The 71,699-nt window shown below is 39.9% G+C and overlaps 6 protein-coding genes and 1 long non-coding RNA gene across 7 annotated transcripts; 6 read left to right on the plus strand and 1 right to left on the minus strand.

The window, feature by feature from the left end:
• Positions 1–1,470: 1,470 nt before the first annotated feature.
• LOC134292104 (uncharacterized) lies at positions 1,471–2,468 on the plus strand. The gene is made up of 2 exons (XR_009999466.1): positions 1,471–2,015; positions 2,072–2,468. It is a non-coding gene; the product is annotated as an uncharacterized LOC134292104 (long non-coding RNA).
• Positions 2,469–4,318: 1,850 nt separating this feature from the next.
• On the plus strand, positions 4,319–5,350 carry LOC109426018 (exosome complex component RRP43). The gene is made up of 2 exons (XM_019701445.3): positions 4,319–4,473; positions 4,532–5,350. The coding sequence occupies exons 1-2, from the start codon at positions 4,454–4,456 to the stop codon at positions 5,334–5,336; spliced, it is 825 nt and encodes a 274-aa protein (XP_019556990.1). The 5' UTR covers positions 4,319–4,453; the 3' UTR covers positions 5,337–5,350.
• Positions 5,351–11,684: 6,334 nt separating this feature from the next.
• LOC134291061 (uncharacterized) lies at positions 11,685–13,466 on the plus strand. Its single transcript, XM_062858341.1, has one exon. The coding sequence runs from the start codon at positions 11,685–11,687 to the stop codon at positions 13,464–13,466; it is 1,782 nt and encodes a 593-aa protein (XP_062714325.1).
• Positions 13,467–15,800: 2,334 nt separating this feature from the next.
• LOC115253491 (N-acetylgalactosaminyltransferase 6) lies at positions 15,801–20,166 on the plus strand. Its single transcript, XM_062856563.1, has 3 exons — positions 15,801–16,088; positions 16,239–16,550; positions 17,789–20,166. The coding sequence occupies exon 3, from the start codon at positions 17,837–17,839 to the stop codon at positions 19,661–19,663; it is 1,827 nt and encodes a 608-aa protein (XP_062712547.1). The 5' UTR covers positions 15,801–16,088; positions 16,239–16,550; positions 17,789–17,836; the 3' UTR covers positions 19,664–20,166.
• A 5,036-nt stretch (positions 20,167–25,202) lies between these two features.
• On the minus strand, positions 25,203–26,253 carry LOC109426016 (mpv17-like protein 2). The gene is made up of 2 exons (XM_019701440.3): positions 25,748–26,253; positions 25,203–25,690 (listed from the first exon to the last, which is right to left on the minus strand). The coding sequence occupies exons 1-2, from the start codon at positions 26,031–26,033 to the stop codon at positions 25,275–25,277; spliced, it is 702 nt and encodes a 233-aa protein (XP_019556985.3). The 5' UTR covers positions 26,034–26,253; the 3' UTR covers positions 25,203–25,274.
• Positions 26,254–35,743: 9,490 nt separating this feature from the next.
• On the plus strand, positions 35,744–60,248 carry LOC109426013 (N-acetylgalactosaminyltransferase 6). Its single transcript, XM_062856569.1, has 5 exons — positions 35,744–36,048; positions 48,372–48,757; positions 48,835–49,193; positions 58,988–59,868; positions 59,931–60,248. The coding sequence occupies exons 1-5, from the start codon at positions 35,998–36,000 to the stop codon at positions 60,108–60,110; spliced, it is 1,857 nt and encodes a 618-aa protein (XP_062712553.1). The 5' UTR covers positions 35,744–35,997; the 3' UTR covers positions 60,111–60,248.
• A 6,659-nt stretch (positions 60,249–66,907) lies between these two features.
• Positions 66,908–69,632, plus strand: LOC134292105 (N-acetylgalactosaminyltransferase 4-like). Its single transcript, XM_062860861.1, has 5 exons — positions 66,908–67,423; positions 67,561–67,946; positions 68,028–68,386; positions 68,465–69,345; positions 69,407–69,632. Exons 1-5 carry the CDS (start codon positions 67,373–67,375, stop codon positions 69,584–69,586), a joined length of 1,857 nt encoding a protein of 618 aa, XP_062716845.1. The 5' UTR covers positions 66,908–67,372; the 3' UTR covers positions 69,587–69,632.
• The last annotated feature ends 2,067 nt before the right edge of the window (positions 69,633–71,699 follow it).

Raw genomic sequence — 71,699 nt, forward strand, 5'->3', positions numbered from 1 at the left:
TGGCGGTTTATGGTCCAGAAAGTAAAACCGCTTTGGTCGCGGAAGACAATCATGGGTATGCATGTTCCGCCGGAATGGCTAGGTCCCATATTTGTGCCGGCCAACTTTGAGTGGCGCTAAATAAAAAAAAAACAACCCGCAATCAAACAATATAATACTTTTATATAAGGATGTAAGCTTACCTCGACAATACAGCAGCTGAATCCACGAAAGAAAGTTGGTTTTTCAATGTTGAAAGTTCCTGTGATGGCCGCAACAACCGTCTTGATGACTGTTGGAAAACTGAATCAGCCAAAGTTAAAAAGTATGTGTGAACATACATAATTTTTAACTATAGGAAAGGAACCATAAAATTTATGTTTGACCAAACATAATGATGATTAATAGGGTGCATACGTCTCATGCGTCACCTTATCAAAGCTAAACAGGTTGTTATGATTATTATATTCATTCAAATAAAGGCAATCATAACAATGTCTTATAAATTGTATTAAAACGAGCTTTATAAACTTAAAGTTTGCAATTTTATCAGTGTAACTTTTCTCAAAGTAAATCGTAAATATGAAAACTTAACAACTTCTTGCACTGAAATATTGTCGGCCCGCCACCAAACCGGACGTTGCAAAACTGAGTCGCGATGCGACCCGACTCGCGATGTTTTTTAAATTATTTCGGAAATTGTACGCATTTACAGTGCCGATAGGTTCGTTGGGGGCTCGCTAGACGGGCTGACTTGGTGGTTGAATGTGCGCTGGTTAGGGCAAAACCCAACCAAAAAGCACTGTCAGTGTCAAAATCGATGTCAAAACGAGTTTGACGTTTGACCGCCGTCGTATCACAGCTCCTATCCACAGAACGTTTCTTCAAATATGTGAATGTTTCGTGACGTATTTCTCGTCATTTGCGTATGTCTAGAGCATTTTGATCAGTTGTCAGTTGCCCCAACGAAAGAACACGATTCGCTAATCGGGGCGCAGTCGTGACCATATAGCCGAGGCGGTAAACGCACGGGTATTCAGCATGACCATGCTGAGGGTGACGGGTTCGATTCCCGGTCGGTCCAGGATCTTTTCGTAAAGGAAATTTCCTTGACTTCCTTGGGCATAGAGTATCTTCGTGCCTGCCACACGATATACACATGCAAAATGGTCATTGGCAGAGGAAGCTCTCAGTTAATAACTGTGGAAGTGCTCATAGAACACTAAGCTGAGAAGCAGGCTTTGTCCCAGTGAGGACGTTACGCCAAGAAGAGAGCAGGAGGAGGCGCAGTCGTGACCCAACCAGCAAATCCAGGCTGTAGTTTAAAGTAGTGCATTGAAATGAAAACTCCATTAGTTTTTATGTGCGCAAAGCAGATAAAAACGCATCGGTGGCTCAAATCCTCATTTTATGTGCGGCTTTTAGATTTTAAAATGTTTGCGTTAAATATAATTGAGTTGCATATATTTTTTATATATGCACAGCCGAGGGGGGCGACACATCTAAATCTTCGAACAGATGTTTACGAAGATGCATGCACCTTTTTAGATAAGTGTGCTACTGCCAGATTTTCGCATCTACTTTGCACTGCATCCACTTTCAAATCCTGCTGAGCGCTGCTTTGAGATAGGAGGAGATGTGAATGGATCGTATGTAGATAAGCGAAGGCCAGTCAAGTACAGAATGTGAAAAGGGTTTAATTGTTTTTTACAAAAATAAAGTTCTGGCATTTTCTCAACTTTTTAGACTTTATCCACGCAAACTAAGCCCACATGCACAAATTGTTTATCAGAGCATTTATCTACATTTTGTCTATGCTCAATTGCGTTATTATATCAAAAGCACCGCAAAAGAAAAATGTATGTGAGCTTGTACAAAAAAAAAGTTAGGCTCTTTTTAAATGTTTGTTTTTGTGCAAATGTAAATAATGCGTTTATTTAAATTGTTGAAATTTTTTATTCCAAAATATCGGGAAACTTTCCATTATCTCCGACCAGTAAAACCTCCAGCAACTTCTTCTGGAAAATTGTAGTGATGTAAACCCTGATGTAAAATAAAATCCAACAATTTATTCTGAGGAATTCTGTGGTAGTTCGTGCCCGAGAACGCTCCAGCTACCCCTTCCGGTAAATGCTCCAGCAGTGCTTTCTGGTCGGGGAACTCTGCAGTTTTTAATTTTCGAGTATGCTGAGGAATCCCAGAGAAATTCTCGACGCAACTGCAGTGCTTCCTGAAGGAACTGATAGATTTTCACTCCGGAACTCCGAAATGAGTTCATTGAAGCATCTCTGAGCAGATATTCTTACTGAATTTCCGGGAGAAATATATGTAGGCGTCATCTTTGAACATAATTCCTGAAAGAAACCCCGGTAATAGTTCCAGGGCTTTGTGCTGAGCTGAGAACTTTTTTTTAATCTATAAACAAACTGTAGGAATTAGTTGGACAAAAGTTTGTAATAAATTGATAAAAATACATAACGGAATTCTGACTAGTGGTTTCTTCCAGCAAACTCAATCCCAATCGACCAATCCTTCAGCAAATCTTTTCGGAAAATATTTCTGTAATTCCTTCCAGTGAATTTATCAGCTCTCGCTCCCGAGAATCTTCCATCAATATTTTAATCCGAAAAATCAGCCATTCAACACTTCCCGGCCACTCTCTATCCATTCATTCCAGGAGAAATTCCAGCCGTCTTTCTTCGCCAATCCTTTAGCATATCCATCCTGGAATCTCTTAGAAAATCTGACATCAATATTCTCGGGAAAACCCTCTTTAATACTACATCAATTCCTTATAGAGATAATCTGTCATTAGCTCCGCAATCCACCAGCAATTTCATTCAAAATTTTGATGGAACTCCCGGAAGACTTCCCGGAATAGATTCACAGAAGTAACAGTTTGTAAATAAAAAAGTAAAAAGATCAAAACAATCAACGGATTTGGGCTTGTTTCAAAGCAACAATAATTCTGGCTTCCGACGAGAATCAATCAACTAATCCAGTACGAAGATCCTTTATTTCGGCTGCGGGATCCATTTCATCCATAGATCCAGCAGCATCGGTAGCACCCTAACAGGATGATTATGGTTGATTCCGGCTCTTCCAAATATGATTCAACGTTGCGTTCTCCCGGTTGCATCAAGCGATTTTGACACTCAGGTTCCGACGTAGCAATCTTGTTTATTCACATTTCGGTCCGGAAATCCTGGCAACTGCTTCTGATTCTAGCGCGACGTCATCTCTGCCGCGCCTCGAGCCGAGATTTACAAACTCCGACACGGTCACTAAGTTGCTCCAATTGCTCCTCTTCCGGATGCGACAGGCTCGGCGACAGGTGGTGTTCCTTGGTGACCCGACAACCAACCAAGCCATACGTGCTCCAACACGGCCACTGGGCTGCTCCGGCTCCGGTGTTCCTCTTCCGGATGCGACAGATGGTGTTTTTTTGCTGGACCCAACTTGAGTTGCACGGTTCTGTTTTGATCCCAGTTTGACAACAACATTGTTTTGGTCAATCACATCAGATGTGGGAGATGTGAGTAGTTTGAAGAAAAGATTTTGAGATGGATTTCGGATGGAAGCAGATAGCAAGATGAAAACAGATAAGGGGACGTTCAAAAATTACGTCCAACATTTGGGGGAGGGGGGGTCTAGAAGTGTGACAGTACGTGTATTGGGTATAGGGAAATTGCGTGACAGAGGGGGGAGGGGGGGTCTAGAAATCCCGAAAAACGATGGACGTAATTTTTGAATCTTCCCTAATGCACAGTGCATTAGATGTATCAGATTTTTGGTAAAAATAGGATAATCTAGATGTGTCGCCCCCCTCGTGCACAGCTATGAATTCTAAAAATGATACATTTACAACCTATGTTAACTGAATATAAATTTTGAGTTTATCGATTGATATTTCAAAACATTTCATTAACGGAAAATGGTGGAGCAAGACTTTTGTTGCTGGCCACGTTTACCGAGTTTACGGTCGCTATTTCGATTCTCCCGGTCGAATTCATGCAGTTTTTCAAGGTAATAATTTTCTGTTACGTAATGATAATCAAAATATGCCAACAGGTCCAGATCGAGGTTACAGCGCGGCAATGCACGGTGATCGCTGTGACATTTGAACACTTTTTAATTCGACATGTGTCGAATAAGCGGGATACGAATTAAAAAGTTTCGTATCAAAATGTGTTGAGCCAGCGGGGTATTTAAGACAGTAACTTAATTTTTCCGTGCAGGGCTATGCGGGTGGGTATTTAGGTAGCCGTTTTATCCAACGGTGTAAAACTATGACACCAATTTTTGAATTTCTTTGTTTTGTACTAAAACTTTTTTGACGTTTCTCTGTCGCATAACCTGAAAATCCGTAAAGCAAAAAATAACATAAACAAATTCGTTGCGAGTTTCACGTTGTTTATTTAATTCTGTTTATATTGCATTTTATCATAAAGTTATTAACATTTCTGCATTTGAAATGGATTTAAAAACCTACAAGTAAGTCAATCTTGCTGTTGGAGAGTTCCAATTCACTACAACTGCTCCTTATTGCCAGAAAAATCCACCCGGTAAAATACTACAAGGATTACCTCGAGCACAACATCAGACCGGATGGGCGCGAAATAGGAGATCTGCGACCTCTGGCGATCAACTTCGATTCAATCAAAACAGCGGACGGTTCCGCGATTGTTAAGATTGGGAACACCACGGTGGTGTGTGGCATCAAGGCAGAACTGGCACCTCCGAAACCGGTCGAACCGGAAACCGGATATCTGGTGCCAAACATTGAAATATCTCCACTATCGTCGCCAAAGTACCGCCCAGGCCCCCCGAGCGAGGAGGCCCAAGTGTACAGTTGCTCGTTGGCCGATGCAATTCTCAATTCGGGCTGTGTCAACCTGAAGGACCTTTGCATCACCAAGGAACAACTGGTGTGGGCTTTGTACTGCGATTTGGTGTGCCTGGACCACGACGGGTGCATATTCGATGCGTCGGTGGTCGCGTTAGTGGCCGCGTTGCATACCCTGCGACTGCCACAGGTTAAGCACAACCCGGACACGGACGAGCGCGAGGTGGATGAAGACGGGGAACGTATTGCGCTTAAGCTGAACTCGATCCCGGTGACCACATCGTTTGCGGTGTTCGGTGGACGAATCATAGCCGACCCGACGGCGGAGGAGGAAGCGTTGGCCACATCGACCATCACGATTACCATTTGCGATTCAACGCTGAGCTACATCAACAAGAGCGGTGGGGATCCGTTGGAGAAGGCACTGCTGGACCAGTGCATAGAGAATGCGATGAAGCGGGAAAAGTCCGTTAGGGGATTGATCCGAAAGATGGCGAAGAATAAAGCGTGAGGTGAACGAATCAATGGATGTTGCCTGTGAGTATCGATAGGATTGAAAGAACAATCCTTTGTTATCGGGGAAGTTATCTACGATAGGTAAGTATTTTGATATTGGAAAAGAAACCGCCAGGCCAATAAAAAAATTGAAGCGGATGTTTCTCATTCTTATTGTTAAGTAACCGTGTAGTAAATCTAGTAAAGGTGAGCCGGGTACAAGATATCTAGGTACTATGTGACCTGGCAAAACAGAATTTGATGGATCTTTATGCTTGCATTTCAAATTTTACTATCTTAATGGATAAAGCGATCCGAAAAAAGATGGATTAATACCGTTCGTGAGCAAAATAAAATTTAGTTTGACGACCCAACACTTGGATACCGGAATAGTTGGCTCAGGGCCAATGAAGTCATGTGATGCTCCAGTGCGAGCAAACTCATCAGCCAATTCATTTCCAGCGATGGAAGAATGGCCAGGCACCCATACAAGGTGAACAGCGTTTACTGAATTCAGCTCCTCGATTTGACTTCGACATACGATAACTAACTTCGACCTAGAGTTGGCCGAAGCAAGAGCTTTAATAGTAGCCTGGCTATCTGAACAGAAGCATATTACATTGCTCATTACGTGCTGCTTAAGTGCTGATTGCACTCCGCACATAAGAGTAAAGATTTCGGCCAGAAAAACGGTCAGTGTCTACCAAGTGAGTAAGACTAATGCAGCCTTAGCTCTCGAGAATAAACACCAGCACCTGCTCGACCTTTGAGAAGGGAGCCATCAGTGTAACATACGATGCCGCCTGAAATACTTCTCTCCAGATAACCAGATATCCATTCTTCCCGGGAAGGGAATTTCGTGGAAAATGTCCTATATGGAAAATTACAAGTAATTGTAAGATCACTTGGTGCAAGGACAACTTTGTCCCAATACACCAAAAGTGGAAACAACGGGGTGTGTGTTGAACTGCAGTTCACAGGAGTTTCCTCTAGTAAACCGAGTACCCATAGGCAGTAAGTGCAAGAAAGTGCTTCTGTTAAAGATGAATCTATAGTGGGGCAACGTCAAAGAGAACTTCGAGCGCTGCTGTGGGAGTTGAAGAGAACGCTCCAGAGTTAAGACATCGCCATTAAGCACATCCTTTGGAGATGGCCTAATTTTGATTGGATCGTTCTGACTTCGCCCTTCAGCCAGCACACAAGACATCCATAGGCCAATATTGGTCGAACAACAGTTGTGTAAATCCATTTGATATACATGGGTTTTAGACCCCAAGTTTTTACTAAAAGTTCGCCGGCATTGTCCAAAGGCCATACAAGCTTTCTTGATTTTGAACTCAATGTGAGGTTTCCAGGAAAGCTTGGAATCAAGAATAACTCCAACGTGCTTTACCTATTCAGTCACATCGATTTCAGAATCAAGGGTACGCAACAGTCGAACATCATTACGGTTACGGTTTCGTATGTCCGTGAAAAGAACAATAGATGAAAGGCCACATCAACCCTCAACCACCTAAAGAGCGCTTTGTGTCAGGTTTAAAAGGGTGCTGATGCACATACCGACTAACAATGCTAGGTAGTAGTCGGCAAAACCATAAGTAGGAAAACCGCTATTATTGAGTTGCCTCAACAGCGTATCTGCTACGAGATTCCACAAAAGCGGAGTCCAGACACTCCCTTGGGGGCATCCACAAACACTTAAATTCCTAATCGCTGCTAGACGCAATGTCGGGAAGAGATGTTGGTTTTTGAGCATTTGCTAAATCGAATTGGAAATCATTGGAGATATACCATGACTTCATGCGGCTTTCAATATGGCATCGGAAGGCACGTTGGCAAAGGCACCCTCTATATCTGAGAAAACATCCAAACAAAATTGCTTTTGAGCGAATGCTTCCTCGATATCGTAAACAACCTTGTGTAAAAGAGTCACAGTGGACTTACCAGATTGGTAGGCATGTTAGTTCACATGAAGAGGCACGTTGGCCAGATGAACATCACGGATGTGATGATCCACAATGCATTCTAAGCATTTCAGAAGAAAAGAGGTCAAACTGATAGGTCTGAAACTCTTTGCTTCTTCATACGACGCACGACCCACTTTTGGAATAAACTTTACAGTAATATCCCGCCAGGATTTGGGAATATACCCTGTAGCAAAACTGCAAACAAGTAGTTTTTTCAAAACATGTTTGAAATAATCAAATCCCTTCTGAAGCAAAATAGGATAAATCCCATCTGCCCCAGGAGATTTGAAAGGAGCAAAGCTATTAAGAGCCCACTCAATCGATTCTATAGTTACAATACTCCGAGCCAAAGTTAAAGAATCATAACTACAAGAAAAGATATCAGGTTCATCCGAAGATGTAATATCCACACATCCAGGGAAGTGTGTGCTGAATAAGCATTCAAGAACTTCCTCATCATAGGAAGTCCCTGTCCAAGAGTGATGGGTTTGACGATGGCTTATCAAGCGTCGTCATATAGTGAAAATGTGTTTAAATAATTTCAATTTTAGTCTTTTATAATTATAGATTAGCTAAATTAAATATAGTAACGAAAATTAGTGAAATAGTAAATGGAATAGTATTTGAAAGTAACTAGGTTTTGAATTAAAGCATTTCTTTACAAAATTAAACTAAAATAGAATCTGAATAATCATACCATTGCTTTATTGACTTTAATTTAAACGCTTGATTTGTCATGCCTCCAGCATACACTTAATCGCTGTCGCATGATCTAACAACAGTTGATTACGCGCAGTGCTGGGGGGACCGACAGGGCTTATTACCAGTCTATACTAACCCTCTAACTACTAACAAGACTGGGAAGCCAACGATCACTCATTGCACTTTTGATAGTAGTATTAGTAGTAGTAGTTAGTAGTAGTAGTAGTAAGAGTAGCAGTAATAGTAATAGTAGCAGCATTTTATTAACAAGTTGATTCGTACTATTCTTTTTCACTTCTTCGAAATTATTTTTATAGCAACTATAAACTCAGGAGTGGATAGCATAACGACATTGATTGCAGCAGGGTCCATATCTTCTAATTAAGACAGGGCAGGGTGATAAGAAAATCGCATTAGTGAATGAACAATTTAGAATCTAAATTTTAGATGTTGAATGCTGTTCACTCAAGAAGTTCACTGGTGCAGGTAGAAAAAAAAACTTTTGAATCTCTCTATTTCTTAGCATAGTAACAAGAAACTATATTTAAAACTGAATATAAATTATGCTCTCTATGATGCTCAACAATGCTATAAACAGAATACTAAAATTTCCGGGCCGCCATTTTGTGGAGTTTGGCGGCCCACTGTCTTCTTGTCATTTCAGGTTCATTTTCTACAACGCGTGGCTACAAAGAGTGAACAATACCATCGTCTAGGGGGCATTTTGGAGCTAAATTCGGTGAGTCTGTTCCATTATATTTACGCTGTCATTATTTTAAATTCACCATGGATAGTTGCGGCCTTTTTTTGCATGCATATTGTTATGCATCTGTTTGTGCACATTTGTTGTTACCCATCTTTCGTGTATTTACTCAACTAGCACTGTAAAGTGCGTCACTTCGAGTGTCGGCCTAAATTCTTAGTATTCATTTAATTAAAACTACTATTGTTGTACAGTCCACATATTTGATGTTGCCACTATGGGAGAGCACGTTGAGCACCGGTTTGTCCACATCTGCTAGAGCTTTTGGCTGGGAGTGGGTCTGGTTTGCAGGTTTAGCGGGGGCCTACCACAATTTGGGAGTGTGAGGGGGGGGGGATCTCTGCATTGAACTCACTACTCATCAATTCCGTGGGGTATCTAGAAGACAATTGATGATAAGATTGGAAAAAAGCTTGCAGTTGGGAACTAGACTAAAATAGTGGCCGATAGAAAACAAGGCGCTAGACAGCATTATTATTCATTTTTTTTTATATTTACCCATAGGCTTTTCGCCGGTTGGCAGTATAGTATTTAGCTGTGTACGAAGATACGGATTAGTTGGTGTACAGATGACAGGGTTCTCACGGGAAGTGCTTCAAGCGAGGCTTACATAACAACTGACAATAAAGAAACCTATTTTCCTTGACTTTCTACGCAATGGACATCTGACCGAACACACGTGTGTTCGTTAATCTCCTAGGCATTATTAGTGCATGACGGAACAACTAGCAGGACACAGTTCCAGACGTCTCTTTTTAATAACGATATTCAGCATATTTCCAATAAAACTACACTTCAATAAAGCAAAGACTAAAGCTGATATGATAGAACAGATCAGAATGACTTAATTGACTTATTGACTACATATTGGAGATCTACTTCGAATAACTGACAAATTGACAACAAGAACCTAACTAAATACATGGACCATACTACAAAAAAAACAATTGACAAACAGAAAAAAGGGGAAACTTTTATTAAAACTATTTTTGTTCAACGCAGGCCAAAACAGTGTCGACTTGGGCCACGATATGCCTACGTACTTCTGTGTGTTGAAACAAAAATAGAGGCTCATAGAAGCAAACGTAGGGAAAGGGTGCGGTGTTAGAACATAAGCACAGTGTGCTACCGCCGTAATCACTATGAAAAAAAAAAAAAAAAAAAAGAACTTCCTCATCATAGGAAGTCAGATCGCCATTTGGCAAACGAAGTTCGTTCACCCGGAAATCCTTAGATTTCGCAAGGATTTTGTTTAGCCGACTGACTTCACTCAAGCTGGAAACATTTGTACCTACAAAGGTTTTCCCAGCCGGATCGTTCAGCAGACCGGAGAGCTTTCCTGTAGGCCTTGCGAGCCGACCTGAAAGCCTCCGAACCAGCCGAACGTCGTATGTTCCAACTCTTTCTGCATTGTTTCCTGAGCTTCGCTAGATCGGAGTTCCACCAAGGAGTTCTTCTTGTGGTCTTCACAGTGTTCAAAAAGATGTAGCGATGGTCAGATAATGCCAATTGTTCAACTCGTAACTAATTCTACTAGAGCAAAGCGTTGTGTCTACTTCCTCTCTAGCAGATGCCATGAAGGTTGGGCGGTTGCCTATGTTAAATAATCCAAAATCTGTACTACTTATGTACTCCATCAAACTGGAGCCTCTCAAGTTAATGTCTGAACTGCCCCAGATGATATGGTGAGCATTAACATCAACATCAACAATTAGCGGAAGGCCTTTTGAAGTGCAGTATGCGATGACTTTTTTAAAGGATTCGTAGGGGATGGTTCACCATGCGATAAATACACCAAACTATAAACGTATTTCCTGTTGCGATTTCCAACAGATACATCGATTGTAATAGCACATACATACATTAGCGTGGTTCAAAACATCGTTTTTGCTCCACACTGCTTATTCGATTCGTAATCAGATTCTATGCTTTCTCCCAAAATTTGAGCTCATTTGGTTGAAAATTGAGAGTGCACAAGCCCTTTAAAGTTTGTATGGGAATTACTATGGGAAAACGATGTTTTTCATTCAATCGACCGTAGTATTTCCTCAAGTGCCCTAGAGCGTTAGTTGACCCTTAGTACTCCTAGGCTACTCTTTCAGCTACAACTTTGCCGAAGACTGCATTCAAATCGCATGCTTCATTAATTAGTTACCGATTTTTATCCAGAATCGAAATCTTTACTCATGATGGTTGAACTAATCAATGGGCATCACTGCATTTTGCAGTGAAACATAGTAGCCATGATTTCAGTGTGCTATCTTTGGCGCCACACGCAGCAATATTGCCTGCTGGGAAGCTGGAGGATCATTGGTAAAGTTTGTCCAGTTGGATACAAATCGATAATAATTAATTAATGAGGCGTCCGATTTGAATGCGGTCTTCGACAAAGCTGTAGCTGATAGAGTAGCCTAGGAGTACCATGGGTCAACTAATCCTCTAGGGCACTTGTGGAAATGCTATGCTCGATTGAATGAAAAACATCGCTTTCCCATAGTAATTCCCATACAAACTTTGAAGGGCTTGTGCAGTCTCAATTTTCAACCAAAGGAGCTCAAATTTTGGGAGAAGGCATAGAATATGGTTACGAATCGAATAGGCGGTGTGGAGCAAAAACGATTTTTTGAACCACGCTAACATACATCTCTAGTGATTAGTTCAGAGATTAGTGTAGTAACTATTGCGTTGTTGACAATCACACATGGTCGAGGCATGACACACGAGTTTGCCATTTCATTCTTACTCAAATAAGCAAACACCGGGTTTACAAGGTTTCCTAGATAGAAATTCCCCTTCTGAAAGTAAGGTTCTTCGATCAAAAGCCATCTTCATGACATCTTCATAAACCCTAAAGAAGAAATGTTGTGGAGAAACACAAGGTTCACCACGGTATTGCTCCGGGTAGCGCAGTAAGGGCAAAATACTGTGGAGGATGCTCTGGTACTCCACAGGGTCCATTTGTGATTATGTTTTTATTAGATCACCAGTCCTGCCATGCGCTGCCCTCGTTCATCATAGTCGTTCCGGTCCTGTGGTCGGATGCGGCGAGAGGGTCTTCCAACAACCTGACTACGGCGAGTATCCTTGTCTATCAGAAAGTTACCAGTCACTGGCTACTGTACAAACAACTTCCAGGACACCCGGAGATGCTGTTACGACGCGAAAAGAGGACAGGGTTGTGTACTACCAGAATGTCGGCGGCTTGAATACAAGTGTCGAAGATTACCGCTTGGCCGTTTCGGACGGCTGCTACGACATTATTGTGCTCATCGAGACCTGGCTGGACTCTCGTACGCTTTCAAGTCAAGTATTCGGATCCGACTATGAGGTGTTTCGCTGCGATCGCAACTCTAATAATAGCAGTAAATCTTCCGGAGGTGGCGTGCTGGTAGCTGTTCGTTCCGGATTGAAGGCCAAAGCGATCGTCAACGACTCCTGGACCTGCTTGGAGCAAGTATGGATCTCCGTCAAGATGATCGACCGTACATTATTTCTATGCTCGCTGTACATACCTCCTGATAGGGTTCGGGACACTGAACTTATCGAAACTCACTGCCAGTTTGTGTTCACCATTCTGGATACCGCCCTTCCTACTGATGTCCTTGTAGTGGGCGACTTCAATCTTGCTGGAATCTCTTGGAGGCCATCGCATAGCGGCTTCCTCTGTGTCGATTCGGAACACTCGCAGCTTCATTCTGGCGCAATAAGCATTTTAGACAGTTATAGCGCAGCTACGCTCCCTCAATTCAATCACGTGTTGAATGAAAATGGACGAACCTTGGATCTATGTTTCGTGAGCACTCGAGATCAGGCACCTTACACTGCAGTGGCACCCTGTGCGCTGGTCAAAGACGTTCCTCATCATCCTCCCTTGATTATCAACGTGGAAAATTCGCTTGTCCATGACTTCGAAGATGCCGTTGCCTCCGTATCTTACGACTTCCGGAGGGCCGATCATCGTAGCATTGCTGAGGTGTTGACAAGTATTGACTGGGAACACGTTCTCGACCCGGGCGATGTTGAGACAGCCGCACTCACCTTTTCAAATATCCTGGCATACGTCGTAGACAGGCACGTCCCTAAAAGGATACAAAGCAAAGCTTCTCGGTCTCTCTGGCAGACCAGCGAACTACGAAAGATGAAGACGATTAAGAGAGCAGCCCTGAGACAGCTCACCAAACACCGCACGCTTGCTCTGAGAAACCACTACGTGAGGCTCAACCATGAATACCAGCGAACCAGTCGCCAATGCTTCTCAAGGTACCAGCGTGATATTCAGCTCAAATTCAAATCTCATCCGAAATCTTTCTGGAAGTATGTCAACCAACAACGTAAGGAATCCGGACTTCCCGCAACAATGCAGTTGAATGGAGTATCAGCTTCCACTCCTCGGGACATTTGTCGGTTGTTTGCCGAGAAATTTGCTAGCGTGTTCAATGAAGAGAGCTTAAACGCCGACGAAGTTTCTATCGCCGCTAGAAATGTTCCTCCAAATGGCCAAATGTTCAGTTCCATTCATGTCAACGATGGTATGATCTCCAGGGCCGCATCGCAACTCAAATCATCCAATAATACTGGACCGGACGGCATTCCATCGGCATTCCTAAAAAAACACATCTCCTGCTTACTAGATCCACTTCAACGCATCTACCGCATGTCACTCTCCAGCGGCATATTCCCTTCCTGCTTAGGGTTACCATCCGTCCTTATTTAGCAGGACATGTCCTGATTTTGAACTTATTTTGGCGAAAATTTCTTAACAAATCCGATGAGTTTTACGCATTTTTGGGAAAATACATGAAATGTCCTGATTTTCAATGCCGTGCAGATGGGAGCCCTATTCCTGCTGGAAACTCGCTCATATGTATCCTGTACACAAAAAAGGAAGCAAACGTGACGTGGATAACTATCGTGGAATTACCTCATTGACTGCCATCTCCAAGCTGTTCGAGCTCATCATCATGGAGCCTTTGCTCTCACATTGCAAGCATGTTTTGAGCCCTGACCAACACGGGTTCACTGCTGGTCGCTCCACTTCCACGAATCTGCTTTGCCTCACTTCACACATCACTCAGAGTATGATCGAACGTGCTCAGACCGATGTTATCTACACTGACTTGTCAGCAGCCTTCGACAAGCTGAACCACGCCATTGCGATCGCAAAACTCGATAGGTACGGCATTGGCGGGAGTCTCCTAGCTTGGTTCCGCTCATATCTAACCGACCGTCAGCTGATTGTGAACTGCTTTAACGCTACCTCCGGCATACCACAAGGAAGTCATCTTGGTCCATTAATCTTCCTGCTCTATTTCAACGACGTCAATTTCGTGATTGAAGGCCCTCGGTTGTCGTATGCCGATGACATGAAGATCTTTCTTCGGATTCACTCAACTGATGATTGCGTCTTCTTGCAACAGCAGGTCACGCGTTTTGCTAACTGGTGCTCATTGAACCGAATGATTGTAAATCCAACGAAGTGCTCTATTATTACGTTCTCACGAAAGAAGCAGCCGATTATCTTCGTATACAGCATGCTAGGCACAGCTCTCGAACGTGTGCACCATGTCAAGGACTTGGGAGTCATTTTGGATTCGACGTTGACATTTAGGCAATATATCTCGTACATTGTAGAAAAATCGTCCAAGACCCTAGGGTTCATCTTCAGAATAGCCAAAAACTTTTCTGATGTCTATTGCCTGAAATCTTTGTACTGCTCCCTCGTGCGCTCTACGTTAGAGTACTGCTCTACAGTTTGGAGTCCCGGGTACAACAATGGCGTCGAGAGGATTGAATCTGTCCAGCGACGCTTTCTCCGGTTTGCATTACGACGGCTGCCTTTGAGAGACCCGTTCCGATTACCCAGTTACGAGAGCAGATGCCAACTGATCGATCTAGATCTACTGCGTACAAGGAGGGATGCCGCCAGAGCATTGACGATCGCTGATACGTTACAGGGACGAATAGATTGCGGAGCGTTGCTGGAACAAATCGACGTAAATGTCCAGCCGCGATCACTCCGCAATAGCATCACGCTGAGACTACCACTTCGACGAACTAACTATGGACTACATGGAGCTTTTGGGGGCTTGATGCGCGTTTTCAATAGGGTGGCGTCATTCTTCGACTTCCACTTCCACGCAACGCACTACGTCGTAGTTTTTTGTCTTTTTTTTAGCAACAGAAATAACTGACGAATTCATTGTTATGTACCTTAGTTTAAGTTTCAATACCTTGACTGCGCTATTATGTTCCAACTTGTTTGTGTTTGACCTTTGAATTTGTTTTCTAATATTATTGTTACCATAATTATTATTATTATTATTTTTAAACCATCATTGGGGCTCTAGTAACCCTGTTGATGTAGATCAAATAAATAAATAAATAAATAAAGATCACCTTGATCGAAATACGTTTTTTTCAGAAGAATTCTTAGTGGAATTAAAAGGAACAGTACTTAATTCAGTTTTGACTACCAAATGCAGCGACATTTGCACAGTGCTAAGAATTGCTTCGAATGCATGAATGGAACACCACTACATGTCCGGTTCAAATGATATCATTCCATACGGCGCGACGGCTGGAGAGTGCTTGGAGAGATAGGTAAACGGTACTTGTCGTATACCTAGCCTGTGCACCAAAGGGAACAGGTTGAACCGAACTAGTGGTAGTGTGTTTAACGCTGGTCTCCCTGTCTTGGATCTTGTTTATATTTACGTCGGCCAGTCGGGGAACATTCATCGAATTTGGTAGAATCAAATGCTTGTAGTTAAAGGATTACTTCTGTGAAGTTGACGTGTTGAGTTACTTGGGTTATGACGAAAAAGTGTTAAACAGCATTATCGAGACATTACAAAAAGTGTTTTGTGCCGGGTTTACGTATCCACTGAACGGAAAGATAACATTCCTTCAGTGGTTTCGTTTACTCTCAAGCCATACCAAGTAAGTGTTGGTGTGGATGCTGGTATATGTCATGGTAGCGAGGGAAGATCCATCTTTCCCCTAGTGTTGGTACTTAGCAGGTACCTATATGTTGTATGATGAATGGAAGTGTGCTTCTATACAGTAGTCATCAAGTTTCGTCGTAGGTTGGTTGACAGACGACAGTCCAGAATTTGATGACACTGCAACTGGCAATCCCTACCAGCTAACTAGTCAAGCACATCCTACTTAGAAGCAACCGCTGAAGATTGCAAAAGACATTCCAACTGTGCTGAAAGGTGAGACGTAGGCAATTACTTTTCGTTCTTCGGCAGCGAATCCAGGTCGTTCATCTGCACGAGAGTTTGGGCAGGTTTATTTTGTCCCACAGCGGGGACACTCAATTGGCCTAAATTAGGTAAGTAGGTAGTACTAATATTTCATATTCGTTTTTATCAGTGTGGACAGCCTAACTTGTTGTGCGACACGCAGATTGCTTCCATCGCACAGACAGATAATAAAGCATAAATTAATGTGTAATTCGGTGATTTTTTTTTATCTTTTATAGAGCGTGACTGGAGGCCCAGGGGTCTGTTGCCAAAAGACGCGTTTTGTTTTGGATTTTTTTTTATCACTCAAGAGGGAGGTCGACTAACGGCATCAGCATATTGAAGTGAAAGTATACAACGAATGCTAGGCGGCGGCAGCAGCAGCAGTGCAATTGTGAAGTGTGGAGAAATGCAGCTTCTATGAGAACGAAGAACATGACTTCGACGTTGTCACCAGACCAGTATTAAGATTACCGCCCCCGGATCTACAAACTGAAACCGAGTGCCAGCTCATTGGAGCCCAGTTGGAGCCGACCAAGAGACGCAAAAAGGTAAATATGGTTAATACATTGTCGACATTCAGGTGCCTATAGCATATGGAATATGGATGGAGTATCTGCGACTCTTATCTCGTTTGAGTGTTCAGGTGTTGCAATGTTTTGTACTTTGTCAATCAAAGGGGATGTTTGTTTGAATGGAATACACGTCGCAATGGGTTCTATGTACAAAAAGGATGAGGTAGTTCTTCAAAAGCTTTGACTGAGCACGTTCTATATGGTAGTTTTTTTCACGTGAAATAAAAATTACGATTCAAAAGAATATCTCATGGACTTAAGAGGAAGTTATGAGGATATTCCTTGATGGTTTTCTTGAATTTCTTGGGTGATTTTTCAGCATACTTACTAGTAATAATTATGTAAGAATGGAAACAGCAACTTTTTAAAGATTTCTAGGAAATATTGTATAATAGAAAAATCTTTATAAAGACGCGGACGATTTATTTTAAGACGCAACAGCTTAACCAGAGATTGTACTGACAAAACGAACACCATGGTCTCTGACCCATTAGTAATCTGAAGCTTCCAAATTTATCCTATTAGACAACAAGCGATTACGGCATCGATACCCTATATGTGAGACGCAAAGGCGAAGGAGGGGTGGTCGACTAGGAGACCATGGAGATGACATGGATTCAAATAGACTGGAAGATTTGAAGAGTAATAGACCAGAAAACTTAAGAATAAGCAAACCTGAAGATTGGAAGCTTACAACACTGAAAAAGTCAAATGAACTGGGAGACTAGATGACTAGAAAACTAAAGATCAGAATGATGAATTACTAGACGACTAACAAATTGTAAGGCTGAAATGTCAGAATACTAGAGCACTAGAACACAGGAAGACGAGATGACTTGAAGATTTTACAACTAGGGGTTTAGGAAACTAGCAGACCAGAAGATTGCAAGACTGGAAGACCCTGAAGGGAATACAATCACGGTATTGGAAGGCGCAGCAGCTTGCAAACCTACATGTAGACTTGATTACTGGAAGATTGTTGGGAACGACAACAACACTTCGCAGCTTTGAAGGCTAGAAAACGAAAAGACTGGACGACTAGAAAATCACACATTTTTTTCTTCAAACATTTAAGATTCTTGTTGAAATAACTGCTAACGATCATGCAAGGAATTTTGCAAGGTCAGCTTAAAATAAACTTGGATCTATTGTAACCCAAGGAGTGACTACTATATCTACTATATCTATCTCCCTTTTCTATTTCACTATTTCAGCACATCCAGGCCATATCCCGAACCATCTCCACTACCAACGCAGTAGAGATGCGTCGCAATATCCGAGTACTGCTCAAATACGCCCTCGGTGGCGGTTTTGTCCTCCTATTCCTAACGCTTCTGGTCCGCTCGTTCAGCATGGTGGACAAACAGAACGCCGTTGATCACCCGCCTGCCGCAGCGGAACGGCATGTCCAACACCGGAAGCAGGGTTCCTTCTTCAATGGGCCACCGAAGAACGTCCACTCGAAGCGAATCGATTGGCACGACTATCGGCTGATAGAGGCCGAGGAGAAACGGGCCGGGGTGGGGGAACATGGGATCGCCGGGCATCTGGAGAAGAAGGACGAAGTGATGAAGGATAAGCTGTTCAAGAAGAACGGTTTCAATGCCGTGCTGAGCGATTTGATCTCGTTGAATCGATCTCTGCCGGATATCCGGCACAAAGGCTGTCGGAAGAAGACATATCTGAGTGAGCTGCCCACGGTCAGTGTTGTGGTTCCGTTCTACAACGAGCATTGGAGTACGCTGCTGCGGACGGCCTCCAGTGTTCTGCTTAGATCACCCCCGGAATTAATCACGGAGATCATCCTGGTGGATGATTGCAGTACGAAGGAATTTTTGAAGGATCAGCTTGATCGGTACGTGGAGGAGAATATGTCCAAGGTGAAGGTGGTCCATTTGCCGGAACGATCGGGGTTGATCACGGCCCGCCTGGCGGGTGCTAAAGTCGCAACTGCCGATGTCTTGATCTTCCTGGATTCACACACGGAAGCGAACATAAACTGGCTGCCACCCTTGTTGGAACCGATCGCCGAAGACTACAGGACGTGCGTATGTCCGTTCATCGACGTCATAGACTGGGATACGTTCGAATACCGGGCTCAGGACGAGGGAGCTCGTGGTGCATTCGATTGGAAGTTCTTCTACAAGAGGTTACCACTGCTGCAGAAAGACTTGGAGAACCCAACCGAGCCTTTCGAGAGTCCTGTCATGGCTGGAGGATTGTTTGCTATTAGTAGCAAATTTTTCTGGGAGCTCGGCGGTTACGATGAGGGATTGGACATTTGGGGAGGCGAACAGTACGAGTTGAGTTTCAAGATATGGCAGTGCGGTGGTCGGATGTACGACGCTCCTTGCTCTCGGGTTGGGCACATCTATCGAGGCTATGCTCCATTCGGAAATCCTAGGAAAAAAGATTTCCTTTCCAGGAATTACAAACGAGTTGCTGAAGTGTGGATGGATGAGTACAAAGATTATCTGTACATGAGAGATCGCAAGAAGTACGACAATACGGATGCGGGCGACCTCTCGAAACAACTGGCTATTCGAGAAAAGCTGCAGTGCAAACCATTCAAGTGGTTCATGGAGAACGTGGCGTTTGATTTGGTTGAAAAGTATCCTCCAATAGAGCCGCCAGATTTCGCCAATGGTGCCATCCAGTCTGTGGCGAACCCGGCACTGTGTGTCGATACACTGAATCACGGAGAAAAGCAGACCGTTGGGTTGTTCTCCTGTGCCAGTGATAAGGTACAACCGCAAGCCAATCAATACTTCCAGTTATCTTGGCATCGAGATCTGCGGATCAAATTTGGCGAGCTTTGTTGGGATGTGTCTGAAAGTGTTCCGAACGCGAAGATCTTGCTGTATCATTGTCACGGCGGCCAAGGCAACCAATTGTGGAGTTACGACGTTGAAAGTCAGATGATTAAGCAAGGCAAGAACAACCGCTGCTTGGACATGGATGACAGTCGGCGGGAAGTGTTTGTTAACCCTTGTAGTGCAGATAACCCGAACCAGAAGTGGAAATGGGGATACGTTAATATGACGGCAATCGGAAACTGGAAAACGTACGGTGCAAAATTGATTGACTGAGTTGGTTGTAGATAAATGAAACAAGTGACATCACACGTTTATTTTTGTGGACATAATATGTCGGCGCTCAAACAAGACTTCCGTTAAATTATATGTGATAAAAGACTATTCGAGCACTGCAACCCTAACATTGTTTGCTAGGCTTATTTGAGAGTGTGTAATATGGTTCTCTGCGAGGAATTCCGCAACATTCCGAAGTACAACTATTCAAATTCCAATAATTAACTTGCCATGTAAGTCAGTTCTATGGTTCCCTGCAAGACCCCCGCATAACGATAATCATATCTTTACATATCTAGTCTGTAAGAGTTTATCAGTGTAAGACACCGACCGTGGCGCCAGATCTAGACAATTCGAAATGTTAGGTTTATGTCCTTTGTTGCCACATACACACATTCCGAAGACATAGAAAGTCAAAGCACTATTTAAACAATACAAGGAGATTTCGGAAACGCCAATACAATAAAAAGGGAAGCAATAAAATGAATATTTTCAAACGATAATTTGATTGTTTCAATTATTGCCCAAGACTGGTTTATCACGGATCCTGCTAGGCTCTTTTCTTCCTCCGAATCAAATCTTTTTTTTTTTCGTGACGCCTTTCCCTGGTTTTGCTTCTTGTTAACACCTTTGTTCTCATTAAACAACATCGTTTAACGATTTACCTACGCCGATATGATTAGGAAGCTTATCATGAAATTTCTAGTCAAATTATCTTGAAGAACAGTGACAGAAGCTATTTTTGCAACATATGCGAACTTTCTGGACCTATTCACGGATGTTGCTGAGAAACAACATATAAAGTTTGCGGGTGAAATTTTTGGCAGACTTCACGGTTGCACTTGTACTTGTAATATGTTTGGAGATATTGGACGTTATTCTCTTGATCGAAGTGATCTTTTATTAGAAAATGTTTGTGATCTAGGGATCGGGACGTTCACATAAATATCTGGCCTCAAGCTTCAAAGTCAGTATGGAGAATTCAGTGAACATCCCGGAAGAAAATCTGACTCTGGAAATGCTCAAGCAAGGTTAATTGGCTTCTTTAACGGTGTTGAGATAATTCGATATTCTGAATCTGCATGTCAAACTGAGCCGAAATCCAAATTTTCATGAATTTCGGAGCCCGGGAACCTATTTACAAATCAATTTGATGTTTGTATGGGAACGATTTGTCGAATCACCCCTTGTCGCAGTTTGTACTGGGCGGAGCTGTCAAACAGTTGCCCAGCTGTCAAAAGGTGATTTCAAAAAAATTCTTTGAAATTGATTTTAGGTACCAAAATAAGGTTCTAAAAATCTGAAAAAAATCATAGTGGCTCAGAAAAAGGTGCTCTTTCGTATAAAATCGAAAAATCAAGATATTTTTCTTAATTTAAAAACCCAATTATCGGGCATGGACATTTTAAGCGAAACTGTAGGCCGAAGCGTGACAATGAACCAAATGTGACAACGAAGAACTCGGTTGTTTTTTTATGGCAAATCGAATACAAGTACGGGCAATGTAATTTTCAAATTTGATTCTGGTGCGAGCGACGTGTTCTCATTCTTCAAGAGAATCAGGCAGTTGGTTGTCAGCAATGTGCCTAAGGACGGAGAGGTATCAGAAAGCTGGCCCCCAGCGACACGTTATCCTCCACAAGGACGGAGAGCTGTTGAAAGCAAAGAGTGTCGGAACAATCACTGGATGTAGTAACCGAGGAACACCACTTTGAAGGCAGGATGTGCTACTCGTATCAGAATGCGCAGCAATCTCATGTCGGTCAAAAGCTTGTCAATGCTGCTGTGCAAGTAACGTTTACCGGTTCAGTGGCGTAACTCAAGGAACAATCGAAGGTCATTGCTACAGCGAAGATGAGGGGTGGACTGTAGTACGAGAGTAGTGAAGTTAAAAAACATCAGTGAGAATGAGTGCTATAAGTCCAAATAACCTTGAAGTGGCATCGAAAGTTGGGTCATTTGAGCCAGTATGGAATGGATATGATGAAGAGCAATTGCCTAGTGTCCAGAATCAACTGTAAGCCGGATAAGGTGAGTTTCTGTGCGTATGTATGCCGCATGTATGTTTACGTATGTATGTATGCGTGCAAGCAAAACAGTGTCGTTATCTCTCCAATGGAACTCGAGAGAGAGATCAACAAGACCCCCAGTGAATCTCCCGGTCTACAATGGCTCAAGATACTTCATTTCGTTCATTGATGACCATACGCATTGTGCACTTTGCCATACTATACCTAACTGCTATAACGAAAGAAAGAAGTCTTTTAGCGAAGGCGTTCAGTATGCTCGGAATGAAGTTATCGAATCTGTGCATCGACCAAACATGCAAGTATTTGTCTATTGCCCAAAATCAGCTCTACATGCAGAAAGGGATTCAAGTTAGGACTAGCACAGATAAGAAACAGCGTTGACCAAGTCAGTTAGTCTGACCGAATGAATGTTGGTACAAGCAGAAACCATCCTTTGAGAAGCTTAAAATTTGTGACTGCAAAGCGTTCAGAAGACGGAGACTTGACACCATAATGGCCACCTGTTTTTAAGCAACATAGGGGTAGGCGGGGCAATATGGGCATCCGGGGCAGAATGGACACCCTCAATATTTTGAAATATGCGAACATTTTTGAACTTTTAATAAATAGAGAATGTAGTCCATTTATCTAAAACGTAGTTTCAGGAAAGAAACATTCGAAATTAAAATTATACTTGATTTTACACGAAAAAGTTGCGTCCTCCGTTTTTTGTGCATGAAAATTATAATTTTCACACCATCTAAAATAAGATTTAGTGATTAATTTATTGCAGGTCGATTAAAACCTGATATTCCTAGAACACATGCAAGTAGTTTTGCTGTATCTACATGCTTAACATGTTTATATTTTCTTCTTCATTATATCAAAAACCAAGTTTGGAAATATCTTCTGCTGCCGGGGCAAAATGGACACTCACCTTTTTGAAAGAAGCGGCAAGGGAAAAATATAACCTAAATCACAAACCAACCAAATTTTTCGATTTCAGTATATTTTCGGTTAAATGTTCACTATAGTAGACATAGGGTGAAACAAATTGGTCAAAAAACGACAGCGGTGGAAAATAGTTGTTCTAGGCACAGCTGTACATGCCGACAAAAACGAAGCTTTATCCAAAACAGCCTGAATTTAAATTAACTGAACAAAAATGAACTAGGGTGACAATGGGTATTATCGGCAGGTTTGGGGGTTTTTGTCAGCCAAATGGCCTGAAACTTGGCCATATAATTCAGCTTAGTTGGGAAGGATTTGAGACCAACTCTGAGTTCAATAGGTTTCAAAAAAACCCCAAAGACGAAAAGAACAAAACGGCCGAGAATAGGTAATTTCCCCTACTTCGGCGTATTATTCATCCATAATGAGCCATTTTACGAGACGTTTCGGATCAGCTGATCGCACATTTCATGAATGAAAATTTGACAGGAGGTTGCGCCCAAGCCCGTGAGTGTTAATATCAATATCAACACTGTTGTCGTTTCGTAAAATAGACTATATTGTCCGTCCGCCACCAAACCGGACTTCGCACAATCAAGTCGCGACGCGACCTAACTCGCGACGTTTTTTAATCATGTCAAATGTAGTGCGCATCCTTCCCGTTGTTGTCAGCAACACAGCGCACTAGATGCGAAACAGTTGCGACACTTGTGGACCAAGAAAATGGCAATTTTTGATTGAATGTCGGTCTTGATTCCAACCGGATAGACAATAGTTGTTTTGTAATGTAAATAATGTACGAAATTCGTAAAAGTCTCATGGTGTCCATATTGCCCCATGGGGGTGTCCATTCTGCCCCGTATGCTTTCGACGGTCATGAAAAACTAACATTTTTCAAAACATTTTTTGAAGTGGATAAATAATTTTTCTTCATGAGCATTTTTATGCAATAGATGCTAAATATGTAGACTTTAAAAGGATACATGTATTTAAAAACTAAACTTTTTTGACATATTGCCAGGTAAAGGTGGCAAAACCTTAGGGTGTCCATATTGCCCCGCCTACCCCTATATTCGGAGGGAGGGTGTGGTTCTGGCTAAAGTCTACGTTCCTTACAAATGTCTATAACTTTGTGGAGGTCTGAGACGTCAACTTTAGTGAATAATATTACCCGTACAATGAAGACTCTGAAGAACCCTGTGATGAAGACGATGGAAATTATATTATCCTGCACGTAGTAGCGAGGACTTGCATCCGTTATGAAGTAGCAGAATAAATTTCCTTCGTGACTGATTATGGAAAAGCTAAATATTCTCTTGGCATGAATCTATGTCAAGGTATACCTTGACAAGTTGAAACGGGCGGAGAAAGATGAAACGCGATGTTTTGAAAATGATTTAAATTTGTAAATTTATTCTCTACCAAAATATTGTTTGAACTAGGGCTGTGCATCGTCACAGTTTATCGGTATCGGTGATATATCGGATTCGAAATTATCGATATCGTAAAAGCACACACATAAAAAAAGACGAATAGGGTATTGGTTCCCTTATTAAGCATGTGGCTCCCATTTTCATCCCACGAAAAACAAAGGATTGAAGCGCTGTTTGTTTTGTTTCTTATTTTTGTATTTTTTGTTAGAAGTGAGCACCCATGAAAACAAAAAGAACGGAGTCAATCGGTGCCGTAATCGCTTGTTTTCGAATAGGCTGAAAATGGGAACATGAGATTACTGATGGCACACATACCCTAGTTGTGCCATTTGTATAATAAATGCACTACAAGTGAATATTTGGAGTCAATGCTGTTGTGTGAATGGTGAAACTTGTAGAAAAAATATTACAAAATCTGACCTAATAATTAAATAAATCGAAAATATCGGGAAAAGTTAGCGTTAGCCCTAGTTTGAACATTCAAACAGTTTAACAAAGTGTTTAACATTCAAATAGTTTATCATGGTTAGTTAACATTATGTTAACCTGTTGTTGCATCTTACCCCACCCATTTCAACTTGCCCCGGTGTACCTTACACACCTTACCTTACCTGAGGTCCCCAAGATCTCAAAGAAGGTACAGATAAAATAGAGAAATTCTTAAAAGTTTTTTGAAAGTAATATTTTGCGTAGGGAATCGCGCTACTTGGGCGGTGGCTTCTATATTCGTCTGTTTCCCACTATAACTCAGTCAATCTTGAACCAATTGACACAATTCTTGGAATGCGGTGAGATAGGTATAGTATCTACCCGTGTACAAAATTTCAAGTCAATCGGTTCAAAATTGACCGAGTTACAGTGGAAAACAAACGAAAATAACAGACGAAGAAAACCACCGCCCAAGTAGCGCGATACCCTACGTCCCGATAGAATAAGAAGAAGGCAAAACTAGATTCTTTTAAATTAGGATTGCCCTCCCGCCGAAAATCATGGATATATTCTGATGACCCTTCGGGACACCTTCCAATAGTTTTACCGTGGACCTCCGTTGTTTTCAATTTCACATAATGTTTGTTTGCAATTAACCAGAATAGATACAAGGATGTTTCGGATTAGTCATTACAGAGCAAATGAATAAATCGCACATTTCAAACAAAATCGAACCGTGTTCTAAGTACGTTTAACATAAATAAACCCAACGCTTTCCCTAAAATCTAATCACTTTGTTACACTATCACTTTCATCGAATCGGATTCGCAAATCGTCATTATGTTTAATATAACACAGAAATATATTGTAAAGCATCGTGATGCCATTAATGTACAGAACTCGATACTTTGGACTCAGCCAGTAAAAGTTAATAAACTGCGTCGGAGGCCACACCATCCAATCGGCGACGTAGATCGTCGCAAACTTGTCCGTTATTTCATCGGTACACTGTCGTATGCTATTGCCCTCCAAAATACCCGCGCTGTACAGATAAGTAGTAATAAATATAGGGGAGATTGCGAACTGATCGATACCGATCTTCGCCAATACTGTTCGGATGGCTGTTCCGGGAAGGGCTCGATCCATCCACAGATACAGATAGTGATGCAGCGGTCCTTGCGAGATACCAACCAGAGTCATGCAACCTATACGACAATCATATTTTACGAACCATTCCAATAAGAATTTCAACTCCCACTCACCTATTCGATACCAGTCGAGCTCCCGCTGTTTGCTCCCATCGCGCTTCATTTCGATTTTTTGCGCCACGACATCGCCGAGCATCATCAGCAATCCGGAACTGATAGTGTTTGTGACTAGAAGATAGCGACCGAAGAGGCGCTTCCACATTCGCTGCACCGACAACCCCGAGGGTGGTGGCGGTTTTGCCGGTGGTCCAGCTGATGATTGTGTGTAACCTCGGTTGAGATGCCGCCACCGAGCCAGGCTGAGCCGGGGCTGCGATAATAACTTACCAAAACACTGCATTTTTACTGGAAACTCACAAATCTACACTAGTGGAGGTGATTTTGTGAAGATTATCTCGCGCGCTTTGGTTATTTGCAAACAAATTCTAATGATAGCGGAATAACCCAGCGCTTTCACGATGCTCCATCGTGACCGCGAAGCACGCGGGCAGAGATCCTTTTTATGAATGGTCCGATGATGGTGGCTGTTGCGTCAGACTTGCGATAACTGTTGTTGTAGTACGATTTGTTTACGTTACGATCGCTCCGTTTATCAGTCAGGTTCAATGAGCCTCTGCACGAATCTGGCGTACTGCTCACTCCCACAGAAAATTTAAAAACAGCGCGCACAGTAAAAGTCAAATTTGACTTTTACTGTGCGCGCTGTTTTCAAATGTACTGTGGGAGTGAGCAGGACAGGGCAAATTCGTGCAGAGGCTCATGTCACAGCAGCTGATTGAAGGTGCGAAAGAAGAAGCAAAAGGCAAAACATCGCAAAAGTGCCGTTATGATCGTTACGGATGCGGATAACGGAGTAAAATGCACAGTGGCCAACTAGCTGAAACAACGACAAAAAATGGTTTTCTCATTGTTGAGGTCGAGGTGTATAACGAAAAACAAATTCAAATGACTTCGTTTGCAATAAAACAACAAATTACTAATCTCAACAAAAATGAACTGTTCAAATCTGCTTCTATCTGTAAACTTCCATCGGTAGACCATAGCACATGTTCCTATACAACAGTTTCATGTGGCTAAACAAGGCTGGAAAGCGATAATGTGATTATTCAATGAAAAATTGTTAATGAAAACATGTAACAAGTGGACAGAAAAATTGTGAGATTGATCCAGAAATTTGGCCAGTGAAATTTAAAAATGATTACGCTACGTCTGCTTTTATAATTCTTAAATCAATGCTGTCCACGTGGACATTTGACAGACCCAACACCCCCCCCCCCCCTCTCCTTTTCATTGACAAACGTGGACCTGTTTCGCTTACCATATGAAAATCTCTTTTTATTAAATATAATTTTATGAGTTGATTTTTTCGTAATATTTTATTCTGGGCACTTTTAGAGCATTCAAAAACTCACAATTTCATCCAGAAATTTCTCTAGGAGCTCTACCAAGGGGTTCCTCCAGGAATTCAGCAGGAATTCTTTCAGGGGTTCCTCTATGGATTCTTCTACAGATTCCTCCAGAAATTACTCAAAGAATTCTTCCTGGGATTCCTCCAGAAATTTCTCTGGGAATTCCTCTAGGACTTTCTATAGGAATTTCTTTATAAATTTCTCCAAGTATTCCTCCCAGAATCCCTCTAGAGATTTCTCCAAGAATTCATTCGGGGATTTCTCCCAGAATTCTTTCGGGGATAGTTTCATGGAATTTCTCTAAGAATTTTTCTAGGGATTTCTCCTGGAATTCCCCCTGGAATTTCTGCAGAAATTTCTCCAGAAGTTCCTCCAGAAATTGCTTCAGGGAATCCTCCAGGGATTTTTCATGAGTTACCCAAGAGATCCTTTCAAAAATGTCTCCAGAAATTTATCTAAGGGGTCCTCCAGGAATTCTTCGAGAGGTTTCTTCAGATTTTTTTCAGGGATTCCTTCAGGGTATACTCCAGGTATACTTGCAGAAATTTCTCTAGAGATTTCTCCAGGAATTGCTCCGGGAGTTCTTTCAGAGATTGCTCTAGGAATTCCTGGAGTAATTCCTTCAGAAATTTCTCTCAGGATCTTTTCAAAAATTTATTCAAGTGTTCGGTCACAAATTTCTGAAATCTATTTATCATCTTTTCCAGGGATTCGTCCTAGAATTTTTCCAGGATTACCTGAAGATTTTTTGAATTACTTGGAGGATTTCTAGAGGAATTTCTCTAGCAATTTGTGTTGGAATCCTTTAAGATAATTTTAGCCAGGAAATTCTCCAAGAAGTCATCCAGGAATTTTTTCACAAGTATCTCCAAGAAATCTTTAAGAAGTTCATCCACAGATTTATTCAGGAATCCATTCATGAATTCTTTCAAGAGTACTTCCATCAGCTCCTGCAAAGGAGTTTCTTTAGTGCTTACTTGCTAGAATCACTTGCAGACATTTCTCCAGCAAACTCTTGAGGAATTCACCCAGAGAAGACTCTCTCAAAATTCTGCCAGGGTTTCTTTCCGGAATTTTCCTGGAAATGAAACACGAATTCCTTCTTACATTCCTCCAAACGACATTTCTTTTTGAATACATTCCTGCTATTCGTTCAGGAATTTCTTCAGGTGAATTCCAGGAGTTTTCGAAGAACTCCATTATTTGAGAGATCTCCGGAAATACCTGCCAAGAAATTCTTCAAGAATTTCTCCGGGGATTTTCTTCAGAAGTTCTTACAAGGTCACCTCGAGGGTTTCCTCCAGTGATAATTTCAAGGCTTTTACGGGAATACCTTAAAAATTCTTCCAAGGGTTTTTTCCAGTAACACGTCTATTGATATTTCTATATCATTATGTTTTGAAATGTGTATATGCAGTATAGGAGTATATAAAACTGTTTTAGGGAAATTCCGGCAAGGATGTTCTCGGAACAATTCAACTGAAGGTTTATTCTTATAGGAATAGAGATCCAGGTTATTCCAAGATTGCTCATAAGCATAGATAAATTGGATGATTAATTACTGAAAGAACTCCAGTTAGTCATGGAAGACATTAAAAAAATCTTGGGGTTGATTTGCATTATGTTCTACTGGAGAAAATTTTGAAAAAAATCATGAAGGGAATTCTGGGTTAAGTGGCCCACACAATGCATACGTTTGCGTGTGCGTGACAGTAGTTTGACACATTTCCCATTGGAAAACTGTCAAAAAAACGCAAACCTCGACGGAACGGACGCTATGTGTTCCAGGCTTTAGTCCTAAAAAGATTTCACAATTTCCAAAAGAGTTCAGCTATGATTTGTTTCGATAATTTTGTGGATATTACAAAAAAAAAAATAACATTGCTCCAGAAAAAAAAAAAACAATGCGCGAGTAAAGAAAAATCCTCAATTTTCCAGAAATTGGCCACCGCTACCAGCCAGTGCCGGATTTAGGCCTCGGGGGGCCCGGGGCAAACTCTATAAAGTGGGCCCCCAGAACCAAAGTTTCGAAAAAATGAACCATACAATTACGTCTATTTTCTTTATCTTATGTATTATTATATTTTTAAGGTTTATTGTTTTAGGCCTAATATTGAAAACTTCTGATTTCTGAACTTATCTAAAATTCCGACAAATTGAAAATTATACGAACATTCAATTCGATATTTGGCTCAAATGTCAAAATGCTAGCGTAAATGATATCTTGTTCAGATAGTACATATATTTTTGTGTAAAAACTTAGCGTTCAGTTAAAAATCTACTAAAACATGGAGCAACTTTATTTGAGATTGCACGAGATCGACGAGTATATCAAGTCTCTTGGGAGCAACTGTAGCAATAAATTTTAATATCTACAGAAAAACTTAACATAAAGATATGGAAAACTACTGTTTCGAGTACACTTGGTTTTTAAAACTAGCCTTAACCCTTAACTCCCAAATATCTCCAGAATTCATTATCTTCTCTTTCCCAACGAAGATAACGAACTGATGCAAATCATTATTAGGTATTTTTTCAGAGTATCATCATAATCAACAGACGTTTGTATAATCATTGTGAAATAATAGATAAATTTGTGAAACTATTGAAATTTATATATAGGTACTCTCAAAAGCTCAATCTTTTATGCACTCTGCATAGAGACACTTTTTGTAGCAACTTGCAGTAACGGAAAAGTGTTTCCATTTGATAAGAACTTTCAAGGGCTTTTAGAGAAAATTGCGTATTTTTAAATACTGCACCAAAAATTATGAAACTTTTGATTTTGAATTATTCTTAGGACGAGCGCCATCAAGCAGCTGAAACTGCACCGCGCACGCGCTGTATAAGACGAGCGAGGTTTTTTGGTAGTGTTGTACTTTTTACAACGGCGCGCGCGCTGAAGGGTTAAGAGAAAATCCAGATAAATGACCAGAAACAATTTAGATACATTTAGGAACCCAATTATAGGTTCTTTTTTTGGTGGACGTCCTCACTGGGACACTGCTTCTCACCTTAGTGTTTCATGAGCACTTTCACAGTAACTGTGGAACTGTCATTAACAAAGAGTTTCCTTTATCAATGACCATTTCGTATGTGTATATCGTGCGGCAGGCACGAAGACACTCTTTACTTGAGGAAGTCAAGGATTTTTCTTTACGAAAAGTTCCTGGACCGACCGGGAATTGAACGTGTCACCCTTAGAATGGTCATGCTGAATATCCACGCCTTAACAGCTGTGGCTATAGGGGCCCTGTTTAAAATATGAACACCCATTGACGTGAATTTTTTATGGTTTCGTTGAAAAATATAAATTGTATTTCGGATTCTTGGGGGCCCCCATAATCGGGGGGCCCGGGGCACTTGCCCCCTTTGCCCCCCCTTAAATCCGGGCCTGCTACCAGCACCACGGTGATTTGTGAGGAATAGGTGAGCTTTTTTTCCAAAATATTGTATAAAATACAACAGTGAACAATGAAGTAATGGTTTAGAATATAATGTTATTGTTTTCAATTTCATTATGTTACGTTTAGTTATAAAAGGTAGTTGGTATAAATTTTCTAAGGCTGCTCGCTCACCCCCCTTTACCGAAAAGTTGGCTACGCCCTTTTTGTCTTATATCTCTTTTTGGCGTAACTTTTGAACTTTTAAGGATATTATTTATAACTTCCTCAACGACCATTTGCATTTGTGCGCAAATACTCGTTGCCCAAAGAAGTCTAAGAAATTTACAGCGACCGACTGGAAATCACCTTCAGCATGTTTTAAATGAATACACTCGCGTTTACACTTCAGCTAGGGCCCTTTCTTATTATGTGACATCTATTTTCACTAGGGGTTCAAAAAATAGATCTTTGTTTCTCAGATTTGTGCTCTTAAAAATTCAAGGTGTGGCTCCGTAATATCTTCGCCTTAATGAGTATTAAGGATTTGCGAAACATGTGCAAAATTTACTTTATGTGTTGCGGATTGCTTGACTCAGTTGAAATAATACCCGAATAAAAAATACAGTAGAAAATCCGAACGTTGTATGTAACAGTACTATTTAGAACCATATTTTTACAATAGACACCACTGTGAAAATAAAAATACAAAAACAATAAGATGTAATGTAGACACCATACCATGAATTGTAAATAAGATTTTTACAGGTTGTTAAGTATCGTAACAATATAAAAAAATATTTTTCTCCATACATTTATTTTTGCAAAACCATACATTTTATTGATAACTAATTGTTCTAAATACTGATACGTGGGTTTAAATATAGCGTACATTGTATGGTACATTAATGGTTATAAACAATAAAATGTGCCGTAAATAAATTGTCTTTAATTGTAATTTCACTACTGGTCATACATTTAATCAAAGGGTTTTGGAGTGGTTCTTTTTTGTTATGCTGTATTGTTTTACATTACATAAACCATATAATGTTATATTATCTTGTCATTTTCCTCCTGTTAATGGTATCTTAGGCTTGCTAGATTTATTAGAATGCGCTTTGGTAATTCTCCAGAGCATTTTGGATAATCCTTCATATACAGGATCGCCCACGTCTAAGTCTGAGTAGTCTCTGATTGCATTAACAGTTGAAGGTTAGGCTCCCATGCCCCACCAGCCAGATAACCGGGTTTTGCAAACTAAGCATTATTTGTGGCAACACTTTGAGCGGCATGATGGAACTATGCCGAGCGCGCTAAGTGTTATTAGACCCCTAAAGTAGTTGTATGAAGTGGCTGACGAGGTACATAAGTATCATTAGAGCGCGCTTAACCGTTATTGCAATATTGAGGCACCAGTTTGACTAAAGTTTGAAATATATAACAACTCATGAGAAAACTGTCAAGTTCGATTCAAATATAAGTGAGGTTAAAAGGCGAACCCGCACACGAACCTATATTAGAAGTCATTTCAGTGTTCATTTCAGTCCATATGTTAAAGATGGCTCTACGTCAAAGATAAAGTTTGTCAATCGCATTTGATTCGATTGTGGTCGAAGGCAAGTTCACATGAGAGAAGAGGAGAAAACTCCCCTAAATGCAAATAGAGAAAGAATAGTGTTGAACTCAGCCACTGATTTACGGTTATATGACCTGCGTCTTTCCGGGTTGACCTACATTCGTATTTCTCTCATCGCACTCTACATACCTAGCCCGCCATATCTCTTGGATCTGCAGTTCTTAGGACATCTGGTTTACCACTGATTTAAACATTTTATTATTAAATTGATGTTTGAACTTATTCACTTTATTCTCTTTCCTTTCCTTTGTATCAAAAAAGTCATAAACATCAACAAAACAAAGCACGGAAAAAATCTAAAACATTAGCTTCCTGCATGCTGTGAGATTTTGACTTTTACTGCGAGCACTGTGTTCAAAATTCCTCTAAGAGTGAGTAGGACAGCACGAAAACAGAGCTCGCAGTAAAAGTCAAAGAACAAAAGAATTTTGCCAGCAGACAGACGTTTCACTGTGTAAGTAGCTGCAAAAAATAGGAGTATTGGTTTTTTCAACGTTTCACCTGCATATGATCCACTGTATTTTCACCGTAGATCAGGGCCGGATTTACAAATGTGGGGGCCCGGGGTCACAGTGTTGTGTGGGGCCTCTTTTTTAGAGGATATTTTTTCATTGTAGAAAAATCCAGAAAATATGGAAAATTCTTCCAAAAATTAAGGTTGTTATTGAAGAAAGGTTAATGAGCGTAACAAGAAAAAAGGCATCCACTATAAACTAAGCATAACAGAGATCCAGATATAAAAATCTAGTCTGAAGACGATTGTAAAATAAATTTTATCAAGTAAATAATGCTTTATCCCAGAGTGTTCATAGTATTAGATTCCATTGATCAAGTTGAAATTCATGAGAAAGTCTTTTAAGAAATTTAAAAATAGATTTTATAGGAGACATTTTCGATAAATTTCAGATTTAAATTTATAGCACTATCTTTGGGGCCGTTATTGCAAAACCTCCAAATAGAATTTCTTGCGCAATCATTGATGAAATCTATAGAGTTGCTGACCGATTACCAGGTTTCGTTTTTTGTGGAACTTAAGCATAAACATACCTAACGTGACTTCGAGAGGAGTTTCTGGTGAACGCGCAGAATAATTATTAAGAACTCCTCGTGAAACTTCAAGAGGCAAAAAAATCTATAGTGGTATTTTTAGCGGAAATTCTACTAAAAGCTTCTGAAGAAATTTCATCGGAAATCCATAATAAGTTCCTGATGGAATTTCTGTTTCACTTTGAATAGAATTAGAGGTAAAATGTCATAATAATCTTTGGCGGACGAACTTTTAGCCAATTTAAACAAAAATTGTCTGCAAAACTTTAAATATTTCAGGATTTTTCAAAAATTTCTCCACAAATATCGAGTACAATTTTCATAAGGAACCTATTGATTTGTTAAGAGTTCGCCTTAAATTACACATTCAAGCCAGGAAGAAAAATTCGTCATGGATTTAATCATATTAGAGAAAATCGGATCAGATCTCCGCCTAAATCCGACCTAAAATTCTTGCTAGATCCTTCAAAGAAATATTTCTGGGGTTCGATTTAAATAAATTATAAGTTTGGTAAGCGAAATCAAACTCTGCAGTTCTAAAAACTTTTCTTTATTCTTATAGAAACTCTTGCAAATCTTCAAAGAAATATGTGGAAATTTTTTAAAAATAACACCAATAATTTTCGACAGAAATAAACACGAGTTTTCAGCAGAAACTTTTTGGCTCTCTATTCCATAGCGTTTAAGATTTCATCCAGAATTCAGTTGAAGATTTTCTTTTGTATTTTCGGTAAAATAACTTGTGCAATTCACAAGAGTGATCAATTCAAACCTTAAAAAAATCTTAACAACTTTCTGAAAAAAAATATTAAAAGGCAGATATCTGCTTCTTTCAAATTTGATGCACAATATTTCACACACATCTTGAGAGCAGAAGTACTTGTGATAAAAAATAAATCAAGATGTTTCTAGCACTACTTTTTTTTCGGTTCCCATTTGAAGTTTGTAGGGGCCCCTGAAATGTGGGGGCTCGGGGCCATAGCTCCCTTGCCCCCCCCCCTTAAATCCAGCCCTGCCGTAGATTATTGCCCTAATGACTGCAACCATAAAAGCTTTTTTTTTACACTATAATAAAGGAAAAAAAAGCTTTTATGGTTTTGTGATACTCCAGAAAAAAGTTGGTACAATTGTCCCCGTTTCTTCTATCACTGATTTCGATACTCGTTGTGCAAGAACTAGACTAGAATAATTTAAAATAAATGTATTTCGACCAAATATTCTAAAGCCGAAAATTTCACCAAAAACTTTTTTGAACAATCTACGGGAAACTTCAAAAGTCCTGAAATTTTTCACCCAGTAAGAAGAATAGTGGTCGAGTATCATCATGACTTCGTCAAAGTCAATGTCGATTGTCTGTTTGATTCCCTGTCAGTCCAGTAACTTTTATGCTTGGAAGCTTCATGTGCATTTAATATCTTCGAGCCATGCAACATACGCCAGTGCATGTACAAATTCAATGATGGTCAAAGGCGAGGAAAGCTCTCAGCTATATGTATGTGTAAATGCTTATATAACACTATGCTGAGAAGCATTCTCTGTCCCTGTTGGGATGTCGCACCAAGAAGAAGACGATTATAGCTGGCGTTGCACCGAGCTCCACATTCCTGCATTAACATGTCTAAAGGGTCTAACTCGTTTTGTAAACAAACATTGTTTCTGTCGCTGTAGGGTCTATCTCGATCCACCCACGCATCTGGGGGCCGTTATAAGATAGATCTATCTTCGCTCTTTCTGATAACGGCCCCCAGATGCGTGGGTGGATTGAGATGAGCCCTACAGCGACAGAAACAATGTTTGTTTACAAAACGAGTTAGACCCTTTAGACATGTTAATGCAGATTCCATATATTTTATTTGAAGACCTTGATACCCTTGATACTGGTGCACTTTTACTTTATAATCTTTTTTTTTTCTTTTTTATAACCATCTTCGCTCTTGTTTCTCTCGATTATTATACCTACCTCTGCTGGTGTATTGTGGTTCGTTGTTTTTTTTTAGCTTCTGAAAGTAGTTCGGGGGTCCTTTCTGGTTCACTAACTTTTGTCGAACGGTTAACGAACCAGTAAAGCCTATCAGACCGGTGCTGGTGCAGCGAGAAGAGTAAATTTCATAACAGGTTTACATTCTCCACCTGGGAGCTGCCAAATGCGAAATTTGATAATGTCCACTATATCATTATCATCGAATGCAAATGCATTTTTTGTGCATAACATTTCGTGTGTGATATTGGTCATCCTTTTTTTTATGACGATTTATAAAACAACCATGCAGTATGGGTCGCTCTGATGTTCCATAATACGTTTAGGAGATAAAAAATAACATTTCGTTTGGCCTGCATCAACACGTTGCCGGTGGCGACGGTAGGGAAGCAAAGAAAAGTTAGTCAGAAAGGGGTCGTCCAAAGATGTCCATTCAGTGGTACCATTGGGAATTATTCTAGAAGTTCGAGTGTTTTTAAAATAAGCTTTCGATGCAAGAACCTGACCGAAGGTTTTTTCGGTACGTAATTCATGAACGGCTTTCCCAGCCGTGGGCAGCTTCTAGTCAGCACCCAACAGAACGTGGATACCGCTGGCTAGTCTTTATCAAACGGTCGACTGATTCGCACGGACCGGCGGACTGAACGTTGCTGATAGCATCGGGCGACGGGCTACGCGTTGTGAGGAACAGTGTGCTTACCAAGTGTTGTGATATTTTTAAGGAAAAAAAATCGCAAATAATGTTATCAAACCAAAGTTGTATGTGACAGAAGTGATATAAGTGGAGACGAGTTATCAATGCAATTAAAGTTGATGTTTTTCATGGAACTAGTCATATCGTGGCAGCAGGGATGAAAGTTAGCAGACTCTTCAGACAAATCAAACATTCGGCTTATCGAAAGGTACGGTGGGTGGTGTTCAAACCGTTATCAGAAATGTGTTCACCCTCTATATCTACAACCTGAATTTATTGATATACGATTACAACCTAACTAGCGCAACTCCCACTTAAGCTGATTGCGTTTTAAAAACGTATTGAAACTCTCCACGCAAACAATTCGGTGGAACCAGTTTTTTTGAATCACGTCCAAATTTCCATGCGAAATTGTCGCTTGCCCCGAAGTTTGACCAATTCGCGTAAAGTCCTCTCATAAACCGCGTGCGGCTGCAGCCAGCCAGCCGTGAGTGAGCATAAACACCATCCATGCTCGCGTTCATGTGTGATATTTTCTTATTTTTGGTATTGTTGCGTTTTCGCGGGTTCTTTACCCTACCTTTACCTAAGGCGGCGGCGGTTTCGGTGGTCATCTCTTTTTTTTTTTGGGCGGGTTCTTAATTAATTCGAGACTTCGAATTTTATGACCATCTATACAAACGGGTCTTTCTGATTGTTCGTTCGCGCGCACAGCAAGCACGCAGTGCCTGACGACAAGTAGGGGAGACTGAGGAGACTTGATCCCTGGGGAGACTTGTTCCCCCCATATTTGCTCGGAATCAAAAACATTTTTCTTCTAGCATATTTTTTCCAAAACTACTCCTGGACAAACGACTATGTTTTGGCTATAAGTGATTTCGATTGTACATTGCATTATTTTTTAACGACTGATGGTTTGTTTTCAGTCCTTCAGAAATCTTTTAGGCGATTCCGAAAAATCTCAATAACTTTGAGAAAATTGAACCGAATCGTGTCAAAATTTCACAGTACATAGTTTGAATAAAATACTTTCAAACTTATTTTTCCAAATAAGGCTGTTGTTAACACATTTTAATTAATTCAGCTTAGTATACACAACAGTGACATGGGGAGACTTGATCCCTCGAGGATTACATACAAATTATACATGTGAAAAATAAAATTCTATTCGGAAGCCTCTATTTACTTGGAATTCTAGTCTATTCAACGATAAAATGTGTCAGATAATTATAACTTTAGTACAAACCAAGAAAAGGGGGATCAAGTCTCCCCATTTTGAAAATACGGCATATCCTTAAAAATTTAAGGAAATCTTACAATTTCAAACACTCCATATTCATCGAAAATACAAGAAAACTCGAAAAGAAAATGAATAGGAAGACTCTGGGATTATTTTCCCTTTAAATAAACCATGTGCTCAAAGGGGGATCAAGTGTCACCCATTTTTGAAAAATGCATCATAAGACATGCCTTCATAGAAACACAGTTTTGAAAACTTTAACAATATTTTAAAGGCCTTCTGTTGTGTATTAACTTGCAATAGATGTTTACCTGCCATTTTGTACGGAAATCGGATCTAGTTTTGTGTTTTTCTTAAAGTTTCAGGTAAATTAAGAAAAAGGGATCAAGTCTCCCCAGTCTCCCCTATGCGGCACGGTGTGAGACAAATCGGGCACCAACGTTCTGGGATGTGTTTCCCGGCCCGGGTATTGAACTGGTTGTGTTTAGATAATTTGGTCGGTAAGATAGCCTTTAGCGATTTATCGATTCATCGTGGGTAATATCTCACTGCGGTTATAATAGTTTGCGACTACAATTATCACCTTTTTAGAACTATTTGCGTTTCTCATGCAATGTAGGGGATGTTAGTTTTCAGTGATACATATAAAGAACTGACAATGAAGTGAAAAGAGTGTTCGCTCAACTTTCCGATCTACATATCAATTCTATTTCGTTACAAGTCGATGACCGAATTGATATACCTAACTTAGGAAGTAAGCACAGAGTGAAGTAAGTGTTGTTTTATTCCCCAGATCATGTGATGTGGCCGTAGTGTAAATGCAAACAATATTTTACTATTATACACACTTTATCGATAGATTCCTTCGAGGTTGCCTCATAAACTTTACAACACCAATCCATAGATAAACTGTCGTAACACTTCGAACATTTTTCGATTCAAATCATAGTCACTGAAACATGTTCGCCAAATGCCAAAAGGACTAAGTTTGCCCGAGCAAAGTCTAACAACAAAATGATAGCAAATCGAAAACACGATTTGTAATCAGCAGCAAATTGATATCATGTTTTGATATCAGATTATCTTGATTAATTTCGATTTCAAATTTTGATATCGTTTTGCTGTCATTTAAAATTATTACAAATATTTAAGTTTTTGTGTTATTTCAAAACTTCTAGGCGACCTTGTATAAAGCATCTAATGATATACCATCAGTGCAATTAACGTATTGCATTTAGGTTTTCATATTATTCAAAAAACTCTACATTTAACGATTTTTTTCATTTTTTCGCACTGATAGCAAAAACAGTAATCAATTTGCCATCACTGATAGCAGGAATTGTTTTCAACTTGCTCTCACAGGAACATTTTTCTGCTTTCATTTTTGATGTTTTAACCGTTAAAACGACCAAAACGACATCAACCTGAGTAATCATAATTTGCAATATCACAACATCAAAATTTGTTTTCGATTTGCTGTCAGACTTTGCTCGGGTGGCCAACCATCAACTAGGTGGCGGTAGTGAGCAAAAACGATGCGAGCGTCACGGGGGAACAGTTGGCCAACTATCAAATTTTGAAAAATACTGGTAAATCGGTGTGCGATGGGAATTATCAGAGTATTACGCCTGTTTGTAACCAATCTGTAGTATGATAGTGCCATCCATTTCAATTGTTTTAGTACATAGCATGATGAAACCATCATCCTCGTGATTTCCACACACATTCATCGCTATTCACAATAAGATACACTAATTGAGATACAATTTTGGGATTCTGAGGTACTATTTTGAGAAAATTTCGCGGACACAAAGGGGACAAGGGGGCAATTGCAACCAGCCCCCCCCCCCAACTCTAAATTTTTATTTAACTTAAGCATGTATCCGCAATAATCGGGACACAGAAATACAGCTGCAAATCTGCAATAGATACATTAAAGTTGCTCAAATTTGGCCTAATAATATCATAAGGTGTGTTCATTTCACCTACACAATTTCAGGTGAATCGGTACAGTACTTTTATTGTGGCAATGAGAGAGTAGAATATGCGCCATTGAATTTTGTTCAGCACCTTGTCTTGTTTGTCAGTGCTGTCACTTTCGAATTTGGCAAAGAAAATGGCTGAAATTTTGAACACAAACCTTTCTATCTACAGTTGTGACATTGACAAAATTTCAAAAAAAAAAAAAACCGATGCACTATCAACAGTTTTATAGTCGAAACATGTATTGAAACTGATCGTGATTTTAGCCCCTCAGGCAGCAATTAGTAAGCACCCTTTATTGTTTCGATTGTACTATTGAAAGTGCTATACCAATAATCATCAAATTTTGCAGACATAATATACACAGAATCAAATACCTTCAGTGAAAATTTCATGAAAATTGGCTGAGGATTCCATGAGTTATGAATGGGCAAACATCGCAAATGAAAAACACGAAACATTTTCACTAATACTCACTTCTTTCCACACCAGTAGCTTTCAAACCAATTGCTCAAAGTTGATGAAATTGTGCAAGAAAGTGTCTCTATAAGTATCATAACTGCTAACGAAATTTCATAATTATCATCACAGAACTTTGAACTGTAGCGTAAAAAAACCATCTACTATGCGAATGAAAGTTGTTCATGATTGTACGAAATGTTTAAAATCACGTCTGTTTGTTTTTCATCCACAGTTAAAAGTAATGCATCGATTTTTATGAAATTTGGCCCAAATAATAAACATGCATCAAAAAGTTTTCAGTCAATTATTTGGCCAAATTTATCGATTCATTACAGAGCTACAGCCGTACTTTTGTGTCCCGATTATTGCGGATACAGGCTTTAGATACGCCACATAATATTCCAGAAAAGTTAACTACAACCAATTTTGTGCCAGAAAGTTTCAGGAAATACGCCAAAAGATGTTTCAGGAAAATTTACAAAACGTAAAGACGACCAATTCACTAAATTCTAAAATAAAATGTTTCAGAAAAAAATAACTAAATAAATAGAACTGCTTATGTGTTCCAAAATAGTTTTTTAATTAAAGAAGAAAAAATGCCGTCATGTCGGTATATATTCTTGGTAGGTATGGTTCGATGCCATTTTTTCAAACTTTCTTCGTGTAAATGGTCTTAACTTCAGTGTATTCGTTGTGTTACATTAACGCTTTCAGGGATCTCAAAACACAGTAGTCACACTCATTCAGTATTATATTAAATTCAAGACAAAACTGAATCAACAATATTCCTCCACAATGCTAGGTATGGACCTTAAACGGCATCGCTCAAGTAATTTTCGTTCAGTACATTCTTTTTCCTTAACCGGAATGGTCAAGAAATTCAACACAGCAAGCAAGTTGAAACGGGTGGGGCAAGATGAAACAGCGAGTTAACGTGGTGTTATCCAATGATGGTAAACAGCTTAAATGCCATAACACATCGTTTTTGATTCAAACAACCTTTTGGCGAAACAAAAGTTTCCAAATTGTATTGAAATCTATTTCAAAACATAGTGTTTCATCTTGCCCCATCCGTTTCAACTTGCCCCGGTGTAGGCCAAGAAATTGTTTGCTATCTGCGTATTCGTATTACCCATAATACACGGAACTGTGTCTCAGTTTACGTCCTACGATGGACAGATCTCTGTGCACCTGATCCTCCAGGTCTTCGTGTACCGTCCAGATCTCTTATGAGCACTAGTTTTGCAGTGTTTTTTTTAATCACTTAACCTAATTTACAGCTCTATTGTCCACTGGGGCACTACGTGAGCAATTTCAATTGACAGCTGCACTTACACCGTGTCCAATAAGTTCTCATACAAATTACAAATTTAGAAAACATAATTTTATTTCACATCTCTGATTGATAATTTCAAAATGAATGTATGTATTGAAGGGCCACATAATACTGATTAAATAAAGAATACAATTAAGAATAACATTATTTACTATTTGTTTTTATAAGCCTAGGAGTACACCTTCGATTTCTGAAATCCGTTTGCTCCGGCACGCAAGTAAAATGTTCGAAAAGCTTTTCATTTTACGGTAGCTAAATAGTGCCCATAATGTTAAATTTTGAGTTTTTATCTCAAGTATTGTACCAAATGGATAAACTAAGGCTAAAACAATACAATTTAAGTGAAATTATTGTAAGAAATTTGCTAGAAAGCTCAACTTGGGCTGATTTCCTTGGAAATGACCGTTATATTAAAGATTAACATAATAAAACGTAAATTTTGGACAAAATTTTCCATAATAGGGATGCAAGCATGTTTAAGAAATGAAAATGGTGTGAATCAACAAGATAAGATACAGCCATGCCTCTTTAACACAACAAATCTCATTAAAAGACGTAAATGAACATTTTTGTTTAACTCACGTTTTATTTTGTACAAAATAAAATGGCTTCGTACTCCACCAATACAGGGCCTCATATTTTTTTTCTTCTGGTCATAGTTACTACTAGCAATGGTGAGTACAGGAACCTAATTTATTTCAACTTTAAACCATTACTCGTTAACATATAACGAAATACCTAAGAAATAGCGTGCGTTCCGACTAAAACGGACTTACGACACATAAGCGATCAGCAGAGAAGGATAAAGGACAGTTAATTCCAAAACATATGCTGCATTTGGTGCATTTGCTGCATTTACTTTGAAAATCCTAGTTACAGATGTGAAATGAAATCAATTTGTTTTTGTATGAGAACTTATTGGACACGGTGTACATTTTGTACAACGCCTAGATTCTATTCTACTTTATCTAACTGGTTGCCTTTCTGCTGCTTTCACTTTTTCCTACTTTATACCTAGTAGAATGATGAGCACAAGGATGATGCTGGATGGCCGTTGTTCCTTTCCAGTCCGATTGGGGGTCCATTATGAGTAGCAGTCCGCCGATGTCCAGGTATCCGAGTCCGTTTGAGCCATGGGGCTCAGAAGAGGGTCAGTGTCAGTTGCTCTCGGAGGAAAAGCAACTGACGAAAAATTGCAAGTGCCGGGGCTGTGAATCAAACCCATGACCATCCGCATATGAAGCGAACGTGTGACCAACTACGCCACGGGCCCCGGCTTTTTGCAGTGTTGTTATCCGGCATTCTCACAGCATGCTCTGCCCATCGTATCCTTCCGGCTTTTGGTACCTTCTGATGCTAGGTTCGTCGTAGAGTGCAGCGCCGTAGAGTGCAGCAAGGTTCATCCTTCACCGCCACCTACCGTTCTCGTGGACACCGCCAAAAGGATGGGTAACAAAACGTCGAAAGCATCTCCTTTGTGGAGCGGACCTGGTGTGATGGTTAGAACACTTGACTATCACGCCGAGGACCTGGGATCGAATCCCACTCCCGACAAACTCGCAAAATGTGAGTTCTTCCTTCGGAAGGGAAGTAAAGCGTGGGTCCCGAGATGAACTAGCCCAGGGCTAAAAATCTCGTTAATACAGATACAAAAAAAAAAAAAAAATCTTCTGTTGCATGTCCACGACTGTAAGCGGATGCGCCAGTAACGGGAAAAGATGCTTAGGCGCTGTCCATAAACTATGTAGACTCAATTTTGGCAATCTCAGACCCCCCCCCCCCCCTCCCCCCTCGTAGACTTTCGTTCATACAAAATTTTCGAAATTTGTAAGGACCGTAGACTTTGGTCAGACCCCCCCGTCCCCCCTCAGTGTCTACGTAGTTTATGGACAGCCCCTTATCGTAACAGTGGATTCCAAAAGTCTCTCTACCTGGTGCTCATTACTTTTTTATCTTTTTCAATCGCTTATTGCTGTCTACGAAATAAAAGTCACAAATCAAAAAAGTTGTCATATATTTTTTTTCTTCAACCACTTAACCTAATTTACGGCTCTTTTGTCCCCTAGGCAGGGCGCAAAATTTTCGAGCAGACAAGCTGAAGTTCACCATGCGGCAATTTTCATTCACTTCCCTGCAAATTCATATTCAGCTGCTCGATACTCGTTTGTCAACTGAATGAAAGTCAATGAATATTTGTAAACATCATACAAAGTGTTAAATTGCTGATAAAATATTAACGTTTCGATTACATTTAACGGTGCTTTACACAGATATTTTCCTATTTGATTGTTGTGGAGTATTTTTGGAAGGAATCGTAGCCATAAACGTAGGTAATTATGAAGATGTTTCTCGATCGGCTTCATATTCAATGACTACGAATTGACTGACTGAGTGAAGAGGGAGAGCGAAAATGAATTTGTTTGTTTTGAATATTAAGTGCAGAATCATTCAAATTCGTGCTGTTTTCAGTCAATGACTATGAACATTTTGCACCCTGCCCCTAGGGCACTGCGTGAGCGATTCCAATTGGTAGCTGCGCTTACACTGTTGCCGTTGTGCTGCTGTTACTTTTCTACTCTGTCCATGGGTAGAACGACGAGCACGAGGTGATGTGTGGCTCTTATTCCTTCTCCAGTCCGATTGGGGTTACATTATGAATTGCCGTTAGCCGATATCGAAGTTTCCGGATCATTAGAGCATATGCTCAGGAGAAGGTCAGGTGTTAGCTGCTCTCGGGAGGAAGAGCAACTGACGAAAATTGCAAGTACCGGGCTGGGATCGAACCCATGACCATCCACACAAGAAGTAAACGTGTAGCTGTAGCTACTACGCTACGGGCCCCGGCGTCATGAAGGGAGTTATACTGGAGATTTCCCTAAGAATTACAGCAGGAAACTCTGTATGAGTTCCATAACCTAATTCCTAATTCCAAAGAGAATTTCTCTAGGACTTCCACCGATTATTCCTCGAAGTTCCACATTACTGGGAATTCTTCTCGAAGTGTTCTACCGAGAATTCCTCTAAGAATCCCACCTGAAATTCCCCTTGCAGTTCATCCGGAAATTTGTCTAGAGTAGCAACGACAAATTCTCTAGGAGTTCCACCGGCAATTCTTTTAGAACTTTCACCGCAAATTCCCGTACAGAAGTACCTGGAAATTATTGTCGGAGCTCCACCGGGAAGTTTTCTGAACGTTTCACCATTCGGAGAGTTCCACTATAAATTGCATTCTTTGGAGAATTTCTTGGCTTTTCAGTCCGATTGTGAGATCAAAAACACCTTATGTTCTCTTACTCCGACGTTTCGAACCGTATCGGACCTTTATCAAGGAATCTGTATTTATTCGGAACATTACAATTATTTTCGTTTTACAAGACGTTTTACAAACAATTGAGGGGGTTAGAAGCAGAGGGGTGTAAGTGACCAAAAATTCAAAATTGAGATAAATATCGTACGTGATTCTACGAGATCAGCTTTGCTTGTTGCCAAAGACCCGTAATTTTTAAAAATGTTTGAGCATGTTAAAACATTGATTGAAAATATGACGCTAAACCGTTGAGGAGATTTGCTTGGAGGCAGAGGGGTGTAAGTAATTAATTATATTTACATGAAGTATTGAATCATTTTTTTAATGATTTATTGTATATCTATGATCTCGTTGAATACGGTTTTAATCATGCCTTATGTCATGGACCCACGACGCACTTGGTGAATGTGTTCTTAAAAATGTTGAAATCGCATTGAAACTATCGGCGTGAACACTTACTTCTCTATGGGGGACTTCTCTATGGAGCTGTATGTCAAAAAAACCGCACAGCCGGTTTACTATATTTTTTATCTTTTTTAATAGGTATATCAGGTTGAAATGTATTTTTATTTACATTAAAAAAAAAAAAATAAACTTACATTTTTGAAAATACTGTAGGTCCTTACTGACGTAACAATGATCCGACAAAACGGTCACTAAGGTTTTATGTTTGTGTATTTTAAAAAATGTTACGCTAGACGCATCACGATAGTGCAGTGTTCGTTCAAGGAGCCTGGGTCATAATGACCCCAACATCCCACTAGGGTTAAATTAAGGGCTTTTTCTTAATTTGTCAATACTTCATCTGATTTTTGAATTCAGAAAAGTAATAATGCCTCCACATCATCGAGGTTGCTTTCATTATTCATTTAAAATGAAATTAAACATTTCAGGGACAATTTTATTCATAGTAATACTTGAGTCTACATGTAGAGTATATGGCCTATTGAGAACTTGTTTGGTGTCAAAGGGTCAACAGTTTGGTGGTAAAGGGGTGTAAGTGACACTAACCCAAAAAATCAAATTTTCCTATCTGCAGAAAAAACAGCGTATATAATGTCTATTTCCATCGCAGATGGTGAAGTTACTTGATAGTAGAGTGTTCGGGGCGAATCCAAACTTTTTCGAATATTGTTGTTTTTTTTTTTATAAGATGTCAAAGTTTTCTTTCATTATCTCAAAATAAGGTTTTGGTCACTTACACCCCTCTGCTTCTGACCCCCTCAATTAACACATTACCGAGTTTTTGGTCGTTTTTTCGTCATGTAGATTTTTCAATCTTTCAACCGCCATTCGATATTGTAGCTACAAATAATTAACTGTCAGTCTTTTGTCAAGTTTTACTTACTTTCCCGTCCGTTTTCATCCGGAAAACCGTAACTTAAATCACTAGTGATCGGCATTCGGACCTCTTTCGCTACTGTATGTCTACGTTTTCAAAATGACGGTTGGTGATTTTAAACTTCGTGTGTTATGTGTTCGGTTCTTAGTGTGTTCGAAGGCCTCTCACACTCGATAATCAACACTGAGAAGGGACTATGCAACAACGAATTTCGCCACCAAAACAACAAATACTGTTGGGATGATACTACCACTAGTAAAAGACAAGACTCCAAGAGATGAGCAAAGCAACGTTGTGTACAAAATTGACTGCGACAACTCAGGCCAAACATTTCAATAGGTCCTATCTGCATTTGAGAGGCTCTCTTTGTTCACTTTCTGCAGACCTAACCATAACCCTTCAAACATGTTCCTAATCAAAATGTTTGTCACTTCAGATAATTGGATGTTCAAACACAAAGCAACGATCAAAAAGAACTTTTCGAATGTGATGATTAACTTGGGCTTGTTAGGGGAATATCTGTAAGTAAAAAAGAAAATCTTGTTAAGTACTGTTCCTTTGAACACGTCGAGTCAAGAACAAGACACTGAAGACAACCTTACAGTTGAGGTCGAAATACGTATCTGTCAAAGGATGCAAATTCTTAGTTGAATTCAAAGGAACAGTACTTAACAAGATTTTCTTTTTTACTTTTCGAATGTTCCGGATTTCCAGAACTGGTTCTCAATAATTAGTGTGTATTAGTGGCTATAGTAAAAGTTCATACCTTCCCAACGACCTTGAACGGTCCTGATCATTTGTTTGGTTGCAAAGTTATGGCTAAAATTATGGTACCGGTGGCCACAGTGGCCAAATCCGAGCTTCTCCATGAGTTTTCAAAACTAGCCATGTGCCCCTTTCATTTGACTAACAATTCACAAAACAGAATTTTTAGAAAATTTATGATTGCTAGAACTTTCCAAACAAAAGCTCTGTAACAGAGAATTAAAATAAAAAAAAAAATCCAAAAAGACCCCAGGGCCTTACTAAGGTTAATACACAGTCTTAAGTCTGAAAAACCGTTGAATTTTCATTATTTTTCGCTAAGTTGAACAGGCTATAGAAGCTCCAGTTCAAAACAGTGCGCACACATTTTGTCGCAGTAAAGCTTCATGTAGGTATATTTAGACATTATAGTGCAACTCATTACGCTGTGACCCCACATAAAGCACGTGCAAGAGCGTTAGTAAAGAAGTGTTTTATTGCGCTTTTAACCAGAGCCATATAAAGTCAAGGCGACCGATGAAACGCGAGGGTTCCCAAATGATCATAACGTTGAGACGAAAGCATGAATATTCTGTCAGTTAATAGATGGTGAACTATTTTGAAAAGTATTTCAAACAATGTAATAATTTCAAATTTTATACAAGCTGTACTCGATGGTTCAAGGGATTTCACGCTGAAGTTTTGATTGATTGATTCTAGTGTTCGACAGTGAAAAAGCTGGAAACACGATTATGCAAACCTACAACTATACACACTGACTGCACTCTGTCTGAAGTTCTGGGATAGTTACCGATATCGCAACCTCACTGATCGTACACAGCATTGGCGAGGTTGTGGCAGTAGGGAGATGACTATTTTTTCGAACGCTTCAGAGCTTTGTCAATGTTTTGAATCCATACAAATTACATTCTATATTCGTTAAAAGCTGCTAACTCGTCTTTTTGTCGATCTTGTTGACCGATGTGATCAAAATGGATTTAATGTGAAGTATAAATTGTGTTTATAAATCTTGAGAATCATTAAGAAACGGAAATTCAACGAAAACCCATTAGCGAAAGATCTACCGCGATCATCCCCTCCGTCACACAGGAAGAGCGAATTGCGCGATCGTGGAGTGATAGCAAAATAATTAGATACCTTACTTGCGCGATGATCATCATTCTTGGCGCCGTGAGGCAGACTAAGGTACCTACCAGTGACATAGAGCCAGGCGGAGAAGGGTGGTAGCAGTGTTTAAATTAACTTTAAAGAGACAAAGCGCCTCACGGTCAAGGCCATAAATACAGTCAAACACCCGCGAGCCGGCCCGCGGCAAAGAGTGTGAAGTAGAGATAATTTACCTTAGCAGCACGCGATCACCACCAGTACCTATACCTTCTGTTAAAGTCGGTTAAATTTGGACTCGTATCATCAGAACAGCATGATTGAATTTTGAACAATTGTGACGATGACTCGAGGGCTCCACGGGTTTCGATCAAATCGAGAAGGCAGTCTTACACCTTAGATCTTGTGCGTCTCACGCGGTGGTGCTCTGAGATGATGTCATAAAAGTGCAATTTTGTGAAGATGCATCACTCAATCTAGCTATTATGAATAATGGATGAGCGAATCGATAAACGGGGCTGCGGGTTAACATTTCATTTCGAATGACTAATCCTAAAAAAGGAATATTATTTCTGTTTTTTATTTTTTTTTCTTTTTTTATTCTGCATACTTATTGGGATCAAAGTTTATTTTCTGATCTGGATTCAAATCCAATCGCTTTCAGCATGATCTCGTTCACATAAACGTAGATCTTAAAATGCGTGTCATTTCGGTGTTCTGCGATTTCTCTTGCCATGAAGGAAAGCTGGTTGGGGGTCGTCTATTAATGACATATGGATTTGAAGGGGACAGGTAGTTTGAGATTTCTTATGCATCATACACATCTTTTTGGATGTTCATAATAGATCATACCAAGCGTGAAATACGTAAATAATGGATGACCCCTTGCCAGATATCTAGATCTATAATAGATTACAAAGTATATTATCTTCCGAATCATGTCTCCTCTTCTTACCCTATTATGTCTTTTCTCTCTTCAAACCGATCCACAGATTCGCCAGGCCACGATCGGCGAATGGATTCTCAAGCTTCTGTTTGTGTTCTCCTGCATGATCATCACGGTGGTACTCATCATTCACAAGTACCAGAGTCTGTCCAACTTCAAGAAGGCCCTCTACTATCGTTACGTCAGCGAGGAGTCATTCTTCAACGGTAGCCCTCGGAACGTGGACCGCGTTCGGGTCGACTGGCATGACTATGCATATATCGAGTACGAAGCCGAACGGGAAGGCCCCGGCGAACATGGGAAGCCTCTCAAGCTAGAAAAACCAGAAGACATCAAGCTGAATGAGAAATTGTTCAAAGAAAATGGCTATTCGGCGGTGATTAGCGATATGATTCCGCTGAACCGCTCGGTGCCAGACATCAGACATGCACAGTGAGTTTATGCCGCACCGACCTAGGGCACAGGTTGATTGAAAGCCTATTTTTGTTTCAACACTCTCTAGCTTTCAGGTGTCGCAAAAAACGCTATCTGCAGGAATTGCCAACGGTCAGCGTGATTGTTATTTTCTACAACGAGCATTGGAGCACGTTGCTGCGTACTGTTTACAGTGTGCTGAATCGCTCGCCGTCACATCTATTGAAAGAAATTGTTTTGGTTAATGATCACAGCACAAAAGAGTTTTTGTGGGAGCCCTTGCAAGACTTTGTGCGAAGCGAACTGGCACCAAAGGTGAAGCTGATCAATTTACCTGTGCGGTCCGGGTTGATTACTGCCCGATTAACCGGGGCCAAGGCTGCCACTGGAGATGTGCTGATCGTGCTCGACTCACATACAGAGGTCAACGTGAATTGGCTTCCTCCTTTGCTAGGTAAGATCATGGCATTTGTTACGACCCATTAGTATATCAATTTTTTTTAAACACAATTTGGTACCGTGAAACGAGGGAACCTTGATTACATTTATTAGCAATAACAATTTCATTTAATGTGTTCAAGATCAAACTCACGATAAAACTGAATCAACAATTTGCATCATAATACTCGGTTTGCGGCTGCCGATCTCCGTCATTGGTCACGCCCAACGCTCCACTATGGGGCGGCTCCATACAAACAGGTGGCCAAAAATATTTTCGCGTCAATTTTATAATGTCTTGCTCCTATTCGTAAGGCTTATGCCTTAAATATACGAAAAATATGTTCAACAGGTTGTTTTAACACAACAGTTTCAAACAGTATGAAATTACAAGGGCATTGCATACTTTTAGGCGTTTAAGGATTTCTGTTCCCATTTACAAAATGGATTCAAATTCGTAAAAACACGCTTCGCTAAGAGATCCAAGACCAGATTTAGACTTCATTATGATTGATCTACAGAGAAAAGTGACCATGGCGACAAAATGTTTCCTCAGAGGTACATATTTAATGGCCAATAGGGTGATTTTATATTGCAATATCTCAAACATCGCTGACAACTTGATTGGAATTGCAGAATAGCAGCTAGTAGCAGCCAAATTTAATTTCAATGCCTCCCAGGGATCCTAAACATAGACATAGAAGCAGTGCTGAAAATTTCATTTCGTCATATGTAAATTCAACCACCTACAGCTCATTTTAGAAGCTGAACCTGAGAATATGGTATATGAAAAACTTGTGCGGCTAGACCAGTTCTGAAAGAAAGTCTCGGAAAAACCTCTATTTTTCGAATATTTGAGGTAAATGTCACGGACTACCTTTGAAAAATGCCAAATGATATTCACCGTGAATATCATTGGCATTTTTCGAAGGTACTCCGTGACATTTACCTTAAATATTCGAAAAATAGAGGTTTTTCCATGACTTTCTTGCAGAACTGGTCTAGCCGCACAAGTTTTTCATATACCATATTCTCAGGTTCAGCTTCTAAAATGAGTTGTAGATGATTGAATTTAGATATGACGGAATGATTTTTTCAGCACTGCATAGAAGTAGTCCCGAAGCGAAACTTTGCGAAACTTTTTTTGTATGAAACGGTTTGTATGGGGAAAATTTGATATTTTTAATGCTGAATAATTTAATAGTTTTACAATCAACATTTCCACGTCTGATACGTCATTCGAAAGGTTTATAAGCAAGCTTTTAGAAACTACTTTAAAAGTTTAACATTGTTCATTTATGCCGAAGATATGCGAAGTTGAACATTTCATTCATTTTACCAAAAATTGACAATAGTCTCATTCTGCTGTCAGTATCTTGATAAGTATAGGGATATGCGAACTAATATTCTAGGGTTTACCGGTCCAAGTGGTCTACTTTCAACTACCGAAACTACTGTAAATCTCAAATTGAATAAAGTCAATTTTCGATATTTGGCCACCTGAATCCCCTTAGTGCGCTCGCCAAATCCTTCTGATCCGCTCATTGTATGGTGAATGTGCCCATCATTGTGGAAAAAGGGTAAATTAATTAAAAAAAAATATCGTGCACCCTAATGGTTGTTGTATTCAAAGAGGATTTGTTTTAAGAGATTTGAAGTCCCACTTGATGGATGTTTCAAAGGGTTAAGGCGAAACTGGAAGCATTTCCTCGTATTTTTGGGGGTTGATTTTTTTAAATAATTAACGAAGTAATATTTTCAAAATCGGTTTTCATACACATGTATCTTCTGATTTTTTTTTTGTCGAGGTGGGAAATGTTTTCCATTTTTGCAGAAACCATTTTTTTGAATTGAAATTTTGTTTGAAAATAGTTTCTGCAGAAACGAAAAAAAATTTTCACCAGGAAAAAAATCAGAAGATACCTTGATCCACACTCTACATGTGAACGAAAACCAATTTTGAAAATATTGCTTCGTTATTTAATAAAAAAAAATAAACTAAAAAATGAGGAAATGCATCCAGTTTTGCCTTAAAGAGGCATTTCTAAAATATTCAGAGCTCAGAGGCCGCGCACCTAAAAACTTCTGATCGCACTCAAATTCATTCTGGAACCTCAAGAAACCTTCCTGTACCCCTTAGAACCCCCAGTAACCCTTAAATAGGTACCCACTGAAACAGTTAAACGCCATTGTGACCAACTAAAATACCCTCAGTTCTCAGAGCTCATGAAATCCCCTGATACTCCCTGAGCCCTTCAGGGAGTTCCATTGAAATCCAATGGATCGTCCCTGAGAACCCATGCAACGGCCCTGAGATCCCCTGAAACTCCCTGAGACACGTGGGAACTTTCCTGAGATTTTCCCCATGAGAACCCCTGAAACAGACCTAAAAAACTCAAGCCTAGTCGTCCATTGGAGTCATTCTGACCCAGGCACACACAATGAGCGTACACTACGTCAGCGGGGTGAGTGTTAGCTTATGCACGAAGAAGGTTAAAGCATTTGAAGACAAAGTGCATTTTATTGACAAATTGAGAGATAAATTTGAGAAAAAAATACCACTTGTTTTGGTGGGATTCGAGCCCATGACTCCGTATCGCTGGTGCCCTCCAAACCCCTTGAAATCCCTTGAAACCCCGTGTGACCCCCTGAAACACCTTTGGGACCCCATAAACTCTCCAGAGACTCCCCAAAACTCCCCTGAAACCATTGAGAGACTCCCTGAATCGTCCCTGAAACATCCATGAAGCCCTCTAAAACGTACCTGAGGCCCCCAGAAGCCCCATAAACTCCTGTGAAACTCCAATGAGACCCCCGGAACTCTCGTGAAACTCCCCCGAGACCATTGAAACCTCCTGAAGCACCCCTGTGATCTCATGAGCACCCTGAAAACCTACTGAAACGACCCTGAAGCCCCCTGAAATGTTCTTGAGAACGCTTGAAACGCTTATGTTACCGAAAAGAGCCAACCCACAGAAATTTGTTAAATTCGTCGGTGATAAATTCCAATCAGCCTCTGGGAACACCCCAGAAATCCCCTGAAACTACAGAATCTCCTCAAAACTCCCACGAAACCGCCAGAAACGCTACTGAGACCCCTAAGAGGGCTTTAGGATATTATCCCGAATTCCATTATTCCGAATGATCCATTACTCCGAATGACCTATTACCCTGAATGATTTATTCGCAAGCCGATCTGGAGACCCGCTCTGGGAGCACCAAGTCTAACTATATTTTCAACAAAGATTTTTTTTCTTAGAGCAAAAATGTTGTTCTTTCTGGCTTTGTTAAGTACTGAGGAACTTTTTGGCTTTCCAACTGCTAGTGTGATCATCATATATGTATTAGCGTAGGACACGAAAAGACCTTATACTCCTGTACACTTTTTGAGTTCCATTTTGGCCCCATATCAACTGTGCAAAATTTCAGCTCGATCGGAGAAACTATATTTTAGCGCCAGCCATTTTAAGTTTTCATACGATTTACTATGGGAAAAATCACTTTTTCAAAGAAAAATCGCCACAGGTTGCCCCTTAACCCCTAAAAATAAATGGATTAATGATTTATGTTGGAAATTTTACGAGGAATCAACCATCCGAAGGCTGCAAAGCGATCTAAGGCATGTGGAAAAAGTTATTGACTGAAACCTGAATGACATGCCAACGCTGTTTAACATGTAAGGAATAACAATAAATAATAAAATCTCGTAATTTTATCGATCGGATAAGGCCTAATAACTTTTTCCACGAATGTCGCATCGGTTTGCTGTCTTCGGAGGTCTGATTCCTCTTGAAGTTATCTACAGAAATCATTCAACGATTTATTTTTAGGGATCAATGGGTGACCTCAAGCGATTTTTCTTCGAAGAAGTAAATTTTCCCCATAGTAAATCGCATGAAAAACTAAGAATGGCGGGCGCTAAAATATAGTTTCTTTGATCGATCTGAAATTTTGCACAGTTGATATGGGACCAAAATGGAACTCAAAAAGTAAACAAGAGTTGGAGTTTTTCCGTTTTTTATATTTTCCCATATAAACGGTGTACCAGGCTAATATATATCCTTCCTTCAAGCATAGACTATTCTTTCTAATTACTTGTTAGCGTTGCAACTGGTAATATTTTTATTAATTTTTTTGTTCTTTTAATCATAGGCTATTCTATCAAGTTGTACTGTCATATATAATGGTGACATGATCACTTGTTCACATAACTTGTTCATTATTATTATGCTTTCATTATTATTTTTCGGTCATATGTTCTGGAACCAATAGCTCAACAGAGATTTCTTCCTTCTTTTGACTATTGATTGTTTTTTATATTATATTGGTCGCAGTTTTTTTAAAAAGCGCCCCAGGAGTTTGATATTCTTAGATATTCTCACCGAAATAGCGTTTATTTGTCATTAGGTAAGTGTTCGGTATAGAATGCATTTTTATCAAACAAGCTACCCAAGTAACCTATGGCACTATTATTCGCCTTGCGCACTAATACAGTGCTAGTGTTGAACAGGTACAGCAGGTTATATTGGCCGAATAATAGCCGTCTGAGGCCAAAAAGGCGAAATATAGTGCTAATTGTTTCTTGGGTAGTTCATTCCGGGACTAACGGCATGGGTTTCCTGCATGTAAGCAAAAAGAAAATGTATGATAGAGAAAAAAAATATTCGGGGTAATGTAATTCGGTGTAATGGGTCATTCGGGGTAATGGCATTCGGAGAAATGCCATTCGGGGTAATCAAATTCGGGGAAATGTCATAGAGCCCCTTGGACCACTCTGAGATCCTGGGATCATATCTGAAGCCACCTGAAGTGTTTCTGAGAACACCTAGAAGGCGGTTCCATGAGACCTTTCTCCAGAAACGCCACTGAGACCTTCTGAGTCAGAAATGTTCCTGAAAACCCTCTGAAACGGTCCTGTGACAACCTTAAATCGCCCGAAACATCCCTGAGGCCCTCTGAAATGCCCATCCCAAGTAACAATCCTAATTCTATTTGGTTTTATTTGTTTTTATGATAGTTTTATCGGAACATTGCATATTCTAGTTGATCTTATCGATGTTTCAGCTGAGCACAACTATTCTTCATCAATATGTGGTTTTGAAAACACCTCCAAGAATACTTGAGGTTCAGTTCATAAAACCATAAACACAACAAGAACTGTTGAACTTATTTTCAGTTTTATAAGGTTCTTGTAGTTATCTTCAATCATCCGTTCTTGATCAAGAGCAACTGTTCTCGCATGAGAACAGTTTGGTACATGAAAAATACAAGAAAAAACTCAAGCATCAGATTTTGATTCTCATCGTTCCATTATTGCTGCCAATCAAGAACACCTACCCGGAAACCCAACCGCGACGCGGTGCAGTGCCAAGTTCCTCCGGTTGCAGCATCCGAAATGAGGTTGGTTTGGTCATCCAGGACGTCGATTCCCTTATAATCGGGAATCAAATAATCGACCTGCAAAATCACTTACCTGTTGGAAATGCTGACCGGAGGAATAAGGCGCTGCACCACATCAAGGCCGGTTCCCGGAAAAGGTCTGCCTGATTGGCAACGGTACCGGACTGATGATTAAATTTATCGCACGAAGTTCACAAAATCCACCGCGGTGCGATAATTTGTTGTTTGTTTACAATTTGGCGTACATGATTTATGACGTTCTCGGCGGAGTTTGCATAAACCTACATCAAGAACGCTATAAACCTGAGTACTCTTGAGTAATACTTCTTACCCTTGCATAAGATGAAATAAATTTAAGACGTTCTTGATGGAGGCCAACCAGGCTGCATTGAGAACGTTATAAATCCTAGTATTCTTGAGTTATGCTTTTAGCTCTGGCATGAGTTGAAAGAAACTTAAGACGATCTTATGGTGATGTTAATTAAAACCATCGATGATGGACCGACCACCGGCCTAGATTTCAATGGAAGCCATGTTGAGAAAACTCATGAGCAATGTTCGCATGACCAGGAATAATATTTCTAAATATTTTATTAGTGCATTATAATGGAAGCGCGTTGCAGTTTTTGGAAGTATCTTGCAACATATATACGATGAATTTTGGTTGGCATTTGACATCCTTGCTACATCCCGGAAATATTTCCAATTTGTGTAATAAATTAATCCCGATTACAATAATGTGTCATTTTCATTGTGCTTTTAATTTCAATTTTATTCACCACACTTTTCTGTCCACATAGAAGCTGCATCAGCAACAACACTGACAAATTTATTATCGTTTTATCGTGCACTTGAAGATTTCTACAAGGAGAGAGCAATTCGCCTTGAGGACAACTTGGGAAGTACAACAAGTTTTAAGAGAAATTTAAAAACAATTCTCCAAGAGCATCTTAGGATGGGCCTCTTTGATCTTATGGCGGGTTTATGGTTGAGTTGATGTCGTGTTGTAGAGCAATTTGGTTTATGCATGGTTTTAAAGAACAGGTGTTGAAGAATACTTCAAAAGCATTATAAAATTAATTTTGTTACTTGGGATGAGACCCCCCGAAACCATCGAAGACTCTTTGGAATGCTTCTAAGATTCCATGAAATATTCTGAGATCCCTCGAAATGCCTCTGGCAACCCCAGCAACCCTCTAAAACGCCCCTGGGATACCCTGGAATGCGTTGAACTTCTTTGAGAACACTCCTTAAATCCCTCTGAAATGCCTCTAAGATCCGTCAGAAACCTCAGTGGCATTATCACACGGCTTTTAAGGCTCCATTGAGAATGGCAAATATCCCAGAACTAAAAAAGCACTTTTTTCCTAAATGATCAACAAATCAGAGAAAATAAGAATGTCCGATTGTTTATTTAGTCAATTATGAGAATCGGACACACTGGTTTTGTTCGCTTTTTTGTCATTCTGGAGAAAAGTGCTTTTTCAGTTCCGGATAATATACGATTCTCATTTGAGCCTTAAATGCCCATGAAATCCACGAACTCGTCCTCGAAAAACATCTCTGCAAACCTCCTGAATCTTACGGCAATCCCCTCAGACACCCTGAAATGCACTTATAACTCCCCTGAAACCCCCTTATACTACCTGATACCACTTGAAATGCCCCTCAAAACCCCGAAACACCACTGAGACCCCCTGAAACGACTCTGGAAACCCCTTGAAATGCCTAAAATGTCCCTAAAACCTAGGGTTTCAGGGACGTACCTTCTAAAAGCCCTCTGAAAACCCTTAAATCACCTAAAACTCCTTGAAACCACCTGAAACTCCTTGGAATCTCGTAAAACCCATTGAAACTTCTTTGAACGCCCATGTGAGACCCATGAAACGTTTAGAAATCCCCTAAGAATTAATTTAAAATTCACCCTGAGTCCCCCTTTGCTCCCCTTAAGACCTCTTGGATCGTCCATTCGCTCTCCTTAGCACTTTCTAAACTTCTTCTGCTTCTCAGCTTCTATGAACTCTACTCATCTAGAGATTATTCATCTGCCAATGAACATTAGAGTGGGTCATCGTTTATATGGAAAAATGAAAAATTCAATGGTATCCCATCAGATCACAGCTTTTTTGATCCCATTTCAGGACCCAAATAAGTGTGCAAAATTTGGGCACGATCGGTCAAACGCGCATCGCGTTTGAAGTTTGAATGGGGTTTTACAAGGGAAAACACACTGTTTTTGCATTTCTTTCATAACAAGCTCAAATTTTTCTAAAACCATGTAACCGATAAAGTAAAAACATAGTCTAGGCGAGGGTGTCCTGAAAAACTTTGTCGAAGACCGAAAAGTTATCTGATGCTATATATAAAAGTTATAGCGTTGACATTGCTTGGCGAAACAGTGTGATTTTGTTGATATTGTTATTCCTTTACATGTAAAAACATAAACACATGCATGCGGTTCGTTGGTTATAACTATTTTCACAAGCATCGGATCGCTTTGCGGTCTTTAACAAAGTTTTTCAGAACACCCTAGGCTATCATTTTATAGTAGGTATCGGTTAAAACGTTTCAGACAAACTATTCCAACTTATGACAAAAATGCAAAAAAAGTATATTTTCCCATACAAAATCCCATACAAATTCAATTGCAATGCGCAAAGTGTAGACGCAACCGATCGTGCTCAAATTTTGCTCAGATACTCAGGACCCGAAACGGAACCAAAAAAGCTTTGATCTGAGAAAACGGTCCCGATGACCCACGCTAATGAACATTTTGCATTTGTATATCGTGTGGCAGCCACCAAGATACTCTATTCCCAAAAAGGTCAAGTCCTTTACGAAATTTTCCTGGACCAGGAATCGAGCCCATCATTCTCAGCATGATTATGCTGAAAACCCGTGTGTTTGCAGCATCGAATAAATGGGTCGTGCAAGTGATGCAGTCGAATGGAGGTATGAACAATAGAAGATGGTAGTTGCCACCCATCACTAACAAACCATGCGCATGAGTATGATGATGGAAATATACCCGAACAAAGTTTGATAACAATCGGATAACATACTGTGTTATCTGATATACAAAATAATTGACTAAATTTGTTCTCATTTTGGCTGAATAAGCAGGAAGCGTAACATACACGATAACAACCAAGTATACCCGAAGTATCATTAAAATATCTCATTATGTTATCATCAAAGGCACCCTGATAACAACTTCTGTAAATCAATCAATGTTATCCAATGGAAAACTCATTTTGTTTTTAGAAAGGTTTTTACAACGGGCATTGATAACTAACTCTCGTTGTTGTTGTCGACAGGTATGGTAACATGAGTTATCAAGTTGATTACACAAATGCGTAAAATAAGTGCTGAAGCGAACACTAGTTATCGGTTTGTATCTGATCAGTTATTGTACTTTGCTCTGGTTTCTAGCCTTCGAAACCAATCGAAAAAAAAAATCGCAAAAACTAGTACACTGTTACTTTAATTCCATATAATTTAAATGTGTAAATTTATAATAAAATTTTGTTTAAATTTTCAGTCGAATATTTTCACTAACAAAACATTTAAGTTGCAAGTGTGTAGTTAGATGGAAAAAATCTTTTATTAAAAAATTCCTGCAGAAATTTCTGAAGAAATTCCGAATTTAACAATTCGTTCAACTTTTTCCACAGACTGACATTCGGATCTTCAGATTTGAGCTCTTGAAAATTTTAGGTGCGACTAGGGTATCGCGCCACTTGGGCGGTGGCTTCTATATTCGTCTGTTTTCCACTATAACTCAGTCAATTTTGAACCAATTGACTTGAAATGTTGTACACGGGTAGATACTATACCTATCTCACCACATTCCAAAAGTTGTGTCAATTGGTTCAAATTTGACTGAGTTATAGTGGAAAACAGACGAATATAGAAGCCACCGCCCAAGTAGCGCGATTCCCTACGTCATATCTCCACCTTAACATCCCTCGGCGTGAAAGTTGACGGATTAACGTGAGGTAATTGAAAGGTGGAAGCAACGCTTCGGTGAACATCTGAACGGCGCCGGAGACATCCCAAGGTAACCTTTCTTTACTAACGTAGCCGTTTTCTCCGTTGTCTCCCACCTTTTTATCACCTCAGATCCGTACGTCAAGAGGTTCCCGTTTTTTTATTTTGTAAACTATTTTACTCCTGATGGATGCTCATCAAAGTGCTGCTTTCACATTTCAATCATCATTAAGATGATAGCGTTTTGAAGTGGCTACGCCATCTTGCCTCATTAAGCGCGAACCTCGAATTTTTTTGAATATTTATATCATCTTACCTTCAAACCTTTATAAAATATGTATAAGATTTTCTGTAAAAAAGAGAACAATTAATACATTTGGAATTATTTCTTAAATTTTTTCGCTTTTCATTCTTTTCTAGAACCAATCGCCGAAGATTACCGCACGTGTGTCTGTCCGTTCATCGACGTCATCGCGCACGACACGTTCCAGTACCGCGCCCAAGATGAAGGCAAACGGGGTGCGTTCGATTGGAAGTTCCTGTACAAGCGGTTGCCGCTGCGACCACACGACAAACTGGATCCAACGGAGCCCTTCGAAAGTCCCATCATGGCCGGAGGGCTGTTTGCCATAAGTGCCAAGTTCTTCTGGGAGCTCGGTGGATACGACGAAGGGTTGGACATTTGGGGTGGCGAGCAGTACGAATTGAGCTTCAAGGTTTGGCAGTGCGGTGGCAGGATGGTCGATGCACCATGTTCTCGCGTTGGTCACGTGTATCGAGGGTATGCGCCGTTTCCGAATCCGAGAGGAACCAATTTCGTCACGAGGAACTTCAAACGAGTAGCAGAGGTATGGATGGATGAATACAAACAGTTTTTGTATGAACGGAATCCTCAGTTCGATAAAACCGATGCGGGAGACCTGACGAAACAGAAGGCTCTAAGAGAAAAGCTGCAATGCAAACCCTTCAAGTGGTTTCTGGAGGAGATTGCTCCAGACCTGTTGGTACGATATCCCTTGCGGGATCCTAAACCATTCGCATCGGGAAGAGTCCGGAGCTTAGGCAACCCCAAGTTTTGCCTCGACTCGATGAACCACAAAGCTAAGGAACCGATCGGGGTGTTCAACTGTGCAGCGAACAAAACCCATCCCCAGAGCAATCAGTTGTTCACGCTGACCTATTTCCGAGACATTCGGGTTTCCAGTGTGGAAAAGTGCCTGGATGCATCGAGTGATGGGTCGGAAGTAATCCTGTTCAACTGCCACGAATCACAGGGTAACCAACTGTGGCAGTATGACGTAGTAAGTGATGCGAATCTACTCTCTAATTTCTCTCTATTTGATAATGATTTTCGTCTTTTTAGGAAACTCAAATGATTCTGCACGGCAAACCAAGCCGTGATCAGTGCCTTGATCTCGTGGATCGGAAAGTGGTAGTGTCGAAATGTGATCACAGAAAGAAAACGCAACGATGGGAGTGGGGTTTTGTGGATCATACCAATTTGGACAATTGGGAAACGTACGGAGCAAAACTGTTACCGTGATGTTTTTTTTGAATCACGTTGTACGCATAGATTTCTGTTCATAGACTGGCTACTGTAAATTTAATTTATAAAAAAGAAATGTACTTGTGCCTTCAACCTGTATTATACAACAATTGAAAATATACAAAGAAACCCGTTGTATTTATTCATTGCACCTTTTTTATGAAGATGATGTAGTCTACAACCATTAAACTGTCATCACTACGCATATGTGTCTCGTGTAGATAGGTTTTGATTATGTATTTTATTTGTCGTCAATTATAATCCAACTTCTACTCTACTATACTGCCGTTCTACGCCCAATCGTCCCATGTTCTATGAGAATCCCATATCACATGGGACAATTATGCGTAGAACGGCAGTATACTATACTGCCGTTCTAAGCATAACTATACCATGTTGTTTTTCTACGCATACTGTCCCACTGCTCTAACTTAAATTCTATCTTAAAATCAATGTCAGAAAGAAATTTTACGTTATCGTGCAATATTTATTTGTGACGCAAAATGAAAAAAAAAAAATCAAATTAACTTCAAATGGGTCTGTAACTGAGAAAAACACGGCAAGAATGCAAAACAACATGGGACAGATATGCTTAGAAGGGCAGTATACACCAAGAGATTTCAGATCTTTTTTCTCGCAGTGAACTTTGCATGAATGATTTGCGGTGCACTTTGCGGAAAATGATTTGATTCACGGTGCTCCTGGCGAAGACCTGTCATTTTCAAAGAATGCAATTTAGTGTTCAACAGAAACGCTGTTGTTTCACCTTCGAAAACACCGATATGATTATGACACTGGCATGTTTTTTTTTCTTGCTTGTCGAAATTTCGACGAAAATTCCTATATTTTATTGCAAGGTATATTCTTGAGAATATTTGGAAGATTTCAGAAGAGATTCTAAGCAAATTTTCAATTGGGTTTTTAAATTAAGAAAAATTCAATGATTTTTTATTTTTAAACAAAAGAGCACCTTTTCTGAGCCACCCTGATTTTTTTCAGAGTTTTAGAACTTTATTTTGGTACCTAAAATCAATTTCAAAGAGATTTTTTGAAATCACCTATTGACAGCTGGGTAACTGTTTGACAGCTCCACCCAGTACAAAATGCGACGAGGGGTGATTCGACAAATCGCTCCCATACAAACTTCAAATTGATTTTTAAATAGGTTCCCGGGTACCAAAATTCATGAAAATTTGAATTTCGGCTCAGTTTTGCATGCAGATTCAGAATATGGAATTAGCTCAACACCGCTAAAGAAGCCAATTGTAATCTAATTTCTACCCTTATATATTAGGTATCGTCGCACCACCAAATCGAAGTCGTCGCTTGAAGCACATGCGAAGTTAATTTGAATGTATTTTTTCTGTTGCGCATCATTAATCTTATGAAGAGTTTCAATATGCACTAATCCAAATTGAGTTGCGACATTTCTAAGTACCGTATTCCGGAGTAACATTGATCAGAATACGAGATCTTTCTAGAATAATTCTTTTGTTAAAGCAAACGTTGCATGTTTTATATTTTTAAAACAAGTTCTGGCTTTCTGAGTATGTTTTAAGCTGCTCGAAAAAGTATTGTGAAACTTTAAAACATGTTTAAATAAACTATTAATTCTAATTTATGATTTTGCAGATTTGGGGTAACTTTGATCACTTAAGTGAACAATGCTCGTTTGTGTAGAAAATACCCTTAATTACAAAATTTGGGGTCTCTGATTTCAAATATGTTGTCAAAATTCCTACAAGTTTTGTACTTTTTGAGTTATTTTTGAATTAAAACCCTCATTGATTTTCGAAATACAGTGAAGGAAAAATCGAGTTATTTCAATGCTTATGAAATTCAATTTTCATGAATTACATGTCATTTAATAGCTGAATAAAAGCAGATTACGAAATACCATTCGAGAGCAGAAACTGATTCAATGACAATTGCTTGTTTGAACATTTCATGACATTGGTCAAGCCGACCAATGTTACCCCGCTGATCAATGATACCCCGTTTTACGGTACCAATCGACTCAGCTCGACGAGTTGAGATGATGTCTGTGTGTGCGTATGTAAGCCTGGTACACGGTTTATATGGGAAAATATAAAAAATGGAGAAACTCCAATTCCTGTATACTTTTTGAGTTCATTTTGGTCCCATATGAACTGTGAAACATTTCAGATCGATCGAAGAAACTATATTTTAGCGCCAGCCATTCTTAGTTTTTCATACGATTTACTATGGGGAAAATTTACTTCTTCAAAGAAAAATCGCTTGCGGTCACCCATTGATCCCTAAAAATAATTCGTTGACTGATTTCTGTAGATAACTTCACGAGGAATCAGACCTCCGAAGACCATAAAGCGATGCGACATTCGTGGAAAAAGTTATTAAGCCTTACCCGAACGATAAAATGACGAGATATTATTATTTATTGTTATTCCTTACACGTTAAACAGAGTTGGCATTCCATTCGGTTTTCAGTCAATAACTTTTTCCACATGCCTTAGATTGGTTTGCGTTCTTCAGAGGGTTTGTTCCTCGTAAAATTTTCAACAGAAATCATTCATCGATATATTTTTAAGGGTTAAGGGGCAACCTGTGGCGATTTTTCTTTGAAAAAGTGATTTTCCTCATAGTAAATCGTATGAAAACTTAAAACGGCTGGCGCTAAAATATAGTTTCTCCGATCGAGCTGAAATTTTGCACAGTTGATATGGGGCCCAAATGGAACTCAAAAAGTGTACAGGAGTAAAATGTCTTTTCGTGTCCCACGCTGTGTGTGCGTATGTGTGTACAAAAAAGGTCACCTAACTTTTAGATAGTGAAAATCAAGCGATTTTAAAGATCGACGTGGAATCTGGCTTTATTGTTTCCTATTGGTTCCAGAGTTATGGCCATATAGGTATTCCGGACCGGTACCCCTGGAAGTGGCCAGACATGAAATTGCCACAGACCCATATATGCTGCACATCAAACCGCGGCATTTTCGATAACTTGATGAATGGATAGCAAGGAAATAGTCTCAGACCATATCTGAACCGGTAGTGTTCCGGAACCGGTCCCGGGTGACCCACCGGATGTGACCAAATATAAAAGTGAACCATACGCATGCATGCGATACATCAAAGCGCGGCGTTTTTGATAACCTAATGAATGGTTAGCAACAAAATAGTCTCAGACCATATCTGAACCGGTAGCATTCCGAAACCGGTTCCGGAAGTCTCGCAGGATGTGGCCAAATATAATAGTGAGCCAAACCCATGCGACACATCAAAACGCGGCTTTTTTTATAACCTGATGAAAGGTATGCAAAAAAATAGTCTCAGACTATATCTGAATCAGTAGTGGTCCGGAATCGGTTCCGGAAGTCCCACCGGATGCGGCCAAATATAATAGTGAACCAAACCCATGCATGTGACACATCAATTCACGGCCTTTCGAATAACCTAATAACCGGTTATCAAGGAAGTATGCTAAGACCACATTAGGAACTGCCGGAAAGAGGCAAAATATAAAATTGAACCAAATCCATGCATCAAAGCGCTGCTGTTTTGATGGGCTAATGAAATTAGGAAGAAAATAGTCTCATACCATATCTGAACCGGTAAGGTTCCGGCACCGGTTCCGGATGTCCCACCGGAAGTGTCCAAATATAACAGTGAACCAAAACCATGCATGCGACACGTGAATTCGCGGCTTTTTAGATAATCCGATAACAGCTGGCAATAAATAGTTACAGACCATATTTGGGACAACTGGTAGCGTTCTGGAACCGGTTCCGTGTGTCCCGCCGAAAGTGGCTGAATGTAAAAGAGAACTAAAACAATATTCGCGAAACATCAAATGGCTTTTTAGGTACCCTGATGAACAGTAAAAAATCTCAGATCATACTTGGGAAACCTAGAATTCGACAATGATTTTTCATAAGGGCCTAACTGACTTGATCGATTTCTCTTCATCGACCCTCTCTTTCGCTAATAACTTGATCAAAACAAACAAAATCATTATTCTTCTTGTTTTTATAGCAAGATGTAGTCGTCTTCTTCGTATTTCATTCAAAAAAAAACTTTAGAAAAATCAATACATATTCTGTAATAACACAAAGAGAGGACGATGAAGAGAAATCGAAAATGTCAGTTAGGCCCTTAAGAAAAATCAGTTTCGAATTATCCTGGAATCGGTTCCGAGTGTCCTTCCGGAAGTACCGAACCCCATGCATGTGACACATCAAAGTGCGGCTTTTTCGATAACCTGATGAACGGTTTAGGGTGTCCCACCGGAAGTGAACAAATATAAAAGTGAACCAAACCCTTGCTTGCGGTACATCAAATCGCTTTTTGTCAGTAATCTGATGCACGGATAATAAGAAAATAGACAGATTCCACATAAGTTACTATCGGTAGTTTTACAAGTTCCGAGTAACCTGATGAACAATAAGCATAAACATAAGCTCAACCCACATTTAATAGTACTGGTGGTGATCCGGAATCGTTTCCGGGTGTTCCCTCAAAAGTGACCAAATATAAAGTATACCAAACTCATACATGGGACACATCAAATCGTGACATTTCGATAACCAAAAGAACGGTTAGCAAGAAAATAGGCTCAGACTACATAAGACGCTACCGGTGGTGTTGCAGAAGCAGCGTTAAATGCTTCTGCGAAATTACGAAATCGAACAAAATCAATGCAAGCAATAGATATGTGTAAGAGAACCAAAAACTTTATAAAACTAAAACGATCTTATCAAATTACACCATTCTAGATTCCTGAGTTGTAAATATACAGTAGGATGGGTCAACATTATATGAAAACATTAAAATTTAAGCGCATCACCTCTGAACAAAGTTTTTTAATTTTGCGTCTAAAATTACTGCGTAAAAATTTGAGCTCTGTAATGTGATTGAAATTTGGATGGGATTTTGTATTGGCAATTAAAATTACTACATTACAAATTTTACATGAAACTTGTAACTAAAGATACATTCCACGCACTTCTATATCGCTGTTTTTGAATTTCATCGAACAATATTTCCAGCCTTCTGCTTCCATTTTGTTTCTCTTTGCACCAAAATTAAGATACTTCTTCTTCTTCTTCTTCTTCTTCTTTATGGCTCTACGTACCCACTGGGACTTGGCCTGCTCGCTTCAACTTAGTGTTCTTTGAGCACTTCCACAGTTATTTAATTGAAGGGCTTTCTTTGCCTGCCTTTGCAAGAATTTGTATATTGTGAGGCAAGTACAATGATACATTATGCCCAGGGAGTGGAGAAAATTTTCCCGACCGGAACGGGAATCGAACCCGCCGTCTCCGGATTGGCGATCCATAGCCTTAACCACTAGGCTAACTGAAGACTCCCAAAATGAAGATAATTGCTCATATTTTTCTAATTGTACCCTAAACTTTGAAATTTTTTTCGAGAAAGTACCAAATTTCTTGTCGTTCAGTTAAAATTTGTATTTTTTTTTTGCGATGGTGTCCCGTTACGCTGTATTTCGAAGTAAAAAGGTTCAATACCCAAAAAGAAAGCAAATCAAATAAAATCAAATCTGAACGTTTGATATGCTGGTTAGCATGTTTTTAACAACGTAACAGTAACGTAATAGTCCTCGATATAATAATCTGAATTTTGTGCAAGCTTAGTATTTTTTGGGTAAATAATTACATAAAATCCGTCAAAAAATTGTCTAAAAATTCCTATTGAAATTTTTACATTAATACCATATGTACCACACGTTACTCACGAAGTTGTGTCTGGAATTCATAAGTAAACTGTCGTAATGAATCATGCACGGCACATAACGTCTAAATAGTTCATGGTGCAGATATTACATAACTTTCCAAGTACCGTCGTGCGGGGCTACTTTTGAAATGCGGGGCTACTTTGGACACTTTTGAATATGGATTTTTTGAATTCAAAATATGGTTCAAATCTGTTTGATGTCTTAGGAACTATTATAAAGCAATAGTTTTCCCTTCATTTGGTTGAAATTATTTTTCAAACAGACCGTTTATTGCTTGTCAGGACGCGAAAAAACATCGAATAAACCAATATAATATACATAACGTATCAGAACATTTGGTCTGTAGGCATTGTTTCTACAGTTCATAAATTTCAAAGGGTTGATCAATTCATTCAAAATGTATCAACGTAGCATATACAATCGAATATTTGCATCGTTATACGTTATAAATGACCGTTTCGCCCAAATAAAGGATTGATGGTCCCTTTATTTAGGCTATCTATATAGCAATATCACGCTGCTCATAATACCAAAGGTAGCGCAGAACCATCTTAAAACGCATATTTTTATTGAAATTATGTATGATACAGTATACTACAGTATTGGTACAATGTAGTTTTCCAAATAACCCTGGAATTTGAAATGCAGTTTTGTTATAGATAAAAATGTCCAAAGTAGCCCCCATCCGGTTCTATATGAGATGTGTCCAATTGGTGTATGAACAACTTTTTTGTTTATTGATGGATTTAGCTCAAATTTTGCATACATCCTACATACATACTCACAATTTTTATGTATAAAAATTGCGGAAATTCATTCACTAGTCTGGGAATTATAATGTCATAAAGTTGAAAAACCATGAAAAAGTGTATAAAGAAGCCCCGCACGACGGTACTGTTCCTTTCATTTTGACTAAGAATTTGCATCCTTTGACGGATACGTATTTCGACCTGAACTGTAAGGTCATCTTCAGTGTCTCGTACTTGACTCGACAGTCAACACTTGTTGGATTCAACAATTTCAACAAGGTCTGAGAAAAGTGAATTTCTCGAGGAACTGTGAACATTGTTTCGACCAAATGAAAAGCAAGGCAATAATTCCACAATTGCTTTCTTATCTCCGCTAGTTACTTACACTAGGATACCATCGTGTTGGTAGAAAAATTTAACTAAATGCTGTGAAAAACCGCAAGAAACATAAAATGCATTTCCCTTGTTTCTTCGTTGGGCTTGCATGCATGTTTATCTACACAATGGAATGTTTTCGAATAAAAAAACTGTTTAAAAGGTTTGGGTTGAGCGTCGTGTTTCAAAACAATACTTTACAACGGGAAGTAAAGGCCTGGCTGAAGTCATTGTCTTAGAATAGGCCTACAGACATGTCCTAGACACAACTTGGATGGCTAGTCTTCATTAAACGGTTAACTTGTTCACACGCCTAGAATAGTGTGAAGCACTTAGTACAATCTTAGAACTACATCGGAATTGTAAATGAATAAGTGAAGTGAAGTCGTTATAGCTGAAACGATGAAACCATCAAGGCTGGTCAGACAAATAAAACACTCAACTTATCGAAAGGTACATTTATCGAAGATTTTCCGAGAATGATATGTTAAATATGTGTTAGAATTCGAACGTTTGAATTATTTTTCAGTGCCGAAAAATATTTTGCAAAGTTTTTCAAACGGTGTAATTTTTCTACATTTCCATGACAGGTTAGGCAATCCACCTTTGGAGAATGTATTCTCAAACTTCTATTTGTGTTCTCGAGTATGATCATTACGGTGGTACTTATTCTTCACAAGAATCAGAGTTTGGTCAACATCAATAAGGCCCTCTATCTACGTTACATCGGTGAAGAGTCATTTTTCGACGGAAGTCCTCGAAACGTGGATAGCGTTCGGATCGATTGGCATGATTATGCGTACATTGAGGACGAAGCAAAGCGGGAAGGACCCGGCGAACATGGGAAACCATTCAAGCTAGAAAAACCAGAAGACATCGAGAGGAATAAAGAATTGTTTAAAGAAAATGGATATTCAGCGGTGGTTAGCGATATGCTTTCATTAAACCGGTCAGTGCCAGACGCCAGACATCCTCAGTGAGTTCATGCATTACCGACCTAGGGCACAGGTTGATTGTATGTTTGTTTTTTTTTGTTTCAACATTGCTTAGCTTTCAGGTGTCGCAATAAGCTCTATCTCGAAGAGCTGCCAACGGTCAGCGTGATAGTTATTTTCTACAACGAGCACTGGAGCACGTTGCTGCGTACTGTCTACAGTATTCTGAACCGTTCGCCGTCAAAACTTCTGAAGGAAATAGTTATGATTAACGACCACAGTACAAAGGAATTTTTGTGGGAGCCCTTACAAGATTACGTTCGGAATAAATTGGCACCAAAGGTGAAGCTGATTAACTTACCGGCGCGATCGGGATTGATTGCAGCTCGGTTAGCCGGGGCAAGGGCTGCTACTGGAGATGTGCTGATCGTGCTCGATTCACATACAGAGGTCAACGTGAACTGGCTTCCTCCTTTGATTGGTTAGTTACATAGTTACCATTTATATTTGCTTTCATACTTTTTTTTTTAAATATCTCATATTTACCCCCTTTTTCCAGAACCCATTGCCGAAAACTATCGAACATGCGTATGCCCGTTTATCGACAGCATAGCTCACGATTCGTTCGAGTATCGGATTCACAGCGAAGGCAAACGAGGTGCGTTCGATTGGAAGTTCTTGTACAAGCGGTTGCCGCTTCGACCGCTAGATCAACTAGATCCCACAGAGCCATTCGATAGTCCCATCATGGCCGGTGGACTTTTTGCCATTAGCGCAAAGTTTTTCTGGGAGCTCGGTGGCTACGACGAAGAGCTGGACATTTGGGGTGGAGAACAGTACGAGTTGAGCTTCAAGATTTGGCAGTGCGGTGGAAGAATGGTAGACGCGCCTTGTTCTCACGTTGGGCACGTGTATCGAGGTTTGGCTCCGTTTCCAAATCCGAGAGGAACGAACTTCGTCACGAGGAACTTCAAACGGGTAGCCGAAGTGTGGATGGATGAATACAAACAGTTCTTGTACGAGCGGAATCCTGAATATGATCGGACCGACGCAGGAGATCTAACGAAACAGAAGGCTTTGCGAGACAAACTGCAGTGTAAACCGTTCAAGTGGTTCTTGGAAGAGGTTGCACCGGATCTAGTTTTAAAATACCCCTTGCGGGATCCGAAACCATTTGCTTCGGGAAGAGTTCAAAGCTTGGCCAATCCCGCATTATGTCTCGATTCAATGAACCACAACGAAAAAGAAACGATTGGTGTGTTTAGCTGCGCTGATAACAAAACTCATCCGCAGGGAAACCAATTTTTCACGTTGACCTATTTTCGAGACATTCGAGTTTCCAGCGTGGACAAATGCTTGGACGCATCCAGTGCTGGTGCCGAGGTACGCCTATTCAACTGTCATGAACTGCAGGGAAATCAGCTGTGGCAATATGATTTCGTAAGTTGTTTGAAATCGATATTTGTTGCTGTTTGATTTGACACCTTCAATGAATTTTCAGGAAAATCAAAGGATTTTGCACGGAATGCCAAGCTGGAATCAGTGTCTTGATCTCGAGGGACACAAGGTAATAATGACCGGATGTGATAGCAGCAAAAAGACTCAGCGATGGGCATGGGGCTTTGTAAATGAAACAAATTTGAACAATTGGAAAACCTACGGTGCGGATCTTTTGCCTTGAAGTTGGAGAGTTTCCTTTTCAAGCATTCAAAGAACAATAAATTATTTTAAATCTATATATATATAAATGAATGTGAAGTCCCTTTGAGGCAACAAAACTCACGAAAGGACGAACCGATCAGCATGGCTCTTGCACGGTTCGATTCGTATTCATGGTGGCTGTGTTTATAAGCATAAAAAGTTAAGAAAATCAACTAAAAAAGTAAGATAATTTATAAAGTAATGATTTTTTATGAGCTGGGAATGAAATTAACACGATGGAAATGAACGCAATCTAGAGTGCCATACTGCGATGACCTTAACAATTGTCAAACAACCAGAACATGGCAAGACAAAGTTTGCCGGGACAGCTAGTTTTGAATAAAACTTTTCAATAAAACAACATAATCCAAGTAACCAGAAGTTCGGATAAGAGGGTACTTTATAAGCTAAGCAGCTTGTTGGAGGACGCTCTTTAGCCTTCTAAGCAGCTTCATTTGTAAGTTATTTCGGAACTTGAAGGTTCACACAAGGAAGCTTGTTAGCCTTCTAAGCAGCTTCTGATGGAACTTTCTCAAAATGAATGTAAAAACAAAAATGTACTTTTCAGATTCACCACAGTCTGTGTTAATTGCTTGAATTGCGTGAAACATGACCTACCTTGCTGTACATGATACGCCCCTGGAGTACATTTGAACCGCGTCCTTCTGCGTGATAACTAGCTGCCGTACCGCTGCGCTAATGTAGATAATAGCGTGGTGCAAAAAATCGTTTTTGCTGCTCACCGCTTATTCGTTTCGTAACCACATTCTATGCCTTCTCCCAAAATTTGAGCTCATTTGGTTGAAAATTGAGACTGCACATGTCCTTCAAAGTTTGTATGGGAATTACTATGGGAAAAGGATGTTTTTCATTCAATCGACCGTAGTATTTTCCCAAGTGCCCTAGGGCTTGAATGTTAGTTGACCCATTCGAATCGCGTGCCTCATTAATTAGTTACCGATTTTTATCCAGAATCGAAATCTTCCCTCATGATGGTTAAATTAATCGGTGGGCAAATAGAAATACACTAGAACGCCAACGGCGCTGTACTCAGTTTTCCTATTTAATTATTTTAATAACTTTAGTTGTAATAATTGGTAATGTTTAAGTGCTCATCTTGTAGAGGACCTTTTTGGTAAACAAAATTTATTTGACACTTATAGTACCGCTATTGACGCTGTAAGGGCGAGGCAAACTAGATGTTAGTCACACGAACAGTCGCGACATTGGATTTCTGTGGCTGGTTATTCTAATGGTGGGCATCACTGCATTTTGCAGTGAAACATAGTAGCCATGATTTCAGTGTACTAAAATTGGCGCCATATGCAACAATGTTGCCTGCTGGCAAGCTGGAGGATCATTGCTAAAGTGCGTCCAGTTGGATACAAATCGATAACTAATTAATGATGCGTCCGATTTGAATGCGGTCTTCAGCAAAGTTGTAGCTGATAGAGTAGCCTAGGAGTACTGAGGGTCACCTAATCCCCTAGGGCACTTGGGGAAATGCTACGGTCGATTGAATGAAAAACATCGTTTTCCCATAGTAATTCCCATACAAACTTTGAAGGGCATGTGCAGTCTCAATTTTCAATCAAATGAGCTCAAATTTTGGGAGAAGGCATAGAATCTGATTACGAATCGAATAAGTAGTGTGGAGCAAAACCGCTTTTTTGAACCACGCTAGAGATAATTGTTATGGTAAAGTTAAATGCACTACTGCACAAGTTTACAAATCTAGGTATCGACAAAGCAGTGATTAGTTAGATATCACCCGCTTTTAACTTTATCACAATTGTGGTGTTGGGGTGAAGTGTAGGGCTCTCACGCACCGAAAATTTTCTCATAAAGTTGTTTTTGTTAAAATGAAAAAAAAAAAAGAGCACAACAAGTTACTGAAATGAACTTCTATGAACTTGAAAGTTCCGAAAAAGTTTCGAGTAGCATTTTTAGCAGCTTTTGAGCTGCTTAAAAGGCTAACAATGAGCCTTGCCCGGACTTGTGTGCGAAGTTCCATCAAGGCTCATTGTTAGCCTCTTAAGCAGCCAGAAAGTTCCATTCGAAACTATATCTGAACTTTATCGTGGCATAATATG

Source organism: Aedes albopictus, chromosome 3, assembly GCF_035046485.1.
Source record: "Aedes albopictus strain Foshan chromosome 3, AalbF5, whole genome shotgun sequence".
NCBI classification, from domain to species: Eukaryota; Metazoa; Arthropoda; class Insecta; order Diptera; family Culicidae; genus Aedes; species Aedes albopictus.

Excerpts from the sequence above, each read along its gene's own strand:
- LOC109426013 (XM_062856569.1), top strand. The coding sequence starts at position 35,998 with ATGAAAGTTAGCAGACTCTTCAGACAAATCAAACATTCGGCTTATCGA. Across the intron at positions 49,194-58,987 it reads TTGGCTTCCTCCTTTGCTAG|AACCAATCGCCGAAGATTAC; the intron begins GTAAGATCATGG and ends ATTCTTTTCTAG. Across the intron at positions 59,869-59,930 it reads AACTGTGGCAGTATGACGTA|GAAACTCAAATGATTCTGCA; the intron begins GTAAGTGATGCG and ends TCGTCTTTTTAG.
- LOC109426016 (XM_019701440.3), bottom strand. The coding sequence starts at position 26,033 with ATGCAGTGTTTTGGTAAGTTATTATCGCAGCCCCGGCTCAGCCTGGCT. Across the intron at positions 25,691-25,747 it reads GCTCGACTGGTATCGAATAG|GTTGCATGACTCTGGTTGGT; the intron begins GTGAGTGGGAGT and ends ATTGTCGTATAG.
- LOC115253491 (XM_062856563.1), top strand. The coding sequence starts at position 17,837 with ATGCGTCGCAATATCCGAGTACTGCTCAAATACGCCCTCGGTGGCGGT.
- LOC109426018 (XM_019701445.3), top strand. The coding sequence starts at position 4,454 with ATGGATTTAAAAACCTACAA. Across the intron at positions 4,474-4,531 it reads ATGGATTTAAAAACCTACAA|AAAAATCCACCCGGTAAAAT; the intron begins GTAAGTCAATCT and ends CCTTATTGCCAG.
- LOC134292105 (XM_062860861.1), top strand. The coding sequence starts at position 67,373 with ATGAAACCATCAAGGCTGGTCAGACAAATAAAACACTCAACTTATCGA. Across the intron at positions 67,424-67,560 it reads AACACTCAACTTATCGAAAG|GTTAGGCAATCCACCTTTGG; the intron begins GTACATTTATCG and ends TTTCCATGACAG. Across the intron at positions 69,346-69,406 it reads AGCTGTGGCAATATGATTTC|GAAAATCAAAGGATTTTGCA; the intron begins GTAAGTTGTTTG and ends ATGAATTTTCAG.
- LOC134291061 (XM_062858341.1), top strand. The coding sequence starts at position 11,685 with ATGCTCTGGTACTCCACAGGGTCCATTTGTGATTATGTTTTTATTAGA.